Genomic DNA, 72,089 nt, shown 5'->3' on the forward strand with positions numbered 1-72,089 from the left:
TCTTGTAGCCAGACTGGATTGCCACGGTTTGGGTGAAAGTTGCTCTGTCCTCTTGAATTGATCGCTTTATATTCCCACTACTAAAAATTCTTCAACAGAAACTACAGATGACAAATTTGGGTAACTGTGTTCGTGAAGCATTTCAGGACTTCCTCAAATTAGTTTATATCTCTCATTCATTTGAACTCTTTTTTTTCACGTTTCTATTAAGATAAAACAAGCATCTACATGCTTATGGGCATAAAAAACAAACTTGCGTATTTTGTGGGTGAGGAATTATGACAAGTCACAGTGAATATGGCTTATCTCTGTTTCTCAGTGTCTGGGGCTTCAGGATGGAGACCTGAATGACTAAAAATGATTCAAAAGGTGGGGCTAAAATCATTTGGACATGATTTTATTCACTCGTCTACAGCCTGAGCTTAGAAAGCTCAAAGATCGGGCTCAATTGAGAGTGTTGACCTAAGCATCTACATGAGAGCACTTCATGTGCCGCCGTCTTCCTCAAAGATGCTATCCTCAGGATAATCAGATGTTACCTTGCAACTCAGGGCTCCAAGAGTGATTGTGGTATCAAAGTGAAAGGTGAATAGTGTGTTTTGTCTTGTTTCAGAAGTTATGCATTATAGCTTTGCTGATAGTGTTATCTAAGGCCAGTTGAGATTCAAGGCGCAGACAATAACATCCTACTTCTAGATCAAAAGAGGGTCAGAGAACTTTAGGCCATTTAAAAAAAAATTATAGACCTCTCTATACCATTCTTAGAAACATAATTATAGTTTCCGAGATTTTCGTTTTACTTCTTTTTGTTGTTTACCCTGATCTCTTTGCCTGGAGTAAAACACTTTGAAATCCTAGCTATCTTACAGGCTCCCAAATCTTTGAGTGGCCATCACAGTAGTATGCAATGGAGGTAGTCAATTAATTTCTTGAGTAAAATTGCATTAAATTTCATCTTTGGGAATGGCCATTATTCTGTATTTGAAAAGACAGCGAATAAGTTTAGCTGATCATACTTATTTACACAGGAGTCTGAATACACTCCCACATACATACACACACACAAATGTACTTTATACTGTACAATGCATTTTTAACATAGTTTTTTGTATTCACTTACTTAACCAGTGATTGTCGAGCACCTATTATGAGGCAGGCATGGGACATGGCACCAAGTGTAATCACTTGGCAGGTGGCAATCAAGTGTAACTGATTTTCTGGCTCATGAACTCTGTAGTGTGGTGGTGGGGACCAATGTTCATGCAAGTCAAGCATGTTTATTGAATTATAGAATAGTTAAGGACCACAAAGAATACAGAGAGGGCCTCATAACAATTTGGTTAGAACTATTCGTATTAATTTATTTTTAATAAATAAAAACATTTTATTTCATATAATCATATACATGAATATTTATTGTACAGCATAACTAAAGGTATTACAATTTTATATACATATATAGACATTTATTACAAGAAAGAGAGCCCAAATGATTTGAAATTCTGAAATTATTTTGTTTAACTAATTACATTAATTTAGGTCTTACAAAATTGTTTCCATAAGCTCTTTTCTACTTAGAATAAAAGAAAAATTTAATAACTCTATCAATGTTAAAATTATGTTTTAAAACTTAGTACGGATCCTGAAATCACCGTTAGTTTTTCCTGAGAAAATGAAATCATGTATAAACTCAGCACATCTAGTTATTTATTTTTGCCTTAAAATCATGGCATTTTTAATTGCTATTGTTATCTTCTACTATATAGTATAGTAGAAATTCTATATTTAACTATATACTGCTATAGTTAAATAGGGTATCATCCTAATGTCCTAATCATATGCATTAAATAAATAATTCAATAATACACTAGGAACTTCTTTTTTTGGCTAGCACATTCTTGAATTTTTGGCAGACAGCGTTTTTGTGTGTCATCCTATTTAAGGTACATCTCAGACAACATTACTGACACAAATGGGGGACAATTTTGTCATATACATTACATACACACAATCTCTCAATTATTTAAAGTAGTCTATGTCATTTTCATCAGTAGAGAAATAAGCCTTAGTACTAATATTTTTTGTCTAAACATAATTGAAAATTCACTTTTAATACCGTACTAGCCAGCCCATGTTAAAATACAAAAATGTCTGAAACCTATATAAACTGGTATATAATATCCATCAGAATATATTTTTACTAGATAGATCAAAGTCATTTTATGACTAAAAATAAATCACAAATCAAAATTCTGATTATATATTAAATAAATTGAACCTAGACCTTGTAATTTTTTTTTCTAATAATTGCTAAAGTGATTCAGTGAATTTGGGTTTTGATTTAATGTTACAGCACAGGAAGCAAGAGAGTGATGATAAATAGAATTGATAAAGAGAATAGCAGATGCCTCATTGTTTATCTGTACTGCTTTACTAAAGAGTACAGTTGCAAACATTCTTTGACAGTGCATTTGAAATGATATGGATGGAAATCCTATTTATGGATTCAACTGGCTGATCTTTGTTAACCTGAGAAAAAGATAATAAAGCCTGTGAGTATAAGACAGTCCACATCTGAAGCTGAGATTCATGGAACAATTCTATTGTTCTTGAAACTGACCCAGTGATCTTTTATCTTTAGTTTACTTCAAAGAAAAGGTCTTATTTTATTTTTTTAAAGACAATTCGTGTGTGTCCAACGTGTAAGTTCACATTAAGAAAAACTATGGAACTTCATAAACTAAATGAAAAAAAAACAAGTGTTCTGAATTCAGGCAATTGTACTTTGTACTTCATATAAATGGAAAAGAAAACTGGTATGGAAAAGTTTTCTCACTTTAAGCCTAAAAAATTCCATAATATCTATTGCATTTGGAATATAAAATAATGTATCCTTTACCCATAATAAGCATAGGACACTTTTGAAGGCTTGAGTCTTTCAGAATTTTCAGTGGGAAAAGACTTAAAGAATGTCCTAATGACTGAGGACACCAGAAAGGTAAGTGTTAGACTTTCCTTGGGGAAGAGTCAGTGGCAAATTCTGCATGTGCAACACTTTCTCTATCATGGATGACTATAAACAATGAGTGCTTCCTGAAGAAGAATTAATAATTATACCTCACATTTGTCATACTGCATTATGTGACAAAGGAATACTTGTGAGTTTCTTGAATGGCAAGATCATGAATATAAAAGTGACTCCAATGTCACAGGGCAAGTCTGCAGAGCAGCCACAGGGCAAATTAGCTTCTCGAAGGCAGTGACCTTTAGCATAGGTTTGCTAAAAGTTGGGACACGGAGTTGAGAGCTACTTTCCATTTCTGGTGCCTAGAATTAACTCAAAATATTTCTAATGTGAAAGATGTTCAAATCTCTGAGACTGAGGTACAAAAATAAGCGAAAAAAAACCAAAATACCAAAAAAACAAAAAACAAAAAACCAAACACCTATACTGTTTACCCAAAAAGAATATATTGAACAAAAGAATAGCTTACCATATTGCAATATTAAGAATTGTAGCATAAATCAATGCAATTATTAAATTTTTAGCTGACATTAAAAGTATCTGGTTTCAGACGGAGCAATAAAGCAACAATATCAAATGCACCGAATTGTTATATTAAAGCTTTAGTGTATAGATAACTTGAAATGTAATAATAATAAATATAGTTTATTATATTACATTTATTGTTATATAAATAAATAATAAATTTACAGGATTTGAACTTTCATATAATTTACCTCTATCAATACTTCACTACTGTTATCCTAGAAAAGGATTGCTGCGGGGGGTTGTTTTGTCTTTCATGGTTTCAAAATATAGCATGTACAAATATTCCACTTTATGTCATCATAACTATTGGGACATTGAAGTCTTTTGGTAGCAATCAGGGATCGGATTCAGGTTGTAAGCTAAAGACATGGTCATCGTGAACAACAAAGGTTAAGTGAATTTGGGGAAAAGGTACAGAAGGAATAACTCAGAACATACATTAAAAGTCACCAACAATCAGAAATAGCCAAAGAAACAGGATCTATGAATCTTGGGAGACTTTGTTAAGGAAATTCAAATCTGTTTGTTTCTTGCTAACTGGTGCTAACGTTGAGACATTTGTTACCCAAATGCCAGATTATGAACCAAAACATCTGAAAGTGTCAACTAGCTTTTAAAGACCATTCTTTTTATGCAAATAATTTTATATATCTCTATCTCTATAATCTATCATCTATAATTTGTATCTATGTCATCTATATCTATATCATCTATAAGTTTAAAATGAGTTTAGATTGTCCCTTTTAAGCACTCTATTGTACTAAATGCCTTTTCCTGTTGATTTATAAGTTGTCTACTCAAGGAATCTTTCAGATTTGAAACATATATGAGATTGAAATTTGTACATTTCTTGGGTTAGTGAACATCTCAGAGATTCAGAAATAAACTTATTTTCAATCTTTTTAATATTACATACAGGCATTTATCAATTCATAGTATCTGTATCCTCAAACTTTTACCTCAACTCAGTTTTAATGATATATTGTATGACTAGTTCTTTGTAATATAAGTGAAATAAATTGAAATTAGAGTGAATTATATTCATAAAGATATTTTATATTTTTTGTGACTATAACACAGGACAGCTAAATCATACATACAAAAAGGGTCACTAGGTTGGCTCGAGCTAGAATACATAATCACCCATCTCATGTTGATTGTTATTTCCTCTTTGACTTTACCATATATATCTGTATCGATTGAAATGCATAATGGTTAAACAGCCTTCACATAAAATAATCAAAATCAGTCCCACAAGTGGTGTTCAGATACATAGAGGCATAGGTCATGGTGAGTGAAGTGTTGAAGGGTGAGATAATAGGGTAAAATTATGAAGATGGACTGAAAACCCTTGAATTATATTTTCTCAAAAGAACAAAGTTCTTCTCAATAGCCTCAAAAGTGAGATCTGGGAGGCAACAAATAGGAAAACTCATAGAAGAACTTAATTTTAGCAAACAGCAGGGCAAAGCATGTGGTTGAAAGTTGAAACAAAAGGATAATGGTGGTTGCTGCAGTGGTAACTTGATCTGCCAGCGCTGAGCAATGGTAGCGGTTTCGAGGGAAAACTTAAACTAATTTAAGAATGCATGGAAGACTGTCCTTTAGACACAAATTAGTTGCATGAAAAGGCCTAACTTCTTTCATTTGTACAAGGAAGCAAACTAGGCAAACACATCTTGGAACTAATAGGAGTGTTTTGCTATCTGCAATTTTGCTGATGCTTGGGGTATTTGGAACAATTATGTCTCAGGAGTTTGTGTGTGTTACTTGATTAGAAGAAAATGATAGTATTTATAAAATCTCGATTGTTCTCAGAAAACCTGGCATCTTTCATGATCTTATTCTAGATAGTTATTTCACTGAAACAGTGAAATCCTTAACTTCTTATTTCTTCAGAATTAAAGATTTCTTTCCAGTCTTCCTACAGAGACTTATGATCAGAAAATTCGGAGTTAAGTAAGCCATTTTTAGCCATTATTATAACTACAATACATGTAGTGATGCCCAATAGTTCTGATTTAAACACAGACTGCCAACCATACCATTCCCAAGGTGCTCCTTTATCTTTGTTTTGAAAATGTGGTTTTACCTGTTTTTGCTGAAATTAAACAAGGCATAAATGTTCTTTCATCTTGATATCTCATTTGGTTAAGTTGCAAAAAAAAATACTATATGTGGTGAGTAGAAGTCTTACTTCAAAACTCATCTTCAATTCTCATCTCACTGCCACAGTGGAAATACATTTTTAATTTGAAATCAATTTTTTTTCTCTTACTGTTACTTCTGGATGCATAGACTGTGTCATGGGATCAGTAAGGAAGGTAGTAAATCTTGTTTTCTAAGTCAAATATCCACAATGTAATATTTCTACTAAGATATCCATAATGGTCTCTAGTCACTGGCCATTGATCCACCCAAAATGCTGTAAAGATGCTCTCTATTCATATTTTTTTCTAGCTCTTACAGGATTGTAGGTACCTTGATTGCTACCTTGCTCCAACTGGCTGTGTTTGAATCCTTTTGCCCCCTGAACAGTCTAACAAATAGGAAACACCATTTATAAGGATCAGCTTGCTTACACACATTATATAGACAATTCTTTATTAGAGTCTTGCCAGTTTTTATCTCCTGGTTCTATCCAGGCAGTCATGTAAACTGTGTTTTTCTCCAAAATTTTCCAATCCTATAAGAATGGGTTGCAGACACCCTTTCCTTGGAATCCCATTCATTCTTGCTTTTCCCACTAATTTCTTGGCCTTCTTAAGCCTAGAAGAGTCTTTTTGAGTCTTAGAAGGAAGCAAGGAAAAATGTATTGCTGTTACTAATTCTGTATCCTGATAAATATTTTTGTCTCTGCTATGGCTCTTTTATATTCCTTTAGGTGACTAGGGTTTAGGAAATTAAAATCCAGGAATGGGCTTCCATTTTTTATGTGCTCTGTTTTATGGCATATTTTCCTTGAGGCAAACTAGCATGGAATGGCTTGGATGATTTAACAGAAAAAAGACAGCGGAGGTAATAGGAAATCATATTTCAAAAACAATCTTGAGTTACATGTAGTATATATGAATATTAAGAATGGAGAGAAAAAGAAAAAAGGAAAGTGGTTAATAATTCTTGGAATAATTGTAAAAATTAATAGCAGAGAATCCCTAAATAAAACTCAGAACCCTTGAAAAACTGACATGAAACAAGGATAGAAAGAATGTGCTTTGATAAACACTGAGGAGAGCAGAATCACAAAGAGTTTTGTTAAATTAACAAAGAACACTTAGTGACCATTTTTGTTGTTGTTGGTTGCCTATTGTATGTGAGGCACTAGCATAGTGCCTGAGAATCAAAGCATCAGGAAGACCTATTTCTTTCCCCAAGGAGTTCAAAGACCAATGATAAAGACATTGAAAAACATATAAAATATATAAGTATAAAATACTTATATATGTGTGTATAAGTATCATAAGTATAAAATACAAACTTGAAGGGATTCTCAGAGTGTTGATATACTAGCAATGGGGATGGTATTGCCTGTGTGTGTTTGTGTGTGTGTGTGTGCACGCACGCTCATGTATTTGGTGGTTTCTGTGTGAAATGACACCTGGACCTGTGTTGAATTTTAGAAGGCACAAGAAGATAGGTAGATAGTAGGGAATGTGTAAATTTACAAGTCCATAGGCTATCTGTATATAAACAAAAATAAGACCATCTTAGAAAACAACTATGTTACTATGAAATTGTCTTTCTCCCATTCTCTCTCTCCCCCCCTTTCATATGTGTGTACACATAAACACATATATAATAATGTTAGCTGTAGAATGAAATTATTTTGTTTCTTTTTTAAAAAACTAACATAAGACATGAGTTGTCAGGGTTCTATGTTTGGATTTACTTTCTTATTGATACTTGGTGATTGCTGAAAATGTAAAAGAAGAGAAAAAACTAGAATGCTTAAGGAAGGAGAGAATTCAGTCCCCTTCCTCCATTTATTTATTACACTTAGTATGTATTATGAGCTAACATACTTGGAAAGGTAGACAATTTATAGTTCTTGCCCTCAGAGTACCCAGGCTCACAGTGTAATGGCAGAATAGAGAGAGCTAAATTGAAAATTATGTAATATGAATTTATAGACCCGTGAATAAAATACTGAGGAAATCTGAGGAGAAAATGGCTATCTCACTGGGACAGTTCTCAAAGTTTATACTTGAGTTTATACTTTGTATACAAAGACAACAAGTAATCATTCAAAGGAGATGAGAGTGAAGACAATCCTGGCAGAAGAAAAGCACAAGATGTGGAACTTCTGATTCTAGCTAGAATGAAGTAACTAGTACTAAACCAGCCCTACCACGGTGGACAACTATATAAATAAATGGATGAACTACGCGAATCAACATTAGTCGGTAGGCAGAACAAAATCGTTTTACAGGAGAGAAGGAATACTAGCAAGGTGAATCCCAATAAAAGTACTCTAACAGAGGAAACTGATTGTTGATATAGTAATTAAAACTTATTCCAAAACATCTTTAAATGAAAAGTAGTTTCAGTGTTTCCTTTTCTTTGTATTGTTACTGGGGAACCAAGAAGCTGAGTAGATGAATGTGTAACTATGTTTAATTTATTTCATGCTTACTACCTGATAAGAACAGTGCTCAATGTAGTATACACTCCTGGTCAAGGACTGAATTTAAGAGGGTGTAACAAAGTAGCTGGAGTTAAGACATTAACTTAATGGAGCTAAGATGATAGGACTAATCTTACAGAGGAGAGGCTCAGTTGGTTAAGGGTCTGACCCTTGATTTCGGCTCAGGTCATGATCTCAGGGTCTGTGAGTTTGAGACCTGGATCGGGATCTGTACTCTTACCAGCAGGTGCAGAGCTTGCATGGGATTTTCTGTCTCCCTCTCTCTACCCTTCCCCCTCTAAAAAATAAATAAATAAAAAGAAAAAAAAAAAGAAGAAGAGTTGGAGGAAGTGTGAAGGCTAACATAACCCCAGGGATATTGAAACTATTTTTCAAGATGGCAGGAATTCATGAAACGCCAAGATATTTTATAATGAAACTATACTTTTTAAGATATGGAAAGCTTAATTCATATGTTCTTTTACAATCTTTTTTTAAATATTTAGGATTATTATTCCTGGTAGATAAAGAAACTGCTAAAGACTTGCATGCATATTCAACAGAATACCTAAGTAACACTGCCTCTTAGAGGCAGAAAAGCCTGTGTTCACTGTGCTACGAGTAATATTTGTGATATAAACTACAGATAGGTTAGTTCATAAATTATGATTTTATATTGACCCTGCCCTCCTAGAGCATCTGTTCTTTTCAGACCAAAAAAGCAAGGAAGCATGTTTACAGCACAGCATGTGAGGAAAGATTTAGTATTTTAGCTTCATCTTGCCCATTGGTAGACTTGAGTAATTTTTATATTACAAGGAAAAATGGATCCAGAGAGTCTGATATTAAATCCCAAGCAGGGCTCCAAAATGTCAGTTGGATCTTAAGCTAAGCTGTGTTCCTGTGTAAGCTCCATAAAGGGATTGCTGTACCTGTGTATTGATTAGCCACCTGTGGGAGACTGCATTCTGCAGGAAAGATAAACACCTACTTGGGGTCCTATTCATTGAAAGAAAGCACTTATTTAAGTGAGGAAATCTAAAACTATTTTTCTTAATCTTGACATCGGCATTTTTTCCTAAATTATTTTTTTTATTCTGTATGATTAACCATAGGAAAATAGAATCTAGCTCACAGTTTTCCTCAATTTTATATCTCCTGCTCTCACTAAATGTGACTATAATGTCCACGAAGACATCTTAACTCCACAAATAATTGACCTCTTCCACTCTCATTACCTTCAACCCAGCTTTTGGTGAGCTGTAAGTCTCTGGGGCAATACTGCTGCGTGTGACAAATACACACAGAAATTCCAATCTGTGACCGTTACCTCACACTCTCTCAGCTTGCAATCTGATACTTTTAACTCTCACTAAATATTTCTCTGATTTTTTATTCCTTCATTTGTTGATTCAAGCTATGGAGATCATACCAGTACTATTTGATAGTAACTCCTTAAACACTCACAGTTGGATGCTGAAAAAATATATACAGTTGGCCAAACTATGTACCTTTAAGGAGCATTATGTAATGGATGCATTTCTCAATTAACCAGATTGTATGAATATTAAGAATGATAAAAAGGGGCTCCTGGGGGGCTCAATCGGTTGAGCGACCGACTCTTGGTTTCAGCTCAGGTCATGATCCCAGGGTCCTGGAATCCAGCCACACATTGAAATCTGTGCTGAGAATGGAGCCTGGTTAAGATTCTCTCTCTTTGGGGCACCTTAGTGGTTCAGTTCATTGAGCATCCAACTGGTGGTTTGAGCTCAGGTCATGAACTCCCAGTTGGTGGGTTCGAGCCCCACCATGTCTGCATCTGTGCTGGCAAGTACAGAGCCTACTTGGGATTCTCTCTCTCTCTCTCTCTCTCTCTCTCTCTTTCTCTCTCTCTCTCTTTCCCTCCCTGCACCCCTTTGTGTTTTCAGTGTCTCTCTCTCTCTCTCAAAATAAATAAAACTTATTTTTTTCCTTAAAAAAAAGTTTCTCTCTCTCTCTCTCCTCTCTCTCTGTCTGCCCCTCTCTTCCACTCAAGTATGCTCTCTCTCTAAAATAAAAAAAAAATCTATTAAAAATGATAAAAGACTTTATTTGCTGGGTCCTGTGGGAACAAAAAAAGGAAGGAATAGCAAAATCCGTCTAGAGGGTTAAGGATTATTTTAAGAGAACGTGGTCTCTGAACTGAGTCTGAGGTAGGTGGGAGGAGCCCAAGGACCCACGCTGTAAAGCGGCACAAAGGCCCCAGATGCCCTGTGGGTTCAGGGATTATGTTGCATCACGTCTGTAAGTATAAAAGATAAGGTTGGAAATATGCCCTGTGTTCAAATCATAAAGAACCCTGGGTCCCGCGCTAAAGATTAGGAACCGTGCCACTTTGCAAGGTTTAGAATTTGGCTTCGGTTACCATTAATCAGAACTGGAGTCAAATTCAAGAAGGAGATCTAAATCTTTTTTCTCACTGCCCTTCCTCTAATCTCTTCCGACCTTCAAGTCCTATTTCAGAAGTGTGAACCACAATACCTGGCTGAATGATGGAATAAAGTTTCAAGTTAGACAACATAATTATGGTGTTGTTAAAACCCATTAATCATAGTCAGTCTACCTCCACCCTCTTGATTATTAAACAATAGAAATATTGAAAGATTGACCTCCCATTCGAATGAAAAGAAAAATGACAGCTTCTCCCAGGAAATCATGTACTGGCATTTATTGTCAGTTAGGGCCATGCGGAAAATAGATATTCCAAGGAAATGTTAATGTCAAAATTTCTATTTAAAACTATGAGCACCATTTATCGGAAAGCATATATTGGTGTATAAACATACACCAATTTATCTTTTGATCCCTCTCTTTATCTCTTTCGCTCACTTTCGTTTCTTACTGTCTTGGCATCCACCTCTCTCACAGAAAGAAACCACCTCACCATTCCTGTGTGAATGGTTGTCCTTTATCAACTTAATTTTGGCTTCTGTCCACACAGATGGAGTTTCACGGATTTCATGAATTTGCAGAATGCGCTCCTGTGTCCCATTTGATATTTTTGTTTCATATTTTCCAATAAAAATTCCTCAGAGAGCCAACCTGATAGGCTCCTCAGTTAATGAACTCTAATGTTTGCTTCTCCAACTTCTTATCATGAAGTATCTGCTTTCTGTGTCTCACCATTATCGACAAATTTCATTTCAGTGTTCACACGTGTCGTGTTCTCTTGAGAATGTCCCCAACTCCATCCCTACTTTACCTCACCTACTCGGTTCACCTCAGCTCTTAGCTGAGATAAGGTGTTTCAGGAGTTCCCCTGAAACCAGTTTCAAGCTTTTTCAATAGAGAAAATATTTTTTTAATCACATGTTGAGAGCTCATTTCAATAACCCTATTTGCCTTACAGTATATCTTCTAAAGTGTAGTATTTGTGAAGTCGGGAGTGGGAATGTTAACTGAGGCACCCCAAGAAAGAACCTACTTTCTTTTGGCATCATATTCCATATTGCAGGATCTGCAATAGAAAATGTGTCTGACTTCATTCTCTTCTCAACAAGGGAGAATGATTTACCTGCCTGGCAAGATCAGAAGGAAGTGACCATGAGTGATTCTGATTGCAGAAACAATATGTTCTCTCCTGCTTGCAGTAAAAGGGACACGGCAGGTTCTGTGCCTACAGATGAAGGTCTGCAGTTGACCAATACTGCTCACGTCCAGGGAAATAACTATGTCTAACTTAGGCCCATTTGCCTATAGACCTAGCCATATTACCAAATCACTTTATCAGTTATGCAGGTGGTATTTCAATTTCCATTTTCCTGACTCTTTGTTTCTAATTTGATTCTAAGCTTTAGAGGAAGACATTAAAGTATTTTTTTAACGTTTTATTTATTTTTGAGACAGAGAGAGACAAAGCATGAACGGGGGAGGGGCAGAGAGAGAGGGAGACACAGAATCTGAAGCAGGCTCCAGGCTCTGAGCCATCAGCCCAGAGCCCGATGCGGGGCTTGAACTCACGGACCGTGAGATCGTGACCTGAGTTGAAGTCGGCCCTTAACCGACCTACCCACCCAGGTGCCCCTAAAGTATTTTTTATAAGACCTCTGAGTCTCAAGAGGTAACAGCTAAACAGAATGGTAGTTACTTATTCTCTTTTGATCATTTCAGAAGTATATACATTGTTAAAGTTTTTATTTAAATTCCAATTAGTTAAGATACAGTAGTTTCAGGTTACAATTTTGTGATTCATCACTTACATACCACACTCAGTGCTCATCACAAGTGCCCTCCTTAATCCCCGTCACCTATTTAATACATCTCCCTACCCACCTCACTTCTGGTAACTTATCAATTTATTCTCTATAGTTAAGAGTCTGCTTCTTGTAATTTCCTGTCTCTTTTTTCCTCTATGATTCTTTGTTTCTTAAATTTCATATAGCCTTTGTGTCTTTCTGACTGACTTATTTCACTTGGCATAATACTATCTAGCTCCACCCACATCATTGCAAATGGCAAGATTTAATACTTTTTTATGGCTGAGTAATTTATGTATATATATATGAATATAGATACACATAGGATAATAGGGTAGTTATATTTTGAACTTTCTGAAGAACTTCCATACTGTTTTCCAGAGTGGCTGCAACAATTACATTCCCACTAATAGTCTAAGAGGGTTTCCCTTTCTCTTTATCTTTTCCAACACCTGTTGTTTCTTGTGTTGTTGATTTAAGCCTTTCTGACTGGTGTGAGGTGATATCTCATTGTAGTTTTGATTTGTGTTTCCCTGATGATGAGTGATGTTGAGCATCTTTTCATATATCTGTTGGCTGTCTGTATGTCTTCTTTGGAAAAATGTCTATTCATGTCTTTTGCTCATTTTTTAACTGGATTTTGATGTTGTTGTTGTTGTTGTTGTTGTTGTTTGGGTGTTGAGTTTTATAAGTTCTTTGTACATTTTGGATAGTAAACTTTATTAGATATTTATTTGCAAATATCTTCTCCCAATCTGTAGGTTGTCCTTTAATTTTGTTGATTGTTTTCTTCACTGTGAAGAAGCTTTTTATTTTGGTGAAGTCCCAATAGTTTATTTTTGCTTTTGTTTCCCTTGCCTCAGGAAACATATCTAGTAAGAAGTTGCAATGGCTAATGTCAAAGAGGTTCCAGCCTATGTTCTAGGATTTTAAAGGTTTCTGGTCCATATTTATGTCTTTAATCCATTTTGAACTTATTTTTGTGTATGGTGTAAGAAAGTGGTCCAATTTCACTCTTTTGCATGTTTTTGTCCAGTTTTCCCAACACCATTTGTTGAAGAGACTGTATTTTTTTCCATTGGATATTTCCAAGCAGGAATATATTTTGAATATTTAATACATGTGTATTTGTGGGTAGGTATTCTTATATTTACAAAGATATTTTGTCTTTAAATTATATAGATAATTTAAACTTTTATACTATATAAACTGAATTTGTAACTGATTATATTACTGCCCAGACTCCTTTGGTGGTGCAGGGAAGGGAGTATATTATGAGAACAAGACAACTCAACAATGAAAATCTGTATATTTTGAAAAGGAAATAGTCACAGATAAACTGGTAAAATGAATGCTTCTATCTTCCCAATGATCCTTTTTACATGGCTTCACATAATAAAAATGTTTCCTTGTTTTATGAAAAATAAAATAGTTGTGAACTTTTTAAGCAAACTGAGAAGTGGTCTTCTTCTTGCTGGGTTAAAATGGACTTCTTTATTTGGAGGGAGAGTGGTGAACTACGTTCTTGTTCTTGTTGGGTCAGCCAGAGGAGTGACTGGCAGGCACAGCCAGTGCCTGAATGCAGGGATCTCCCTGAATGCAGGGATTGGTGCAGGAGTGAGTTTATGACCTACATAGAGTCAAGTTCCCTTTTCAGGTATTATAAGGCTGCTAGAGAAAATAAGAACCTATTACTGAGGTCACGGACCTTAAACATTATAAAAGCCTAGGGCTCTCTAGGTTCACTGCTAAGGAAGAATGCATATTTAGAAGAAATGGAAACAAGTAGGCAATTTACCCAAGGGATACAGGAGTGCTGATGCATAGGGGCACTTGTACTCCAATGTTTATAACAGTACTTTCAACAATAGCCAAATTATGGAAAGAGCCTAAATGTCCATCAACTGACAAATGGATAAAGAAGATGCGGTTTATATATACAATGGAATACTATGTGTCAATGAGAAAGAATGAAATCTGGCCATTTGTAGCAACATGGATGGAACTGGAGAGTGTTAGTTATGCTAAGTGAAATAAGTCAGGAAGAGAAAGACAGATACCATATGTTTTCACTGTTATGTGGATCCTGAGAAACTCAACTGAAGACCCGGAGGGAGGGGAAGGGGGAAAAATTACAGAGAGGGAAGGAGGCAAACCATAAGAGAATCTTAAATACTGAGAACAAACTGAGGGTTGATGTGGAGGGGGGGAGGGAAAGTGGGTGATGGGCATTGAGGAGGGCTTCTGTTGGGATGAGCATTGGGTGTTGTATGGAAATGAATTGACAATAAATTTCATATTAAAAAAAAAGCCAAGAGGAAAAAAAAAGAAACAGAAGCCTAAAGACATTGCTTCACATCCTAAAATCCGCATTGCATAAGGCCACCTCTACTCCATTTATTCTATATTATGAGCAAATGCATTTATTTTTTCCCCTTAAGCTGCTTAGAAAGGGCCTTCAGATTCCTCTACAAAGAGTCCTGCCTCACACATAATAATAAACACATAACACATGACAGTAAAGATTATTAAAGTGTAAAAATCATGAAATAAAAAAAATTGCGTAGAAGAGTAGAAAGTGATAGAGGGGTTAATGAAAGATTATATTTGCTTCAACATTTTTTCCACTAAAATGCTATATATTTTTAGGATGCAACAAGGAATAGTTGGTGAATATTGGCATGATATAATGCATATATTAATCTTATTTTTATTGACTTTTTTTTCCTGAGATAACCCTAATACACAGTTGCAGAAAAAGATTCTAGTATTTCATTGAAGTTTTCCAGAAAAGACAACTTTGACATGAGTATCGTGTCCCAAACTTGCAGTGAGGGAGTTGACAGACATATGACAAATGTGTGCCACACATGGTGTGAGGGAACAATTATGGATTTTGCAATCATATGAAGCCACTGCTACCTGTATAGATGAAATTGTATCTATGTAATTATTACAAAATGTTTTAGTTATCCCAACAACTTTACCTGGCAGTGATTTTTACCCCTTTTTCAAAGATGAGCAAACTGAGATTCATAACAATAAAATAGTTAACAAGTCAGAACTAGAAGACTTGAGAGTAAATACTCCAATTCAGATTTGTCAGGCATAGTGCTCAAACTGGTTTTCAAGTCTTTGCTTTTTTACGGTATACTTGTTTATTGACCAACACCCCAAGGGGAAAATGTGGCATTCGCTAAAGATATAGAAAAGGAAAATCAAATGGAATGTGCTACGAAGAAGTCTTGATTGAAACAATCAACACTGCAGTTGACCAAAGAGAGAGTCATTATTGTTTTTCAAATCTAAAACAGTAATAGTGAGAGCTCCCGAAGAAAACTTTGTCTACTTAACAGTTTTATGCAAGTTTTCTGTCTTGCTGTGAACTGGACAGCACCATAAATAAATATTATCAGGACAATTTCAGAATAAAAAAAACCCACATATTTCATTTTAAAAGAAACTGTTAAGGTTATTTCTTTGTTTTCATCACTTTTATTCAGTCTCAACATTTATTCTTTTCATAAAAATGCATAAAAATACAACAAAGATATTTTTGTAAATTAAAAGCATTTAATAGATTTTTCTTATTGTGTATTACACTAAATTTCCATAAAAAATATCAAAAACTTTTCTCCCTTAATCTGTAACACAATGCAGTATGACAGATCATATTTTACCATCATATACCTAAATTTCTTAGGAGGTTCATCATAACTTCTATACCATAGGAATCCATGCATAGATTTATGAGTTGTTCAAATTTTACATATCTTTAAGATGAAAATACTATGTTGCCTACATAACGCCAAAAAATATTTTAGTCCTCAAACCATTCTATAAAATACTGTCCTCCCAAGAAATCAAGGGCAAAGAAAGATGAAATAATATATGTCAAGATATTTTTATTTATAAGGATGAATAATAGTTTAAAACTTCAAATCAGGCATGATAATATTAATGTAGCACTAAAATCCATTAATCAAAATCAACATGTTTTGTGGGTAAACAAAGAAACCATGGCATTAGTTACTTCATTAGTTATCATGTAGAAATAAACATGCCTATAAGAATTAAGAATGAAAATTTGGAGCAGATTTCTGTGGTGCAACGTTTTACAGTGATGAATAGATAAATGCATTTAAAGGTTCTTCTATTTAAAACCCTTGTGTGGCTCTTATTGTTAATTGTATTAAGACATGGCTTTCTTGCTAACTTCTCATAACCATTTTATAGGCATATTTTCTGAAGAGCAGCAACATGTTGCGATACAAAAACTCTTGGTTGAGAATTTATGGCCTTTAGAAATTGGTCTCAGTTGAGCCATAAATAATTATCACATTAGGTATATCTTGCACAATAATTTTCCTCTGTTTTTGTTTCCTAGGTGGTAAAATAAGTTACAAGAACATGTAGAGCAATATATCTTTATGGAATTTTCTGACTCTGAGATATGTGATCACTTTCCTGGAATAATCAAGGATGAATTGTAGATCTTCATAATAGTGGGATAATCATTTTTATGCCTTTATTAAAAGAATGCCATTAATTTTCATGTTTTCTATCATAAAATCACCCATTTGAAAAGAGATCCCAAGTATCTGTATGGAGGACCACCAATGAAAGCTCTCTGCATGGTGATTATTGAAGAAGGTTGTACTTGGAGTGTGACTTCCCTGGGAACATCACCTTTCCTTCTTGTTTTTCACTCTAGCTTTTGTTGAAAACTTTACAACTGTTTCTTTTACATATGACTGAAGGATCCCATTAAAGTTAAAACAAAAGTATTTATCCCTATTGCACTCATTGGTTCAGGTCAGCACCAGCTGGAATTTTCATGGTCTGTGGTTCTACAAACCAACATATTGAGGTCACTTTTGTTTTTTTGTTTGTTTGTTTGTTTTCTGTCAGTGGCAAATGATGGAAAATGCCAGTTCATGATGAGCAACAACTCCAAAAAGTGTGATGGCCAACTAATTTAGAGAATTACCTTAAATAGTTTACTAACACAAAAGAGACATACCAGAACTTGATCATAATTGCCTTTCACCTCTTAATAATTGGTATTTAATTTGATGAAAGTCCAATTTCAAAGTAATGTTGATGATAATGACCGATTTTCATTATAGTAAAATAAATTATGTGATGGGCTGAAAGTAAAGTCTGTTTCAGTACGTATTTAATCATTCACTGATAATATTTTGCCTTTTCTAATTTTTGAAATGGAGTTTTCCTTCATTGAATTCTATGCGGGAGATATCAGTAAAAATTAATATATCACCTTAAGAAAAATGTAGAGAGATATCATGGGAGCAGAACAACAACAGCCACACATACATAAAGAAAACCCCTTGGGGCGCCTGGGTGGCTCAGTGGGTTGAGCAGCCGACTTCAGCTCAGGTCATGATCTCGCCGTCCGTGAGTTCGAGCCCCCCGTCGGGCTCTGTGCTGACTGCTCAGAGCCTGGAGCCTGTTTCAGATTCTGTGTCTCCCTCTCTCTGACCCTCCCCTGTTCATGCTCTGTTTCTCCCTGTCTCAAAAAGAAATAAAAAGGTTAAAATTAAAAAAAAATAAAAATAAATAAAAAAAAAAAGAAAAAAAAGAAAACCCGAAAATATAGACTACTCATCATACAACTGAGAATATAAGACAGTAGTATTTTCTTCTGCAAAATGGTATTGTTTATATGTGTATAGAGACATTTTTTCAGAAGTTTAAATTATAAATAATAATCAAACGAACAACAGAAATAAAAAGCATACTCTGCATAGTTTACCCAACTCTCACAGATTCAATGGACTATGATAAATGATGGTTGGGAGAAAAACCTGTTTTCCATGCCATGCTTATCCAAAACTTCAATAGCTCATTTAGCACTTTCATGGTGAAGGCAGTAAACCTTAAGTAGATGTAGAAAAATAAGGAGAGAGAGGAGATAAAGATAGAGAACAGAGAAATTTATATGGAGAAATGAGATTGACTAAGAGAGTAGGGTTCTATGCAAAATCTAATCCGTGTTTCCTGTTTTCATCAGTGTCCCTTGTTCCTTGCCTTTGTGTGTGTGTGTGTGTGTGTGTGTGTGTGTGTGTGTGTGTGTTTGTGTGTTTGTGTGTGTGTGTGTGTGTGTGTATGTTTCTAAGTACCACTATTTATATTTTCTTTCTGGGCCTATTTCAGCAGATTCTTTTGCAAAATTGAATCTGTGTTTCTTGTCTTAGTGTCCCTTGTTGCTTGTTTGTGCATGTGTGTGTGTGTGTGTGTGTTTCTAAATACCATCATTCCTATTTTCTTTCTAGGTCTATTTTCGCATACTCTTACTCCAGGTGTCCTCCATCAAAGACTGTCACATTTGAGCATGCTCTCAGTCAGGTTGTGTTTGGAAGCCAGATTTGAGGAGCTTCTCCTTGTGGCCTTATAATTGCCTACAGGAGAGCAATCAAACATATCAGCTAGAACAATCGCCTGTACCAGTTGGAAACCTTTCTTTAAATGAGTACGCCAGTCTATCACATTTATTTGGACAGTTATTTCTGTGGGAAAGAAATCATGTGTCCATCCCAAGGTTTCTTGAAGAGCAGGATGCATGGTTTTACAACTACAATATGTGAAGTACTCAGAAGGTGTGCCTTGTTCTTTTTATGCTGCTAAGTGAAATGATGTGAAAATCAATATTCGGGGACCCCTTTGAAGAAAATCTTCAAATCCCAGCCTGTCAAATATTGTTTAGCATTTTTGGAGCCTTTTTTCCTTCATAATAAACTGAGAAAGAGAACTACTTTGTGCTTACTAAATATATTTTCTTCTTTTCTTGAAAAAAATCGAAATGCACAGATGACCACAAGTAACTCCAGGCCACTATTTTGCTCAATTTCCCCTTTGTAAATTCAACAACAATAGCAATTATAGTCCGTGAAACAAAAAGCCTACTTAACACAAACAGACTACATGATTAGTGTGAAACGTGGCTTTTGATTTTGATAAAAATCAGGATTTTCATGAAAACAGAACTGGCAGGGTACCTGGGTGGCTCGGTGATTAAGCGCCCTACTCCTGATTTCAGCTCAGGTCATGATTTCATGGTTGGCGAGATGGAACCCCACCCCTGTCGGCCTCTGCACTGACAGCATGGAGCCTGCTTGAGATTCTCTCTCTCCCTGTCTTTTTGCCCTTCTCCTGCATTCTCTGTCTCTCTCTCTCTCTCTCTCAAAAATAAATAAATATTAAAAGAAAGAACTGGGAATTTAATACCAGTACTAAGAACTCTTTTGATATTTAAACACATACACATAATAGGACAATGAAGAAACCTTATCATTTCAACCTTCTCTGTGATTTTGATATACCCTAAAAATACGTGCAGAAAAGGAAGAGTTTAAAGGATGAAATTACAACACTATATCCTTTGACATGAAATGCGTCTCACTTAAGAAAGTATACTGCCTTCAAGTCATGAAACTACTAAGTAATATTCTTTGGACACTTGTCAAACTGTGTTTTGAACAATAAGCTGGGGGCACCTGGGTGGCTCTAAGTTAAATGTGTGACTCTTGGTTTCGGCTCAGGTCTTGATTTCAAGTTTCAAGAGTTCAAGCCCTGCATAAGGCTCTGTGCTAACAGCATAGAGCCTGCTTGGAATACTCTCTCTTCCTCTCTCTCTGCTCCTCCTTTGCTTGCTTTCTCTCTCCTTCGAAATAAATAAATAAACTTTAAAAAATAAAAACAAATAAATAATCAGCTGGGATTACCCTTATCAAACTAATCTCTTGGTTTCAAACACTTAGTTTTCCAAAATTGGCAGTCCATAAGAATAGTGCCACTGTCTTATTCATCTACAAATCTTTACATATTTCTGAAGATATAAAAGATATTCATCAGTGCTTCTTGAATGAATCAAATAAAACTATAATCACACATGAACACACACGATCTCATACAAGATATAATTAATCTTGGGTGCTTCCTTAGATGCATATGTATAGCAACTCACCAGGAGATACACTAGGGAACAGGAGAAATTTTATATGCACCGTTGATAAACATTTTTAAAGAGAACTTCTAATATCTCCTCTTTGACTGAATTTGCCATTTGGTGCTGAACCGAGTGTATGCCTATTTGATGAATAGATTAAACTAAGCAATCAGTAAGTTGTGAAGAGTATTGAGTATTCTTCCTGACTTTTTAAATATCAGTGAGGCCGAAGAGAGGAGTGGCTGGATACATGTTCAGTGTTCTAGCTAAAGCGAAATTAAGCATTTATGTTGCATGAGCATTGCATACTTCTTCCTATTCAAGTAAGATAACTGTATTATAAACTCTATTTATTTTGCTAATGCAATTTGGAGAAATAAAGAGAAAATAGGGTGGAGAAATTTTTTTATTCTCCCTTATTGCAAAAAATGTCTCATGTAAAATCATTTGCAAAAGAATGGTCATTTAGGGAGAACTGAACTAAGAGACTTATTTTAGCTATCTTTTTATGCACACAGAAATAAATATTTTCTAGCATATAGTGCATAGTAGATGTGAGATGAGTATTTATTAAATTGTGCTGAAATCACAATTTCTTCTCCTCATTTTGTCTTTATTTCCCTAAAGTTATAATAAGGTTCAGAAACATATGTAACTAGAATATCAATTTAATTTGGTTCAATGCTGCACACATTTAAAAAGAATTCCAACCCACGGTTCATTGGTTAGATAATTCCTATTCTTTTCTTGAAAATGTTAATATATAGCCTCGAAGGTGAAATGCTTGAAGATAAGAATAAGTATGTACCATGAGTCTGGACAATAGAATCTAAGTGGAACTCTACTGTGGGTATGCTAGGAAAGCTTTAGCCTCCCTAGTAAATTAAAGAGACAGATTCCTGCTTTCTTCATGCCTTGAACATACATTAATAGCAGGATGTGTGGCAAACATACGACTGATATGACCAAGAGAATGCAGGGACGTTGAACCAATATAAGGAACTGCCTACTTCCCACTTGTTAATTAAGTAGGCTGTATATACATTGCTGTGATATTCTCAAACATTAAGTCTACTTGTCATTATTTAGGTTATTGATCCATTTTCATATATGTTTAATAAGTTCAGATCTTAGTAAAAATGAGAAAATAAAGGGGTACCTGAGTGGCTCAGTCATTTGAGTGGCCAACTCTTGATTTTGGCCCAGGTCATGATCTTGTGGTTTGTGAGATCGAACCTTGTGTAGGGCTCTGTGCTGACAGTGTGGAGCCTGCTTGGGATTCTCTCTCTCCCTCTCTGCCCCTCTCCCTCTCACCCTCTCTCTGTCTCTCTCTCTCAAAATAAATAGGTAAATATTTTTTTTTAAATGGGGAAATGAAGAGTATGGTTAGGTTATTCATTTTTCCCCAGAAATATTATTTATTAAGTGCCTCTTTTCATTCCAAGCATATCCTTGGCCTGACATGGATGAGAAAAAAATGAGCACAATAAAACACTGTTATCCTCATAATGTACAAATATTTACAAATACAGGCATACATTACTTAGCAAGATAAAAACTTTAAATGCCAAAAAGTATAAAAATTATATATAATTTGCTCTAACAAAAGAACAATAAACCTAAAAATCAATCCAAATCAATGACTTTAAAAATATAATAATTTGAAAATATTTTAACAATCACCTAAACATTATTTAAGTTGTAAATTCTGGACATTAATGAAAATTAAAATATTAATATTAAAATCCATGTTACATTGGCCAAAGGTCTACTCAAATAAAACTTATAGCTTTAAATATATTATTATAAAGCCAAAATCAGTAGAATTAATGTTGGAAATAATTAAATTAAAAGATAGTAAACCTCAACTTATTAAGTAGGATACTGGGAAAAAAATGAACCTAAGTGCATAAAATATATAAATTAGGAAAAAATCTGAAAATAAAAACCGTTTTTATCAGCTCTAAAAGAAGCTCCCCAAATTCCTCTTTCTTAAAAAACATATAGATGTATACTTTCTTTTTAAGAAGAAAAGTATCCAATCATCATAAAACTATAAGAAAATAATAATGTTATAATCTATATGTATATATAAAACTTTGTATATATAAACTTTATATATATAAATATAACTATATATAACTATATGTTTATATAACTATAGTTATATTTATATCAATATAGCTATAGTTATATTTATATATTTTTATATAAATATAACTATAGCTATATTTATATAACTATAGTTATATTTATATAAATATAGCTATATTTATATATTATATATATTTATATAAATATAACTATAGCTATATTGATATAAATATAGTTATATTTATATAAATATAGTTATATATAGTTATATTTATATAAATATAGTTATATATAGTTATATTTATATAAATATAGTTATATATAGTTATATTTATATATATAAAGTTTATATATATATAAAGTTTTATATATATATAGGTTATGACATTTCACTATTTCACTATATTTATATGAATATAGTTATATATATATAAATTTAGTTATATTTATATAAATATAGTTATATTTATATATAAATAGTATATAATAGTAGTATATAATAGTATATAAAATACTATATATAAATAGTATATATATAGTATAGTGTATATATAGTATATGTATATAGTATAGTATAGTATATATATAACTATATTTATATAAATATAACTATATTTATATAAATATAAATATATATATATATATATATATAATTATATATATTTACATAACTTTTGTCCATGTGTTAGACTTTCCTGAGTGTGGCCTTCCAGAACTTCTTGGGTAATGAAGATAAGAAGAAAGGAAGGAAGGAAGGAAAGAAGAAGGAATGAAGGAAGGAAGGGTAGGAAGGAGTGAGGGAGGAAAGGAGGAGGGAAGGACGGGATGGAGGGAGGGAGAGAGGAAGAGAAGAAGAAAAGGAGGAAGTAAGGAAACAGAGAAGAGAGAAGGGAGGAGGAAAATGTATAAGCAAACAAAAACTTTTAGAAGCGGAAGGACTGATTTATTGGTTTCTTTGTTTTAATAATCATTTTTGACATGAAGTAACAGGACAGTTTCAGGTTTTATTTGTCTTCTGAAAAAAATAATTGGTTAGCTCATTGTTTATTTAAAAATAACCAAGATTAAGCTTAGGCCAGAGCATGGGGCCACTCCCGGTTCTGAATAGGTCTGAAACAGGAACTGTAGAACAATAAGTAAAAGCTGAGATATTTTGGTTTCATTTTGGTTGTAGAGCGTGTAAAATTTACAGTAAAACTGAACAGAAGAGATTTCTCAGGGCACCTGGCCAGCTCAGTCAGTAGAACATATGACTCGATCTCAGGGTTGTAAATTCAAGTCCCACACTGCATGTAGAGATTACTTTAAAAAAAGGAGAGAGAGAGAGATTTTTCATATGTCTCATATGTTCACACATGCATAGCCTCCCACATTATCAACATACCCCACCAGAGTGGGTATAACTGTAACAGTTGATGAACATACAATGGCACATTACAATCATCCAAAGTTCTTTGTTTATAATAAAGTTCACTCTTGGTCTTTTACATTCTGTAGGTTTGGATAAATGCATAATGAGGTGTTGGTGTCATTACAGTATCATAGAAAATATTTTCATTGTTCGAAAAATCCTCTATGCTCAATCTATTCATGTCCCCTCACCAAATAAAACCCGGGGCAACCGCTGATCGTTTACTTTTTACTGTCTCCATAATTTTGTCTTTTATAGAAAGTCATGTAGTTGGAAACTTACAGTGTGTAGACTTTTCAGATTGCCTTTTTTTTCTTACTAATATGCGTTTAAAGTTCATCCATGTTATTTCATGGCTTGAAAAGCTCATTTCCATTTATCTTTAAGTAATATCCATCTGAATATGAACAGTTTTTAAATATATTCACCTATTAAAGGCATCTTACTTACTTCCAAGTGATAGCAATTAGTCATAAAGCAACTATAAACATTCATGTGCAGGTTGTTGTGTGTACAGAAGTCTTCAATTTGGAGGCTGAACGCCAAGGAGCACAAGGGCTACATCTTATGGTAAGAGTATGTTTGGTTTTGTGAGAAACAGCCATTAAAAAAACAAATAAACAAAAACAAAAACAAAACAAACAAACAGAAACACTGTTTTCCAAAGTGGTTATAGCATTTTGCATTGCTACTAGCGATGCATGGGGATTCCTGTTCCACATTCTCACCAGCATTTGGTGTTGATGGTGTCTCAGATTTTGTCCATCCCACTAAGTGTATAGTGTATGAACAACATTGCCGTTTTTATTTTCATTTCCCCTTATGGCATGAGGTTTTGGACACCTTTTTAAAAGCTTACATGTCATCTAAATATCTTCTTTGGTGCAATATCTGTGGATAGCTTAGTCCCATTTTTTTTAATCCACGTTGCTAGTTTTCTAATGCTGAGTTTTAAAAGTTTCCTGTGCATTTCAAATTACAGTCCTTTAACAGAAGTGTCTTTTGAAAATATTTTCACCCAGTCTGTGGTTTGTCTTCTCATTCTCATTCTCTTGTTATTGCCTCTCACAGAGTAGAGGTTTTTAATTTTACTTAATTTTAGCTTTTCAATTGTTTCATATATTATTATGCCTTTGGTGCCATATCTAAAAAGTCTTATATACAAGATCATCACTTAGGTTTTCCTCTATCTCCTAGGCATTATATAGTTTTGTGTTTTACAAATAGGTCTGCAGTCAATTTTGAGTTCATTTGTGAAGGGCATACAACCTGGGTCTTTTTGCACACAGATATTCAGCTGCTCCAGCACCATTTGTTGGGAGACTGTCTTTGCTTCATTATATTACCTTTATTCTTCTGTCAAAGATTGCTTGGATATATTTATGTGGGCCTTTTTCTAGTCCCTCCATTCTGCTCCATTCATCAGTTTCCTGCTCTTTTACTGAAATCACACTGTCTTGATTAGCGTAGGTTCTAGTAAGTCTTGAAGTTGGGTTGCATCTGTGCCCCAAATGTGTTCTCCTTCAATATGGTGCTGGCTATTTATTCTGAGCCCTTTCAGTTTCAGCAAAACTTTTATTTATTTATTTATTTATTTATTTATTTATTTATTTATTTTTAAGTTTTTAAAATGTTTATTTATTTTTGAGAGAGATAGAGAGCAGGGTAGGAGCAGAGAGAGACACACACACAGACTCTGAAGCAGGCTCCAGGCTCTGAGCTGTCAGCACAGAGCCCGATGTGGGGCTGGAACTCGCGAGACGGGAGATCATGACCTGAGTCGAAGTCGGACACTTAACTGACTGAGCCACCCAGGCGCCCCTCAGCAAAAACTTTAGAATCAGTTTATCAATACCCACATAGCTTGCTGGGATTTTGATTGGGAGTACATTTAACCTATAGATCAAGTTGGAAAAAACTGACATCTTGACAATATTGAATCTTCCAATATATGAACAGGGACTCTCTATGTAATTAGTTCTTTTGTGGTTTTGTTTATCACAGTTTTACAGTTTTTCTCACATAGTTCCTGTACATATTTAATTAGATTTATTCCTTGCTATTTCATTTTAGGGATAACAAATGTAAATGGTATTATGTTTTTAATTTCAATTTTTACTTTGTTCATTGCTGGTATATAAAAAAGTAGTTGACTTCTATATATTAACCTGGTATCCCGACACTTTGCTATAGTCACTTATTAGTTACAGGATTTTTTCTGTTGATTCCTTTGGATTTTCTACATAGACAATAGTATCATATGTGGGCAAAACATTTTTTTATTCATTGTTCCAAATCTTATACCATAATATATTTCCTTTTTTATTGAAACACATTTGACATATAACATTGTGTAAATTCAAGGTGTAAAATATATCCATATCATATGTTTATATATTGTAATATGATTGCTACTGTAGCAACAGTAGCTCTACTGTGTCACATAATTACCAGGGGTTTTGTGTCCCTTTGTGTGTGTGTGTGTGTGTGTGTGTGTGTGTGTGTGCGCGTGCGCAGTGGGAAAAAATTAAAATCTGGTCTCTTAACAAGTTTGATTATCGTAATACAATACTGTGGTCTATATTCTATATTCTTTATTTATTAAATTAGCTAGAACTTCAAGTATGATGTTGAAAGGGAATAGTGAAAGGAAACATTTCTACCTTGTATCTGATCTTAATGGGAATGTTTCATGTAAACAGGAAGTATGACCTTAACTGTATGTTTTGTAGACATTCTTTATTGAGTTGAGGAAATATCCCTCTATTTTTATTTTACTGGGATTTTTTTAAAATCGTGAATGGATGTTGGATTTTGTATTCTCATTATGCATACGTTACATCTTTTATAATTGTCCCAAATTCTTAGAAATTTTGTTCCGTTTTCTTCAGTTTTTGCTTTCTACCTTTTTGTTTTTCAAATCTCTATTTATATACCCTCAAGCTCAGATATTTGTTGTTCATCTATATCCAGTCTACTAATAAGCCTATCAAAGACCTTCTTCATTTCTGTTCATTTGTTACAGTGTCGTTGATGTTGCTTTGTTTTGTCGCTACCATTTCTTTTCGTTCTTTCAGAGTATTTCCATCTCTCTGCTTACATTGCTCCTCTGCTTTTGCATGCAGTCTACTTTATATATTACAGCCATTACCACACTAATCATAGTTGTTTTATTTTCCCCATATGATAATTCCAACATCCCTGCCTTGTCTATTTCTGATGGTTTGTCTCTAAAAAATGTATGCTTTTGCCTTTTGTTATGCCTTGTAATTTTTTCTTAATAGTTGGACATGATGTACTGGGTAAAAGGAATTGCTATAAATAGGCCTTAGTAATGTGGTGATGAGGTGTGTGTAGTGGGGAGGAAATGTTCTATAGCCCTGTAATTAAGTCTCAACCTTTAGTGAGCTTATGCTTCAGAACTATGAAGTTGAAAAGTTTTTCTGTTTTTGTCTTTTCTCCTCTTGGAGACAGGATGACTAGAGTGGGCTGGAGTTGTTTTTTTTTTTTTTTCCTTTGCCAAAATAATTTAAGGTCTAAGAGTATTCCAGCAGGTTAGACCTTGGTTAACTATATTCTCCTGAGGGCAGACCTTGTTAAAGAAAACAGAGTGCTCTGGTATATTCTTAAATGTCCCTTTTTCTGTTCCCCTGCCAGAAAATAAAGGGATTTTTCTCCAATATATACTGTGGGAACCTGCACAAGTTCCTGAAGATAAATTTCACAATACTGTGGAGGCCTCCCCAGGAGTGGGTTCCCCTGGAGTTTTTAACTGTCAAACTCATCTGCACTGAGCTTCCAGTAACTTGTCAATTACAGCTCAGGTTTTCCCTCCCAGGAAGTGATTCCTGGGTTGGTTTTTGCTCTGCCCTGGTAAACTCTGACTCCCTATATTCACCTGGTTGTCTCTTTGATCTTGGGTTTGACAGTTTGCCTGGTGTCCTCCCTTCTCTTCAAGATCCAAGAAGAGTTGTTAATTTTCAGTCTGTTCATCTTTTTACTTGTTGTTCAGACAGAGTTGCAACTTCCCAACTTTAAAAATGCTGGCATTCAAATATACTCATGTTGATCAATAACTTATTACATTTAATGACAAAACTGTGTTTTTCAGGAAAGTTTTGTTATGATCTTATCAAAGAAATGGATTGTCATTTACAGAGTTTAATGATGCCCTTTCTTTTTTTTTCTATTTTTTTAAGATTCTTGAATAACAACCTCTACCCATTAGGCTGCCCATAAAATGTAATGGTTAACTATTCATTTGGGGCACATTTTCTGGAAGAATTGTATCAAAATGAATGAAAACTAGGCACTACAATATAACAACGTGGAAAATTTTTGTTCTTTCTGGTTCTCACTTTAGTAGGAAAGCTTTGCCAATTGATGGTTGTATACTACAAAAGACTAAAGCAATATGGGTATTTCCCATCAAAGAGTTAGATTAATTCAGAGAGTACTGTCCAGAGGAAATACAAACCTGAGCTCTAAACACTTTTCATTATTAAATACCCCCATGACATTATTGGTGCAAGTGGAGTTGTTAAACTATTGTCATACGTAATTTCTAGTTTATATAATGATGGAAATCCCACCCAGATTCTTCTTGTACTTTCAATTGATATTTTTAGACTTCCTGTTGTAAATTAGTATAAAGACCTTGTACTTTGTATTATGCTGTATACTGTTAACTTACAAAGTTTCCATTTCACAGTGAAGGATTTTGCTTTGCAACATTGTCCAATGTTATGCCTCCATGAAATTAAATTGATTAAGCTCTCAGAAATCTCTGGAATATTAGCATGAATTCATTTGTAACCAATAGATTATAAATACATGCAGTATTCCTTTAATTTTTTAAATGTTATTTTTAAAAGAAATTTCTATTAAAACATTGTTTCTGAAAGAAAGTCCCCATCACTTATTCTTATATTTTTTTGGTGTGGGGAGGAGCAGTATTTACCGTCTTTTTTGCTTACATTAGAGACCTTTGAGAAACCTGAGTATTTATACAATGCCTGTCATGGGAAATGCTGAACTTATTCATTATATCGATTACATCTCATTGTATATCCACTCACCCAAAATTTGTTGCCATGAAATGACAACGATGTTATAGTTTGCTATTCTGTGGCTTGGCAAATGGGTCCGGGCTCAGCATTTTGTTGAGCTGAGCTAAGTTTGATGATCTCTCCTGGGCTCATACACGGAGCTGCAATAAACTCTAGATCACCTACAAGTCGAGCCTATGACGGTGCAACAAGCTATCCTATTCTTCACATGATTCTCTCGGAATGCAAAGAGTTTGAACAGAGACATGCAAAGCTTTGCCACTTACCTTTAGAACTGATACAACAGAAATTCCACCACACAGCTATTGGCCAAAGCTGAATACAGGGTCTACTTAATTTCCAGGGGAGGATAAATAGACTCCAGGAGCAAACTACAAAGAATTGTAATCATGTTTGCAATTTACTACAATCACTTTCCTCTCTGGTTCAATGCACATGCTGGAGTCTTTGACCAGAGAAAAAGCTTATTTAAGAGAAGATATTTGAGAATTTCAATATTTTATGGTTTTTTGAAGAAGTTTATGAAAAACAGAAAAAGTTATGAAAAATTTCCTCGTGATTTATGAAAACCATGGTGTATTGATGAGATTTGTTTTTTATATGTTGTGAAAGGGGTTTTGATTTTTCTAGGAGAGTCAATCCTAGGCTTACAAGGACTTTCAGTTTCCAGAACAGAAGGAGCAGAATCATCATAGCCCAACATGTTGTGTCAGCAGATCCCAGCAGCTACACATAAGCTGAACAAAGACGTAAAGCAAACTCTGCTCTGAAGATGAATGGGGAATAGTGAGGAGCTTTCTGCGTGTGTGTGTGTGTGTGTGTGTGTGTGTGTGTGTGTTGGGGGAAAGGGTGGATTGGACTTCTGTTAACTGCAGGCCACACATGCTTATTACTCATGCAGCAAAGGTGTCCTGGCCCACACCCAGCAAATTTGCTGAGCCCTATTTCAGCAATTCTGGATATGAGGTCTACTTATAATGTCATAGGGCCATATGCCAGTCTTTGAGAAGGGTTCTAGTGTTGTAGATGAAATTCCACGCCCCTAAATTTGAGGGATGTTACATGGCAGTACAACATACCCATGTTACATGTTTATTTAACATTTCAAATGTATTTTATATTGTCTTATTTGTATTGTAAACTTAATCCTGTGGTTTCTTTATTTCCTTCTCAATGATTAACAGAGTCACTTGTTAAATGTGGCAATTTCTTTTTTTTTTAATTTTTTTTAACGTTTTATTTATTTTTGAGACAGAGAGAGACAGAGTATGAACGGGGGAGGGGCAGAGAGAGAGGGAGACACAGAATCGGAAGCAGGCTCCAGGCTCCGAGCCATCAGCCCAGAGCCTGACGCGGGGCTCGAACTCACGGACTGCGAGATCGCGACCTGGCTGAAGTCAGACGCTTAACCGACTGCGCCACCCAGGCGCCCCTAAATGTGGCAATTTCAATAAACATACAGAATTGAAGAAAGGTGAATCAAGATAGGACCAAGCACAGATAGCTAACCAGAATGTACCTGATGCTGGTGGTTACTCTGGGGTCATCAGTGACAAAGGAAAGAAGGTATACAGAAGGGAATGGAAGGACCCTGGGTTTTTGCCTTTTGGAGAATATTTTATTAGGTTGTGTAATGCAATCAAACATAACGCAATTCTTTTTTCTTTTTCTTTTCTTTTCTTTTCTTTTCTTTTCTTTTACTTTTACTTTTACTTTTTCAAGGACTTCAACAGATCCTTCAAGCTAACAATATTACATTTTGGCAAACTATAGAAGGAGCTCCATTATAAACTCTATTTTAGACCTGATTTGTGATAAAATCTATCAGGAAAGAAATATAAAGAGTAGAATTAACAAAGTAATGAAATACAGCAATCCAATTAAAATTAACATCACTTTCCCTCATCAACTGGGAAAATGAAACAGTCTAACAGTTAGCTTAACAGCATGAGACACCAAAGAAGCTGTAACATTGCTTTCTCTATCCATGAGCTAGGGTACTGGCACAGTGATAATAACAGTATTTTGCATTTAAATGTTGTCTTACTTTGCAAAAACTTTTTGTTAATGATAATCATTCTTAGAATGCTACTGAAATGAAGGTAGGTAAGGAGATTTTTATCCCTACTTAAAATGAAACTCAGAGTAGGTTAAGAGAGCTAATATGCTTATGAATTTTAATTCTTTGGGTCTAATAGTTCCTACAGTTGGTACCCATTACCTGTTAAATACTTTGGGAAACTGAAAAGTATCTGTAATTTAACTTACTTTGGAAATAGATGATTGCCTGACCTATAATGTAAACTTATAATATTTAAATTCTAAAGGCTTGTAAGGAATACTTAAACCATCTCATGTTGTGAAGTATTTCTCCCTTCCTTCCTTCCTTTTTTCCTTCCTTCCTTCCTTCCTTCCTTCCTTCCTTCCTTTTCATCTTTCTTTCTTTCTTTCTTTCTTTCTTTCTTTTTGCACAGGAGAGTATGCACAGGAGAGGGGCAGAGATAGAGGGAGAGAAAGAATCCCAAGCAGTCTCCAAGCTTAGCACAGAGTGTGAGCTCATGATCATGAGAGTATGACTTGAGCCAAAATCAAGAGTCAGATGCTTCAGACTGAGCCACCCAGGCATCTCATGGAATTGTTTCTGAATTAATAATGGAAAATATTATTTGGTGACTTAAGAAAAAACAAAATAAAACCCCTGTAGTCTGCTGAGATTTCTAGGAAATACAATACAATTTTAACACTAAAGAATTCTTATTCCTTCATTAATGATTATGAATTGAAACTGGATCTGCCAATCTGTGACGTATGTCAGTTTGCATGGCTTACACTTAGAGTGAGGAATCCATGTTTTGGTTTTGCTTCATAAGTTGCTTAACTTTTCCCTCAATTTTCTGCTCTGAAAAGTTATGATCTGTTCTACCTTGTCTCACAGTTTTAAGACTAAAATATCTGAAAATATTTTTTTATTATTTATTTTTTAAAGTTTATTTATTTTGAGTGAGAGAGACTGAGCATGAGTGGGGGAGGGTCAGAGAGAGAGGGAGAGAGAGAGAATCCCAAGTAGGCTCCATGCTGTCACCACAGAGCTTGACTTGAGGCTTGAACTCATGAACTGTGAGATCATGATCTGAGCCCAAATCAAGAGTCAAACGCTTACCTGAGCCACCCAGGTGCCTGTGAACATATTTTTAAACATTTTAATAGTCCACAAATGTAAACAAACTTCAGTAACTTTAAATACCATACCTTTAACTATGAGATTGCTGTAAGACTTCCTCCAAACTCTTTTCGTTCATTGACTTCTCAAGAAACTTATTCTGGAGGCACCCAACCAAGAAATTCTTCAGCTGTATAGAGTTTCATCCCCAAAGTCACTTTCACAATCTTCCCATAAAAGTAATGTAATAAAAATTATTTTATATGTACTTTTTATTGATAAAATTTAAATGTTTAATTATTATTATTTAAATGTTGCCATTGATAACGTGAAAAACTTGAAGGCAAGGCTCTCTTGATATAGTGACAATATAAGTAAAAAGCAGGTCAAAATTAATAAGCAGTGAGATGAAAACAAATCACTGTACTAAGAGTTAGGGCACTTATAGTTTCCACTTCATGTAATGACCTTCAGCAACACACTTCACTTCCCTGGGGCTGGCTCCCTCTTCTCTATTATGAAAAGGTTACCCTAGATAATTTTAAGGTCTCCTCTAACTCTAAGTTCTATGAAGCTTTACATGGTTTTCTCACAATGCTTCATATTTTGTTGACATATCAGCAGGGAACTTCACACTTCATTGGAAATCCATTAAAACAATTACCATGTCATTAGTGAAGACTTTTAATTATGAGCTTAGTAACCTAAAGAATTCACTGTGATAGGCAAGATTAGCTCTGCGAGCATGAGCTACATTGAGATGCATTGAGTGGAGAGATGTCTTTCCTTTGGAGAATTTGAAGCTGTCATTCACAAAGCAGTCACTATTGTTGATTAAGCCTGTCAGCTGAAAAGTCAGGGAGTGGGGGAAAGATTGATAACCTTTCAGATAGTTTCATGACCAGAAATTCCCCCCAAATGAATGAAACTTTGCTTCATTTGACCTGATACAATGAGCATTGGGAGTGATAACACTATGAAGAGACATCGCAAAACTGACAAGGAGGAGGAAGAGTGTAGGTGTGAATTCATAGTTAAAATAAGGAGATCAGAGTTCTGACTATAACTGCCAAACTAGAACTTATGGCACAAGCCCTGATGAAAACTCCCTCCATGTCTATCCTGTTTTCACATATTATGTGCTTCCATTATAATAACGATGTCCCTGGAGTGCTTGGGTAGCTCAGTTGGTTAAGGATCTGACTTCGGCTCAGGTCATGATCTCAGGGTTCATGAGGTCTGTAGCCAGGTGTCAGCTCAGAGCCTGGAACCTGCTTCAGATTCTCTGTCTCCATCTCTCTTTACTTGCCCCTCCCCCGCTTGTGTGTGCTCCCTCTCTCTTTCTTAAAAATAAACAAACATTAAAAAAAAAAAAACTGGGACGCCTGGGTGGCTCAGTAGGTTGAGCCTCTGACTTCAACTCCGACTTCTCCCTGTCCATGAGTTCGGCCGCACGTCGGGCTCTGTTCTGACAGCTCAGAGCCTGAAACATGTTTCGTATTCTGTGTCTCCCTCTCTCTCTGCCCCTCCTCTGCTCACACTCTGTCTGTCTCTGAAAAATGAATAAACCTTAATAAATAAATAAATAAATAAATAAATAATAGAGATGGCCCTCCACATGGCCCAAGCTATTGATCATGTAAGGAGTCTTTTGTCTTCTTTCTATACTGAAGTGGAATATCCTATAATGTTCCAACTCAAACCAAACATATAGGCTGGGAAAATGTTTGCATATGCTACCTCGCTGATTCAGGGCAGTACTGAATGTGACTGTGTTTTCTTTATACTCTCCTTGCCTTATATATTCAGATATCTTTTAACTTTCTCCTTTTCTGAAAATCCCTCTGGTATTCACAACTAGAAAATTAAGATTATCTAAGGTTGCATTCTTACTTCTTTTCTCATTCTTCTCGCAAATTTTGTTTTATTCAAAAATATATGATTTCAAGGCAATATAAAATATTAATAGGAAAGAAACATTGATTTTGTGAGATGTAAAGGACGCATAGGCCAACAATTTTTAGTATGGGTGCAAGAGCTCAATTTTCTGAATTTTGGTTCCTATTTATTTGTTCTGGAAAATTTGTCACGCTGTCTACACTTTCATAGCTTTGGTTTCCCCCTGTGTGAAATCAGAACTTCCTGTACAATTGGTTTAAAAAAATACCTTGCTTATAATTGTTGCTCAATAAATGTTAGCAAGACAATATTATAGTACAGAATCTAAATATATTATGGACTCTGAGAACTAGGAGCTAAGGACTGAGAAGATATCCAGATCTAAAGTCACTCCACTTCTTCATCTCTTTCTATCTCCTCTTAGTCTGTGTGATATAACCTTTTTTTTTTTCAGTATCGTTCTTCATTTACCTCTCCCAGGAATACAAACTAGGATATAACCTATAATTGAAGAATGTAACCTAGCTTCACTAGAATAAATATTCCCTAAAATCTAGTCCTATGTGTCAGGGGACCCAAAGGCCACAAATAAGTTCCACTAGTTCTTCCCTAGAACTTCAAAGAATACTATGGTTAGGAGGACCTTCTACAGAAGGAGTGTGTAGAAGTATAATCTTTTATAATTACACTGAGGAATGTTGGCTAGCTGTATATCTTATCTCAACTTCTCCTATCTGCCTCCACCTGTCACTGATGTCCTTCAACTAACAGCAGAGTAATGTTTGTAAATGTATCTTACAACGCTAAGGAAGTAGAATTCATGTAACCTGTTGTTCTAAGCGGGATAAGTTCTCTTTTTTCCTCACATGTGGTCTAATCATGTCCATTTATTGTTGTTTTGATTTTTCAATCTTCATATATCCCCAATGCTTCCATCAGAAGGTATTCTATGGTTCTGGGACTCTGATACATATATGAAAATTCTGCAAATGTCAGGTTCATGTCAAAATGATGTGCAGGTAGAATGTCATTTTTGCTCCAACCTCTGGGCTTCTGGCTAACACATGCTTATAACTTATAAATTAGTTTTTGTTTTTAATTTTTTTAATGTTTATTTATTTTTGAAATAGAGAGAGACCACAAGTGAGTAGGAGAGGTAGAGAGAAAGAGAAACAGAAGATCCAAAGCAGGCTCTGCACTGACAGAGAGCCCAATATGAGGCTCAAACCCACAAAATGGGAGATCATGATCTGAGCCAGTTGGACACTTAACTGACTGAGTCATTTAGACGCCCCTCTAAAGTAGTTTTTAAAAGCACAGAAATACTGGGGCACCAGGGTGGCTCAGTTGGTTGAGCATCCGACTTTGGCTCAGCTCATGATCTCACGGGTTGTGAGTTCAAGCCCTGCATCGGGCTCTGTGCTGATGGCTCAGAACCTGGAGCCTGTTTCATATTCTGTGTCTCCCCCTCTCTCTGCCCCTCTGCTGCTCACTCTCTGACCCTCTCTCTCTCTCTCTCAAAAATAAATAAATATTAAAATAAATAAATAAATAAAGCACAGAAATACATAGATTAAATAACACTATTAAGAACATAAGAAGGAATAAATACATGATTTATTGTGCATTATTTATTGTGCATTATTCTTTCCAGCATGATTTATTGTGCATCATTCTTTCCAGCATTCATGTTTCAATGATCTGAGTTACACTGAAGAAATCACTATGATTATATCTATGTCATTACTGTAGCATTTGTCACTTTGACCTTATAAAATTGTTTTTGTGTATATATGTTTAATCTGTCTCTTCTACTAGGTTCTTTACAACAATGCTTTTGTATTTAGGGAATCGTGACTTCATATGTGTGTTTTGTGGCATGATCTTTGGTGTCAAGATCGCTTGAACTGAAAATTCAAATATAGATAATTTGAATTTCACCACTGAGTGATAATGACAGTAGAAAAAGTGTTTGGATTTACATAGGCATTGGCAAAATTACACAATGTTTTGCTTACCAGAAATTCAATTTCATTTTAAGTTACTGAATTTTCCTGGGTCTCAGATCCCTTACCTTATAATTGGGTTAATTTTACTTACAGAGCATAGATTGATGAAAATAAAATTAAAAAAAAGTAATTTAACTGGAACATTTCCTGGTACACAGTAGGCACTTAAAGTCTTTTTGCTAACTCTATTAATTTTGAATCCCATCAAGCTTCTTGTTTGTTTTTTTTTTTAATATATTGTTTCAGAACCTGACACAGGAAATAGGAAAATGTAAGTAAATACAGTGGTTTAAAAAAAAAGTCTTCAGAATAATTTCTTTTTTCCTGAGTACCTATGGCGACAAATAAGGTGCTGCTCATTATAGCACACCACATGAATGACGACATCACTTTAGTGCTACAATTATTCTAATGAATGTTTTGACAAAATAAACATCTAAATGGACTGTGTTCTCTTTTACAACCCTGGCAGGCCACATAATGAATGAGAGATAGTATTGTTGCAAGGTAAAATGAGTGGGATGTTGAGTTAGAGATACATGAGTTCAAATCCCAGTTCCACCAATACTTACTAGCATGACCTGAGATGAGTCACTTAGCTCCTGGTGACATAGTTGAGTAATTTGTAAGTTGCATTAATAATAATGCTATCATAGGATAGTTGAATATAGGAAAGAGATATTGGAGACAAAAGTCTTAGTAAAGTATTTGACATAGAGTAGAAAAAACTATAAATATTAGCTTATGTATTCATCATCACCAATATTGTTAACCCTTGACATAACATCTCAGTATGTCTCAAACTCCTTTTTGTTTATTCCTTATTCTAACATTTCATAGACTCTTCAATAAGACCTTCAAAGAGTGTTTGTAACTATATATGAGAAGACTATAAATGATACTTATCTCTTCTCTTCAGGGAGTTTGTGGAGAAAAGAAATTAGCATATAATAATGCCCCCCTAATAATATAGATGTGAAAGATGTCCTTTCCATTAGCAATTTCAAGTCCATAAAAATTTCTCATTGTTTTTCAGTCAAAAACAATGAGCCCAAGCCTAGTAAACTGCCAAAATATTACATTATTGGAAAAATCCAAGTTAAATTAACATGTTTTTGTCCTAAAATATTTTTATATTTGAGACTTATAATATAATTCAGCAGAATTTCTAACACTATGCTCCGTGATTTAAAGTTGGTTTAAAAATAGTAATGCATATAGAAAGCAATTGAGGCCTACACTTCATGACTCTTGAATTTATATCTCTGTTCTGCCAGAACAGCTATAACCTATGGTGTTCTCATCTATGTAAAAGCTATTAAATACATACATTGTACTAGACAAAGGAAAAGACAAAAAAAGGAATAACTTTTTTTTTGTTCAGTGTCCTCAAGTTTTTTTTTATTTTATTTTTAATTTTTTTTTAATTTACATACAAATTAGCGTATAGTGAAACAATGATTTCAGGAATAGATTCCTTAGTGCCCCTTACCCATTTAGCCCATCCCCCCCCCAACAACCCCTCCAACAACCCTCAGTTTGTTCTCCATATTTATAAGCCTCTTCTGTTTTGTCCCCTTCCCTGTTTTTATATTATTTTTGTTTCTCTTCCCTTATGTTCAGATGTTTTATCTCTTAAAGTCCTCATATGAGTGAAGTCATATGATTTTTGCCTTTCTCTGACTGACTAATTTCACCTAGCATAACACCCTCCAGTTCCATCCATGTAGTTGCGAATGGCAAGATTTCATTCTTTTTGATTGCCAGGTAATACTCTATTGTGTGTGTGTGTGTGTGTGTGTGTGTGTGTGTATACATATATATATATATATATATATATATATATATACAAATCTTCTTTATCCATTCATCTATCGGTGGATATTTGGGCTCTTTCCATACTTTGGTTATTGTTGATAGTGCTGCTATAAACATGGGGATGCATGTGTCCCTTCAAAACAGCACACTTAGATCCCGTGGATAAATGCGTAGTATTGCAATTGCTGGGTCGTAGGGTAGTTCTATTTTCAGTTTTTTGAGGAACCTCCATACTGTTTTCCAGAGTGGCTGCACCAGCTTGCATAGCCACCAACAATGCAAAAGAGATCTTCTTTCTCTGCAACCTCACCATCTGTTGTTGTCTAAGTTGTTAATGTTAGCCATTCTGACAGGTGTAAGGTGGTATCTCATTGTGGTTTTGATTTGTATTTCCCTAATGATGAGTGATGTTGAGCATTTCTTCATGTGTCAGTTGGCCATCTGGAGTCTTCTTTGGAGAAGTGTCTATTCATGTCTTTTGCCCATTTCTTCACTGGATTATTTGTTTTTTGGGTGTTGAGTTTGATAAGTTCTTTCTAGATTTTGGATACTAACCTTTATGTGATATGTCATTTGCAAATATCTTCTCCCATTCTGTCAGTTGCCTTGTAGTTTTGCTGATTGTTTCCTTCACTGTGCAGAAGATTTTTATTTTGATGAGGTCCCAGCAGTTCATTTTTGCTTTTGTTTCCCTTGCCTCCAGAGACATGTTGAGTAAGAAGTTGATGCGGGCAAGGTCAAAGAGGTTTTTGCCTGCTTTCTCCTCAAGGATTTTGATGGCTTCCTGTCTTACATTGAGGTCTTTCATCCATTTTGAGTTTACTTTTGTGTATGTTGTAAAAAAATGGTCCAAGTTCATTCTTCTGCATGTCGCTGTCCAGTATTCCCAGCACCACTTGCTGAAGAGACTGTCTTTATTCCATTGGATATTCTTTCCTGCTTTGTCAAAGATTAGTTGGCCAAACGTTTTTGGGTCCATTTCTGGGTTCTCTATTATGTTCCATTGATCTGAGTGTCTGTTCTTGTGCCATTACCATACTGTCTTGATGATTACAGCTTTGAAGTATAGCTTGAAGTCTGGGATTGTGATGCCTCCTGATTTGGTTTTCTTTTTCAAGATTGCTTTGGCTATTCGGGGTCTTTTCTGGTTCCATACAAATTTTAGTATTATTTGTTCTAGCTCTGTGAAGAATGCTGGTGTTACTTTGATAAGGATTGCATTGAATGTGTAGATTGCTTTGGGTAGTATCGACAGTTTAACAAATTTGTTCTTCCTATCCAGGAGCATGGAATCTTTTTCCATTTCTTTGTGTCTTCTTCAATTTATTTCATCAGCTTTCTATAGTTTTCAGTGTATAGATTTTACACCTCTTTGGTCAGATTTATTCCTAGGTATTTTATGGTTTTTTGTACAACTGTAAATGGGATCGATTTCTTGATTTCTGTCACTACATTGTTGTTGTATAGGAATGCAACTGATTTCTGTGCGTTCATTTTATATCCTGCAACTTTGCTGAATTCATGAATTAGTTCTAGCAGTTTTTTGGTGGAATCATTTGGGTTTTCCATATAGAGTATCATGTCATCTGTGAAGAGTGAAAGTTTGACCTCCTCCTGGCCTATTTGGATGCCTTTTATTTCTTTGTGTTGTCTGATTTCAGAGGATAAGACTTCCAATACTATGTTGAATAACAGTGGCAAGAGTGGATATCCCTGTCTTGTTCCTGACCTTAGGGGGGAGGCTCTCAGTTTTTCCCCATTGAGGATGATATTAGCGTTGGGTCATTCATATATGGCTTTTATAATCTCGAGGTATGATCCTTCTGTCCCTAATTTCTCAAGGGTTTTTTTTCAAAAAAGGATGATGTATTTTGTCAAATGCTTTCCCTACATCTATTGAGAGGATCATATGGTTCTTGTCTTTCCTTTTATTGATGTGATGAATCACATTGATTATTTTGTGGATATTGAACCAGCCCTTCATCCCAGGTATAAATCCCACTTGGTCGTGGCGAATAATTTAATGTATTGTGGGATCCGGTTGGCTAATATCTTGTTGAGGATTTTTGCATCCATGTTAACCAGGGAAATTGTCTATAGTTCTCCTTTTTAGTGGGGTCCAAGTTTGTTTTTGGAATCAAGGTAATGCCTGCTTCATAGAAAGAGTTTGGAAGTTTTCCTTCCATTTTGATTTTTTGGATCAGTTTCAAGAGAATAGGTGTCAACTCTTCCTTAAATGTTTGCTAGAATTCCCCCGGAAAGCCATCTGGCCCTGGACTCTTGCTTTTTGGCAGATTTTTGATTACTAATTTGATTTCCTTACTGGTTATGGGTCTGTTCAAATTTTCTATATCTTCCTGTTTCAGGTTTGGTAGTGTATATGTTTCTAGGAATTTGTCCATTTCTTCCAGATTGCCCATTTTATTGTCATATGATTGCTCATAATATTCTTTTATTATTGTTTTTATTTCTGTTATGTTGGTTGTGATCTCTCCTCTTTCATTCTTGATTTTATTTATTTGGGTCCTTTTCTTTTTCTTCTTGGTCAAACTGGCTAGTGGTTTACAATTTTGTTAATTCTTTCAAAGAACCAGCTTCTGGTTTCATTGATCTGTTCTACTGTTTTTTGTTTTTTGTTTTTTGGTTTTTGGTTTTGATAGCATTAATTTCTGCTCTAATCTTTATTATTTCTTGTCTTCTGCTGGTTTTGGGTTTTATTTGCTGTTATTTTTCCAGTTCCTTAAGGTGTAAGGTTAGGTTGTGTATCTGAGATCTTTCTTCCTTCTTTAGGAAAGCCTGGATTGCTATACACTTTCCTCTTATGACCGCCTTTGCTGCCTCCCAGAAGTTTTGGGTTGTGGTGTTATCATTTTCATTGACTTCCATATACTTTTTAATTTTCTCTTTAACTGCTTGGTTAGCCCATTAATGCTTTAGTAGGATGTACTTCAGTCTCCAAGTATTTGTTACCTTCCCCAATTTTTTCTTGTGGTTGATTTCAAGTTTCACAGCGTTGTGCACTGGAGAATAATGTATATTCTGCTGCTTTAGGGTGAAATGTTCTGAATATATCTGTTTAGCCCATCTGGTCCAGCGTGTTATCCAAAACCATTGTTTCCCTGTTGATTTTTTTATTATATGAACCGTCCATTGCTGTGAGTGGAGTGTTGAAGTCTCCTACTCTTAAGGTATCACTATCGATGAGTTTCTTTATGTTTGTGATTAATTGATTTATATTTTTGGGTGCTATCACATTTGGCACATAAATGTTTACAATTTTTAGGTCTTCTTGTTCTATAGACCCCTTGATTATGACATAAAACCCTTCTGCATCCTTTGGTACAGTCTTTTTTTTTTAATTTTTTTTTTCTCAACGTTTTTATTTATTTTTGGGACAGAGAGAGACAGAGCATGAACGGGGGAGGGGCAGAGAGAGAGGGAGACACAGAATCGGAAGCAGGCTCCAGGCTCTGAGCCATCAGCCCAGAGCCTGACGCGGGGCTCGAACTCACAGACCGCGAGATCGTGACCTGGCTGAAGTCGGACGCTTAACCGACTGCGCCACCCAGGCGCCCCTACAGTCTTTAATTAAAGTTTAGATTGTCTGATATAAGTATGGCTACTCCAGCTTTCTTTTGTTGACCATTAGCATGATAGATGGTTCTCCATCCCCTTATTTTCAATCTGAAGGTGTCTTTAGGTCTAAAGTGGGTCTCTTATAAACAGCATACAGATGGGTCTTGTTTTCTTATCCATTCTGTTACCCTATGTCTTTTGGTTACAGTACTGAGATCATTGACATTTAGAGTACTGAAAGATATGAATTTATTGCAATTATGATGCTTCTAGAGTTGGAGTTTCTGGTGGTGTTCTCTGGTCCTTTCTAATCTTTTGTTGCTTTTGGTATATATATATTCATCTTTTCTCCCCTCAGAAAGTCCCCCTTAAAATTTCTTGCAGGGCCGGTTTAGTGGTCACAAACTCCTTTAATTTTTGTTTGTCTGGGAAACTTTTAATCTCTCCTTCTATTTTGAATGACAGCCTCGCTGGATAAAGAATTCTTGGCTGCATATTTTTCTGATTCAGCACACTGAATATATCCCGCCACTCCCTTCTGGCCTGCCAAGTTTCTGTGGATAGGTCTGCTGCAAACCTGATCTGTCTTCCCTTGTATGTTAGGGACTTTTCTTCCCTTGCTGCTTACATGATTCTCTCCTTGCCTGAATATTTTGTGAATTTGACTATGATATGCCTTGTTGATGGTCGGTTTTTGTTGAATCTAAAGGGGGTCCTCTGTGCTTCCTGGATTTTGATGTTTGTGTCTTTCCCCAGGTTAGGAAAGTTTTCCACTATGATTTGCTCACATAACCCTTTTACCCTTATTTCTCTCTTCCTCTTCTGGAACCCCTATGATTCTGATGTTGTTCCTTTTTAATGAGTCACTGATATCTCTAATTCTTAAATTGTTCTCTTTGCCTTAATCTCCCTCTTTTTTGCTGCTTCATTATTCTCTATAAGTTTGTCCTCTATATCGCTGATTCTCTGTTCTGCCTCATCCATCCTTGTCGCCGCTGCATCCATCCGTGATTGCAGCCCAGTTATAGCATTTTTAATTTCATTCTGGCTATTTTTTACTTCTTTTATTTCTGCAGAAAAGGATTCTAATCTATTTTCAACTCCAGCTAGTGTTCTTATTATCGTGATTCTAAATCCTGGTTCATACATCTTGCTTGTATCTGTGTTGGTTAAATTCTTGGCTGTCGTTTCTTTGTGGTCTTTTTTTTATGGTGAATTCCTTTATTTTGTCATTTTGAATGTAGAAAAGGAATTAATGTGGTATAAAAATTGAAATTAAAAAATTAAAATTAAAAAATATTGAAATTAAAAATTAAACACATACACACACACACACAAATCAAATAGATGATGCTGGATCCTAGGTGTATTTTGGTCTGGGTGTTGAAAGTGGTTTGACAGGTTAGAGAAAAAATAAAAGGGGGAGAGAAGGAAGTCATTTGAGAATTTGAAAAAAATGAATACACTGAAGTAGACTAAAATGAGATGATGGGGGTAAAATAGAATTTGAAAAAATATACACAAAAGTAAAGAATGCAGTAGAAAAAATTAAAGAAAACATTTTTAATAAAAATTAAAAATAAACATTAATTTTTTCATTTTCTGTATTTAAGAAAAAAGAAGTGAAATGAAAAAGAAAAAAAAGATAAAAAAATAAAAGAAAAAAAATCGTTTGAAAATTTGAAAAAGTGAATACACTGTAACAGACTAAAATAAAATGATGGAAGTAAAACAGAATTTGAAAATATTTACAAAACAGTAAAAAATATAGTAATAAAAATTTAAAAAAATATTTTAGTAGAAATTGAAGGTAAAAATGAAGTTTTTCTCTTTCTGCATTCAAGAAAAAGAAAAGAAACGGAAAAAGGAAACAAAGAAAAAGAAAAAAAGGTAAATTGTTTGAGAATTTTAAAAGGTGAGTACACTGAGGTAGACTAAAATAAAATGATGGAAGTAAAGTAGAATTTGAAAAAATTTACACAAAAGTAAAAAGTATAGTAATAAAAAATAAATATATTTTTAATAAAAATTGAAAATAAAAATGAAATTTTTCTCTTTCTGTATTCAAGCAAAAGAATTGTAGAAGAGAAAAAAGAAGAAGAAAAAAAAAGAAAGAAAATTGAATAGGTGAACCTGCTAACAGATTGAAGTAGGACTGAAATTGGTTTGTTTCACCCTAGATGTTAGTCTATGTATCGCTTTATAGTCCATAAACTAAGCCGGTGGTGAGACTTGTATTCTTGGTGAGGTTGGCCCAGTTGGGCGGGGCTCAGTGTAACCTACACCAGATGGCGCTACTAGCCTACTTGGTGGATTGTTGTGGGGCTTGTAGGTGCATATGTGCATGCGCTTGAGCAGTGAAAATGGCGCCACCCAGCTACCCAGTCTGTTCTCCTGGATCAGCAATCCCGCACCCATCCTCCATCCTCAGCTCTTGTCCACTCCCTGCTTCTTCAATCTCCATGACCAGGCCCCAGGCAGCACCTCTCTCCCAAGCCTTGTCTCAGATGCGGCCATTTTCCCTGGCTCTTTACTTCTGAGGGACTGCGGCTTTGACCCATTCTGCCCCTCTGCAGGAGGGTCTCACTGAGCAATGGCCAAATATCTGCTGCACTGAAGTACACCCTCTGGAACCTGTTGTTGTCAGCGCCCTGAGAGTACGGCCAGATTCCAGCCTGTCCCTAAAAATGTTTGTGAGACAGTGTAGCAGCAGCATCTCAGGGATTATGGAAAATCACAACACGCATCTGGCACCAGGCTTCACCCTTAATGACCTTGCCCCAGCATCAGCAAATGTGGCCGCCTGCTGGGGTCTACTGGGACCAGGTGCCTTCAACAGTCTCTACCAAATGTTCTTCCAGGAGTGGAACCGCTTTTCCCTCTGTGGCCCGAGAACTTCCTGGACCCCACTCTGTTCCTGGGGATTCGCCCTTCCCACCAGAGCACCTCCAGGTATCAAGCTGTGGAGTTGCAGCCTTTGTGTTCCCCTTGTTTACTGTCTTAATGGAATTTAAACCCTCTCCTTTCTCCTTTCTTCCTTTTTAGTTTAGTCCCTGCGGCTGTTTCCAATTTTCACTTTCTCTCCAGCTGCTTTAGGGGAGGGGTGATTTTCCCATATTCTCCCCTCCTCCCCAGTTTCCATCCTCTCTCTGCCCAGAAAAGCAGTTCCCTACCTTTTGGGGCTTCTTGCTCCCCAAGTTCAGCTCTCCCCCTGCATACCTGCTGAATTCTGTGGTTCAGGTTGTGCAGATTGTTGTGTTAATCCTCCAATTAGTTTTCTTGGTGTGTAGGATGGTTCAGTGTTGGTCTGGCTGGATTTCATGGACGCGAGACACACAAAAAACTTCCATGCTGTTCCACCATCTCGGCTCTTCCCCTCCAGTGTCCTCAAGTTTATGTTGAATATGGTAATTTATAAAATACACATAAATAATAACATAGAAATCTAATAAAGGGAAAACTAAATAAAGCATAGTACTGGGGCGCCTGGGTGGCTCAGTTGGTTAAGCGTCTGACTTTGGCTCAGGTCATGATCTCATGGTTTGTGGGTTCGAGCCCTACATTGGGCTCTGTGCTGACAGCCTCGAGCCTGCTTCGGATTCTGTGTCTCCCTCTCTCTCTTCCCCACATCTACTCTTTGTCTTACTCTGTCTCTCAAAAATAAATAAATGTAAAAAAAAATTAAAACGAAAGAAGGCATAAAGTACATAAAGTATCATCAAATATAAATTTTATCATTAATTTTTATCTTTTACTTTTATATGAGATTACATGGTAAACGTTATTATTTTATTTCAGGCATTGACTATGCAATTTCTCCTTTGACCTCTAAACGTATTTTTCATCTATAGAATTTAACATGTTTATGTGAATTACATGAGGTCTCCACGAGGCAAATATTGAGTTATCAGCTGGAGTAGTATAGGTGTTGAGTGTCTTGATTGCATGTAAGCATTTTTAAATGTTTGGCTTTAGCTTTTACCCTAAATTCCAAATTTACTGTTATTCTACCTTATTGTCAACACTGTCAGATGTACTGTGAGAGAAAGTATATCCTACCTCTTAAACATGACTAATCTGTCAACAATCATGAATCATATCTTGATATACTATTATAGTTTATTGTAATTTAAATTATTACTTAAAATTCCAGAAAAATGTTATAAGTTAATCTCTAGGTAAAAAAATAATTTCCAAACTTATATATATATATATATATATAGAGAGAGAGAGAGAGAGAGAGAGAGCTGTAATATACTGAGAGCCAAAAAAAAGTGAGTAACTAGGGGAAATAAAATGCCTCAAGAAGTTTAATCATAAGATTTTCCTTTGAAAACTGCGAACAGCAAAGATTTTTGTAATTGCACACACAACACTTTTTTCTGTTTATATCATTTGAAAATTCACTGCTTTTTTCTCTCTAAAATTATAAGCTGATATGACCAAAACATAATCCATTTTTATGACACATTGACTTACTAAATAAAATGAACTAAATGTAAGAAAGTTGCTGCCTGAACAAACATTTCTAAAATCCCATAGATGAATTAAACGTATTCTGTGACTTTTAGGCTATTTAATAACACTCATTACTTAGAACACATTAATTTAGCTGATCTCCATATGTAAACTGTTAGTATAAATCTGTGGATGTATAAATGCTAAGCATTATTATTTTTTCACACATTGAGAAACTAAAGCAAAAAATGTTATTACATATACTTTAAGATGGCATTAATTTCACTGTGAAGTAATCACTTCTATGTTTTTTATTACCAATGCTGCTTATTTTTTTTTATTTTTCCACTGCTATGTTCCTATCACACACACACACACACACACACACACACACACACAACACACACACTTGTGTATTTAGGTTCTCTTTTTATTTGCCTCTCAATCTCTTACCTTTGTTTTTTCCCACATCTAGTCTATTTGTTGATGTCTACAGAAGCAGAAAGTTATTAGGAGCTTCATAATTTGAAAATCCATTCTTATTCTTTCAAATACATTAAGAACTATTCTATCTTGATTTGTGAATTACAGTTCTTTCTACCACTTTATGGTTATACAAAAGCCTACCATGCTTTTTTTTTTTGACCTTTAAGGACATTTTAATCACTCATGACCTTTCAAGGGTATGTGGATTTTTTTATTGAAGTCTAATTAACATACAGTTTTATGTTAGTTTCAGGTGTACAATATAAGTCAAGAATTCTATGCATTACTCAGGGTCCACCATGATAAATGTAGTCACCAACTATCACCAAACAATGCTATTACATTCTTATTGACTATATTCCCCATACTGTATTTTTCATCTCCATGTTTTATTTATTTTATAAATGGAAGTTTATACTTTTTAATCCCCTTTATCTATTTCACCCATTTTCCTACCCACCACCCTTCTGGCAACTATAATTTTTTTCTCTGTATGCAAGAGTCTGTTTTATGGCTAAGTAATATTCCATTGTGTGTGTGTGTGTGTGTGTGTGTGTGTGTGTATACCATTTATTCTTTATCCATTCACCTATGGATGGACACTTGGATTACTTCCATATCTTGACTATTGTAAATAGTGCTACAATAAACATAAGGGTGGATGTATTTTTTCAAATTAATGTTTTGTTTTTCTTTTTTGTTTCTGTTTTTTTTTTTTTTAGTAAATACCCAGTAGTGGGATTACCAGATCATGTGGTATTTTTATTTTTAATTTTTTCAGGAAGGTCTATACTGTTTTGTACAGTGGCTGCACCAGTTTGCATCCCCACTAAAAGTGCACAAGTATTCCTTTGTCTCCAAATTCTCACCAACACTTGTTATTTCTTGTATATTTGATTTCAGCCATTTTGACAAGGCAGAGAGACTTTAGACTAAGATAATGTAATATGCATGTAAAGTACTATTCAACTTAAACCTCTGGTCCACTCCACTATTCATTACATAGTAGAACTCAATTATTGACAGTAGAGTTACTGTCGCAGACTTTAAGTCTGGAGTTCTCTCTTGTCCAGCAAGAGGATAAGGGCCCTGGCTCCGTGTTTATTAGGATCAGAAGGCTTATAAATGTGACGGATGTGCAGAAAGAGACAATGAAACAGTGAACATTAATTCATGTGTGTGATAGAAAGGGGATTTCAAAGATATGCAGTGTTAGGGGTTTGTGTCAATACAAAACAAAAACACAGGGGCCCAGCAGATGGCTGTTTATGGCAGGCACCATGTCTGTTCATCTTAACTTGCCTAAGGGATAAGACAGAGCATGCTACCTCAGGGTCAACAAGGCACCTTTCTAATTAGCTCTGCTCTGGGCAAATTCACACTGATGCAGAGGTCTATTGACCTGTTTACCTCTTTACCTATTCTGGATGCTTCCTTCCTATAAAAGCAGCTTTCTGCTTTTGTCCTATGCTGGGGGCACTTTCACCCCGTTTACCTGTCCTGGATGTTTTCATCCTAAGCCTTGTTGACTCATTGGTGCGAGCTCAGGGAATTCCTAAAGTAATTCCCCACAAGTTATCATTCATAATACTGGGCATGTTATATTGTATCTACCATGATTAGTTCCTGTTCCGTACCGTATTGGGGTACTGGGAGTCATAATGAAAAATCTCAACTGCCTACTACTCTCAAGAACTCACTATTCATTAGGGAGTCACCCTACATTAATGTGAACCTTCATAGCAAGGTGAGATGCGTGGGAAGTGTGAGAAGAATACAGCGGATTGAGAAATTTACTCTTCCTGAAACATTATGAGATTTTCAGCTCTAAGAAGAAGGATTTGAGTTGGAATTTAAAGGATGACAGCATTCCTCCCAACAGAAGTAAGCATGAGTAAAATGAACAGTTTGAGCAAAGCAATAGAAGTTAAATACAGGGCATCTAACATAATAGCCAAAATAAAACATAGATTTCTTAAAGGAAAGCAACAAGTGATAAATCCAGAAGAGATTATAAAAGGAGTTTGCTAAATTTCAGTGATTTCAGGTTTCCTATGGATGGCATCCTTTATATTGCAGAGGTTCAATATGTATTGTTTATTTCGGTTGTTTGAAGTAATTTCATCCAGCTTGAACATTGTACCTCATAGTTTCATACTTCTCAAGAGTTTATTATGCAAAGAAGTTGGCTATATATTTTGAACTTTATTCCCTACGTTCTTAGAATTTTTTCTATACCCAAACTTTGTGAAGCTCACTGCTTAAGAAGAGGCCTTACCTAGGTCACTGCCACATCTCCAGAGCTCATCGGTGCATCTTTTATGGCTTGCACACAACTTTCAACTGCATTTTGGAACTGCTCTCTTGCAGGCCACAATCGTTGGGTATTACATATGTTGCTCTGCTCTGTGTTGCTTTGTAGTTCATTGTTCGCAGTACTTAATTTCTCTCCTTAGTTACCAGCTGAAATACTCTGAAAAATAATACCTATTGATGATTTACTATGGCTTAGGTATTATGCTGTATGTTTTATATTTGTCATCTCATTTAATTATAACAAATATTTCAGTTTTAAAAACAAATGATGAGAGAAGTAAGCACTTTACAGCAAATCACACAGCAATGATTGATTATGTTAGGACATGAACAAATTCTATCAGAATCATGGTATTTTCTCCTATACTTTAAAAATTTTTCACTAAGAAATCTAAGGTAAAAATTCAAAATACACAGGGAGTGTCAAGATAATGAGTGCAAAAGTTTCTCTCCACTAAATATACCAGGATAGTTCATTATAGGAGAAGAGCTTAATTGGACTAATCACCAAGATCTAGTAATAATTCAAGGACAAACTAGAACAAATGAAAAAAAAATCAGTGACTGGACAATAAAAATGAAGCTACTTAGGAATCCAATGATTCTTAAATGCATTTGAGCTGGCAAGATAATTTCTGTATCATGGAAGTTGTGTCACTAGGGTTAAACAGGAGTTAGTATGGGAAAAAGAAGAGGGCGGATGAATTTGATATACTGGTATAACAGCTTTCATTAAAAAATCATCTTGTGATACCTTAAACATACATTTGATTCAGTAACAAAGACATGGTTAAAAGTTACATAAAAGAAAGTGGTTTAGTAGTTCAAAAGAGGAAAAAACGTGGACATGTAATAACGACTTAGCAAATAGATATTCAAAAGTAATAGACAGGTGCACAAAGAAAATATAAGTTACATATGGTGCTACTCTGCATAAAATAATGGCAAGTAATCTTTTGTAATTGTTTTTTTTGGTAATGATATTTCTATCTATATATAATTAACTTTATAATAAAAATATTTGTATGCCATTTATTATCAAATGCTATGATATTGTTTTATAAATAAAAATAAATTATAATTACCATTTTGCTTTCAGTTTTTTATTTTAATTCCCAACTTGATGAGAATTAAGGAAACATTTATTATTTTGAAACACTCATTGGGGGGCACATGGGTGGCTCATTTGGTTAAGTGTTCGGCTTTGACTCAGGTCATGATCTCTCAGTTCGTGAGTTCAAGCCCCGTGTCAGGCTCTGTGCTGACAGCTTGGAGCCTGGAGTCTGCTTTGCATTCTGTGTCTCTGTCTCTCTCTTCCCCTCCCACACTCTCACTCTGTCTCTTTCTCTCTCTCTCAAAAAATAAACATTAACTAATTAAAAAAAAAGAAAACTCAATGGAAGAATATTTATGTGTGTGTGTTTGAAAAAGAGAATGAATATACAGTTATTAACTTTAAAATCAGAAAACATATTTTAATAAAATTACATTTATTCTAATTCTGAGAAATATAATAATACTGAACTTTGACTTTTATTTGAAACATTCTTTGCCTCAGAAATCATATTTTGCTTAGTTCTTTTTTTTTTCAACGTTTATTTATTTTTGGGACAGAGAGAGACAGAGCCTGAACGGGGGAGGGGCAGAGAGAGAGGGAGACAGAATCGGAAACAGGCTCCAGGCTCTGAGCTGTCAGCACAGAGCCCGACGCGGGGCTCGAACTCACGGACCGCGAGATCGTGACCTGGCTGAAGTCGGACGCTTAACCGACTGCGCCACCCAGGCGCCCCTATTTTGCTTAGTTCTAACTATTCACTCCCCCTTTTCAGATTCTCTCGAAAAGTTAATTCCAATGATATGCCTATGACCTCGACAAACAGATTTCCTGAACCAGATTTGAAGAAACCATACTTTATTTAAGCTGGGACGACTCCGTATTGCTATAGTGAGATTTCAGATCATCACTTACTGTACTTAGAGTCAACTCAAATTTGGAATACAAAGCTTGTCATTTACTAATGGATTTATTTTTACCATCTTTAAAAGTAACAATTTAAAAGGGCATTTATAAAGTTCTACTTTTTCCCCAGAGGATTTTTATTTTGACTAACAGCATTGCTTCATTTCTTAGGGTAACTTTCTGGTCAAGAAAATAAAATTCAAATCTCATGAAGTATACAATTAAGTTCCCTATGAATAATAACCGGAAAAAAAGATTAATGTCAAAATCAAGGAAATAAATAGGGTCCACAGAGGAATATCCTCTTACTCCTTCAGCCATGCACAACCTTGTCCCATTGTCTTTGTTAAAGGATTTGCACCAGCCAGGAAACCAGAAGCCTCTCCTTGTTAGTTTTTTATTCACCACACAGCACTGATATGTTTTTCTTCAGCTATTGCAGTTCCAGTTGGAAGGGTGAGTTTCATATCTGAACCAGAAGAAATGAATCTGGATATCCATGTAATGTACTCAGGACCCTGGATTCAAAAATTTCCCCAAGTGATTCTCATATACAGCACCATTTGGGCACCTTTGGTATACATTTATTTCTTCTATGCCTCCACACCTAACCAGAACCCCTCTGTCTTTGTTGTCTCTGAAAATATGGCTTGGGTTTTACAATGGAGACAGCATAAAGTGTGCAGAAGATGGGTAGGGTCTGCTTTAAGGTGGACATAATGGGAATAGTCTTTTATGTTGCATCTTGCCCCATTCCCACTGTAAAAGTGAGATGAGAGAGAACAATGGGGCAAGAAAGGAGAGTTTCTTAAGTCCTGACTTTTGAAAAAGATCATCTCATATCAGATCCAATAAGACATAAATTCTCAATGAGCAGAGGCCACCTAACCCAGCGATGACAGTTTACATCACAGGTGTCACATTGAGAACACCTTGACATGAGGCACTGAGGAGAATGCAATATAATTTCTATGGTATTTATGCCAAAAAAGAAATAACTTCATCCATTTCAGGTGAAAGTATAAGACAAACACAAATTCAGGGACATTTAACGAAATATCTGACTACTGCTATCCACAGGTATCAGGATCATTAAAGACAAGCCAAGACTGATGAACTGTGACCAATAGAAGGAAACTAAGGAAGAGAAAACAACTTAATACGATGTGGGACCCTATGTAAGATTATGGAACGAGAAAAGAATCATTAGTGGAAACACTGTTGACATCTCAAAAAGATCTGTAGTTTAGTTAATTGTATGGAATCAATGTTAATTTCTTGATCTTGATCACTTTACTAAGGTTTTGTAAGGTGCTATTTTTGGGTGAACTTACAGAAAGGTGGTATACAAGAACTTTCTATATTGCTTTTGCAGCTTTCCTGTATCTAAAATAAATTCAGAATAGCCAGTTTAAACAATAAATAAATAAATAAATAAATAAATTCTCTATGTTTAATGAATGAATCAATCGGCAAAGGGAAAAGAAAGTCTAAATCACACAAACTTCAACAGGTAAGCAGTCTACTCATTATCTTCTGGCAATGAAATCTACATAGTAGCTTATTTTATCAAAAGGAAAATGGACATTGAAAGGGAACAAGAACAGTACATGTTCCTGGCATCCTGATGAGTTCAAGGTTTTCATCTACTATTTCTTGCTAGGTGATGAACTAGATTAATAGAAACAAAACATTTAGAATATCACCTGGCATGTGATAAGCATTATTTAGGTGGTAGGATTTTTTTCAATCGTTAAAGAAAGAACAAATGTAGAAATGGGCCACTTTTTAAAAATACTATTTCATTACTGAAAACTATTTTCTTAGACATTTTAAATGAAAAAGAAAATATTGGTAATTATTTTATACAATAAGAAGAAGAAATTTTCATTTGTTGTTTTGTAATCAATTCCAAATATATTTATGGAATGATTAAAATGTGTCACGCAATGCTCTGGGCACTAAAGATATTAAGATGAACCAAAACAAACACAGTCAGTCCCTACTTTCATTGGGATTGAGCTCTAATAAACGGACTTGAGAATATATCTGGTCTATTTTCTGGGAGAGAAACCATAGCTTTTATCGAATTGGAACACGTGATCTTGTTTCATAAAGTGATAAAATACAGGAGCACAATTAAAACTCATGGAATCAGACAAACTTGGGCTGAGATTCCAGGTTTTCTTTACTTAATAGTTCTGAAAACTAAACAAGTTTTTAAAATTAGATAAAGCAGTATTTTCTTATGTATAAAGTTGAAATAACATCTAAGTTATAAGAATACAGTCAGATTTAATTTAAGTAATATATGTAAAACAATCTATTATATTACCTGCCCTGCGTTAACTTCTCACTAAACAGTATCCCATCAGAGAAATACAAATCAAAACCACAATGAGATACAACCTCACACCTTCAGAATGGCTAAAATTAACAACTCAGGAAACAACAGATGTTGACGAGGATGTGGAGAAAGGGGAACCCTATTGGACTGTTGGTGGGAAGGCAAACTAGAGCAGCCACTCTGGAAACAGTGTGGAGGCTCCTCAAAAAATTAAAAATGGAACTATCCTATGACCCAACAATTTCAATACTACAAATTAATCCAAAGAATACAAAAATGTTGATTCGAAGGGGCACATATACCCCAATGTTTATAGCAGTGCTATCAACAATAGACAAATTATGGAAAGAGCTCAAATGTCCATCAACTGATAATGGATTAAGAAGATGTGGGATATAAATACAATGGAATATCATTAACCTATCAAAAGGAATGAAATCTTGTTATTTGCACCAACATGGGTGGAACTAGAGGGTATTATGCTAAACGAAATAAGTCAGAGAAAGACAGATATCACATGATTTCACTCATATGTGGAATTTGAGAAACTTAACAGATGATCATACGGAAAGGGAAGGAAAAATAAGATAAAAATATAGAGGGAGGAAAACTATAAGAGACTCTTAAATACAGAGAACACCTGAGGGTTGATGGAGGAGGAAAGATGGGGGGTGGGAAAGTGGGTGATGGGCATTAAGGAGGACACATGTTGGGATGAGCTCTGGGTGTTATACATAAGTGACGAATCACTGGGTTCTACTCCTAAAGCCAAGACTACACTGTATGTTAACTAACCTGAGAATAGAAAAGAAAAGAAAAGAAAAGAAAAGAAAAGAAAAGGTAGTTAAAAACAACAAAATACATATGTCAAAGGAAACTATGAGAAATTATTATCATAAAAATATAAAATATAATAATACTAGAAATATTAACCAGGAAATGTATATAAAATACTCAGCACATCAAGCTCAATGCCTAAAAACCAAATTATTCAGTTAAAAAGTGGGCAGAAGACATGTATAGACATTTTTATATAGAAAGTATACAGATGGGTAACAGGCACCTGAAAAGATGTTCAACATCAATCATCCTCAGGGAAATACAAATCAAAACTGCAATGAGATCTCACCACACACCAGTCAGAATAGCTAAAATTAACAACACAGGAAGCAAGAGATATTGGTGAGGGTGCAGAGAAAGGGGAGACCTCTTACACTGTTGGTGGGAAGGCAAACTAGAGCAACAGTTTGCACTGGAAAACAGTATAGAGGTTCCTCAAAAATATGAAAATAGAACCATCCTATGACCCAGCAATTACACTACTAGGAATTTACCCAAAGGATACAAAGATGTTAATCCAAATGGTACATGCATCCCGATATTTATAGTAGCATTATTAATAATAACAGAACCCAAATAATCAACTGATAAATGGATAAAGAAGATGTGGTAAATATATACAATCGAATATCACTCACCTATCAAAAGGAATGAAATCTTGCCATTTGCAACAATATGGAGGGAGCTAGAATATATTACGCTAAGTGAAATGAGCCAGTCAGAGAAAGACAAATATCATATGATTTCACGCATATGCGCAATTTAGGAAATAAAACAGATGAACATAGGGAAAGGAAAAAAAAGAGAAAAAAAGAAAGAGAGAGAGAAGCAAACCATGAGAGACTCTTATCTATAGAAAACAAATTGAGGGTTGATGGAGGGGAGGTGGGTGGGGAGTGGTCTATATGGTTGATGTGTATTAAGGAGATATTAATGACCTGTTGTGTTGAGCACTGGGTATTATATATAAGTGATGAATCACTAAATTCTACTCCTGGAACCAATATTACACTATATGTTAACTAGCCAGAATTTAAAATAAAAAATTTAAAAATAAAGAAAAAATGGAATCGATTAGGTGATTTCCTTATTGTGGTACAATGTATAAATGTGAAGAATTCTCAAAATTATAAAATGAAAAATGGATTCAGACACTGAAATTATTTTCTTTAATTTATTTTTTATTTTTTTAATCTTTATTTATTTTTGAGAGAGAGAGAGAGACAGAGTGTGAGCAGGGGAGGAGCAGAACGGGAGACACAGAATCCGAAGCAGGCCCCAGGCCCGCTGTCAGCACAGAGCCTGACACGGGGCTTGAACTCACCAACCATGAGATCATGACCTGAGCTGAAGTCGGAAGCTCAACTGACTGAGCCACCCAGGCGCCCCTCAGACACTAAAATTATAAGAGTGGATGCCAACCCAATGTTTATAGCAGTATTATCAAAGAAAGCCAAATTCTTGAAAGAGCCCAAAAATCCACTGACTGATGAATGGAAAGAGAGGATGTGATATATGTATATACAATGGAATATTACCCATTACTCAAAATATATGATAAATACCATATAATTTCACTCGTGTGTGGAATTTAAGAAACAAAACTAATGAACATCAAGGGGGGAAAAAGAGAAGCAAATCTAGAAACAGACTCTTAACCATAGAGCACTGGAGGGAAGGTGGGTGGGAGATGAGTGAAATAGGTGGTGAGGATTAAGGGGGGCACTTGTGATGAGTGCTGGGAGTTATATTTAACTGACGAATCACTCATTTCTACACCTGAAATTAATATTACACTATATGTTAATGAACTAGAATTTAAATAAAACTTGGAAACAACAAAAATAAAAGTGGGTGACAGATATTCAAGCGAGAGGCTTTAAATTCAGCCTGTGAAGAATTTTATGGGAAGCATCTGTATCAAAGAAAATAGACGCAATCATGATGTTTATAATAAAAAAAATTATCTTTACCTAAAAATAATATTCTTCAATATGTAATGTAAAGATATTCAGTACAGAACTTATAGACAAGCCATACCTAAATGGCTTCATGGAGGTGAAAGAAAGAAAGAAAGAAAGAACAAAAGAAAGAAAGAAAGAGAAAAAGAAAAAGAAAAAAAAAAGAATAGATTCTATGTATCCTTGTATCTATGTACACATATATAAATATTTCCATTAGAATTTTTAATATATGAATTTAAGGGGAATAAAGAAATAAACCTACCAATAGGAATATGGTAAATAAAATATGACATATTCATATGATGGGCTGCTCTGTAGCTATTTAAAATTGTTTTTAAGAATACTTTTGTGACATGAGGAACACATATGATGCAATATTAAATGAAAAAGAAGTTAAAGATGCAGTTTGAAATACAGAGATTTTCTCAGGATGGTGATGTTAAGAGTTTATTCTTTTCCTCTCTCTGTATCTTTTTAAATATCCCCCAGGATTTCAAAAATGACTAAATATTGCTTTTGTAATCAGAAAATAATGAATATTTTAATACTATAAGCTTTTCAATAGTTTGTCTAGAAGAAACATATAAAAATGCATATTAGAAATCTACTTTATTCTCTTTGAGACCCCAGTTCCTTAGAGGTATTAAAACATTTAGACTATTTTACAGCTTTCATACTTGTCCACAATTCTATTCTAATGAATAAATAAATAAAAGCTTTCCTCTGGAAAATCATACATTCCTTAGTTCAAGCATATTTCTCCAAGTATTATAGTTGGTATGACACAAGGTTCAGGGGATAATAAAATATTGCTAAAGTATGTCAGCAATGGGGAAAAATAAATAAAGGACAGTGTTGAGAATGAAATCCCAACAGCTGATGTAGACTAAAATCAGTGAGCTGCTTCTTCTGTGAAGATATTTATTTGTGAGGAAAATAATAGATTTTGTCCACTGAGTAGGAAAAACAAAACAAAAAAAAGTAAAAACATCTTTGAAAAATTCAGGGAAATGAACTGAATGATATTATTTTCATGAATTAATCTAACTTAGACTTTTGGTTTTGGTTTTTTCAGTATTATAACTATTCTTTTCTCGAACTTTTTATTATGATAATTAAAAAACATATAGAAAAGATTGAAACACATTACAGGAAGCATCTTTTTACAAACCATGTAGATTATACCATTAATATTGTATTACACTTGATTTATTAACATCTACCTCACTGCTCCATTCTCCTATCCATCTACTAAACCGTTTATATATATATATATATATATGTAGTATATATGTATATATATATATATATATATATATATATATAGTAAAATAGTAAGTCACAGATCACTACAATATCGTTATATAGTTTAGCATGCAAATTGTTAACTAGAGTTCAATATTTGTATACATTTTTTAAGTTTGTATTTTTAAATTTTATTTTAGTTTATCTTATTTTATTTGGATTTTAAATTTACATAAAATACAATGTTTCACTTATGGTTTTAATTTTCTTCTTTATTTCATTCTTGATTTTGAAATCATTTTATGCTTACATAAAATTACAAAACAATATAGTATAAAATTAATGTAACCTTTTTCCCAGGTCTCCCAATGATTAACATCTTACTTAACCATAGAACAATTATCAATACCAGCATAATAGCCTTGATTAAATAGCATAAATATTATATACACTTTATCAAATTGCACCAATTTCCACTTAATGTCTCTTTTTAATCTAGACTGCAATTCAGGATTGCACATTGCATTGAGTAATGTCTCCTTACTCTTCTTTAATTCTTATTTTCTTACATGACCTTAATAATCCTTGTGCATACCGGTCAGTTATTTTTCAGAATGTTCCTCAATTTGTTTTTGCCTGATGTTTCCTCATGTTAAATACACACTTTTTTTTTCCTGTAAGAACAGCACAAACTTGCCTTTGTCAGTGAAATGTATCAGCTGCCACAAGGTTTCCATGGAAAACCTTAACACATGTTATCTTTACCAGGTGTGTTATTTTTTAAAGGAGAATTAGAAGAGAACAATATACTAATATATATTTAATTTTTTTTATGTTTAGTTTTGAAAGGCAGAGAGAGATAGAGCACGAGAGGGGTGGGGGAGAGAGTGAAGGAGACACAGAATCTGAAGCAGGCTCCAGGCTCTGAGCTGTCAGCACAGAGTCTGACATGGGGCTCAAACTCATGAATGTGAGATCATGACCTGAGCTGAAGTCAGATGCTTAACCGACTGAGCCACCCAGGTGCCCCATTATACTAATATATTTTTTTATTCTTTGTTAAAGTTTATTTATTTTTGAAAGAAAGAAAGAGCACGAGCAGGGGAGGGTAGAGAGGGAGAGAGACACAGAATCTGAAGTAGGTTCCAGGCTCTGAGTTGTCCACAGAGCCTGACACAAGGCTCAAACCCATGAACTATGAAATCATGATCTGAGCCGAAGTTGGATGGTCAACTGACTCAGCCACCCAGGCATCCCAAGTGGTAGTAATATCTTAACTATACTCTGTGAAGTCATAATTGCCTATCTCCAAGCTTACATTTGACTTTTATTTACATATGATTCACAGTTTAATTTGCCATCATGTATACTCAGCATGAGCTTAGCTTTGTAGTTCTGACCCTAGAGTCTTATTTCAGGAATCATAGTAACCACATTTTGTACTTGATGACTCTTAACTTTCCAGTATACTTACATTTTGTAAGCTTCTAAAGACAGTATATATTTTATACCTGTCTGAGACTTGAAAATGATTTGTATACAGTGAGTGCTAATTAAATGGTCTGACTGCTGAATGGCTACCTAACAAGTTAAAGGTGGAAATAGCAGCTGTAGAATCCAGTGAAAATATTTTACGTTTCCAAAGAGCTCACAAAAACGTCTCTCTAGGCTTCCAAGGCAAGGAGCAAAGACTGTATGAGCCAGCGATTTAGAATTTTTTTTTCTTACATCATTTAGAAAACAAATAAACTTCTGTTCCAATTGTACTTTTATACTGCCTCTTACACTTTTTATACCACCGTTATTTCCTAAAGTGCATTATGAAAGAAGTTCTTAAACAGCTTTCATGGAAATAGGGAATAGAAATAAAATGAACCCAGTCAAATCAGCAAGATACAGTATTTTTGTTTCTTTATATCATCACACGTAACTTTAGTTCAACATCTGTTCAATGACATCTCAGGCTATATTTCGGGGATGTGTGACAATTTTTTTTTTACAAATTCTTTACTCACAACTCGGGATGTTCCCATTAATTGTGATTTGTAAAGGAAGCATTTAATTCAGGGCAGATGCTGAGCAGCATGAGTATGGAGCTATGGCAAGGTGCAAAATGACACATGAAATTCGCAAGTGGGCATGGATGGCCAGATGGTATTGGCATCTGAGAGATTTGTTACACCAACTTGGCAATAAAACATGTGTGATCCCTAATTTAACATACAAAACTGGCCCAGAAAAATGTTTATGTTAAACAAATTCCCTCTCTAAATATCAGGTGCAACACATTTTATTACAGAGTTTCATTTCTCAGTTGAGAAAACCAAATGTAGAAAATTGCATCCTTCCTTTCCATCCAAAGTCCTGTTCATGTAGGGCAAGTCATAACTACATAAGCAAATTGAAGTTAAATAGAAGTGTAATTCTCAAGATCTTGCAGGCCAGTGAAACCAGAGAGTAGACAAACATGGGTGTGAGTTTCCTTGATTTGTCTAAATCATTACCACGATCCTACACTAGACATTATTTAGACATCTTTGTTTTTTACATATTATACTAGCTAAAAGGTTTAAAATTCCATATCAAGAAATGTCAGTTTGGTTTTAGATCAACAGAAGATTCCTTATGTTGTTCACTAAATCATTTCTTAGGAAAGCAAAGTATGTAACAATTCTCCAAATTGAATTAATATGCAAGAATCTCCTTTTCTTCTTTTTGCTTCCTAATTAGCTACAGCTCTTTTATTAAGTAGCACTTAAAATGCTATTGCATACATGAATACTTCTCAATTTCCCCCACTATAGTTGGGTGTTCCCTTCCCATGGTTCCCTGGCAACAAAATAATACCTCTGTTATAGGGGGGCTTCCTCTCAATCTACCAAAAGGGCCCAGTAGAGGTAACTTGACACAGTCTTGACACAGTCACATGTAGCTGTTTTCTAAGTTGTACAACTATGGACAAGTTATTTTGTTATTTTTTTAATTTGGTAAAATAAGGATAATAATACCAACTCCACTAGAATTTTAATTTTAGATGTTATGCTAGATAATATATATGTAATAATGATCTAGCAAAGTTAATGGAACATAATCCACAGCATTTATTATTATCGTTATGGATATACATTAACACCTCACTGTATTTTAAGCATTTTTTTAGAGATTTGACTTAAAAAATGTTTGTTGGTTTGATTAGAGAGCATGGGGGGAAAGGCAGGCAGAGAGAAGAGAGAGAATCCCAAGCAGGCTCCTCACTCCCAGCACAAAGCCCAATGCAGGGCTTGATTGCACGAATCATGAGATCGTGACCTGAGTCAAAATCAAAAGTCAGATGCTTAAATGCCTGAGTCACCTAGGCTCCCCTAAACATTTTTGATGGGATTATAAATACATCTTTATATCACTGAACACGATACACCCTACTTAGAGCACATAATATGCACATACACATATTTGTGTGTATGTCTGTGTGTGAGAGAGAGTGTGTGTGTGTTTAGATTGAAAAAAAAACAGTAAAAAAATTAAAAAAAACAGAAAACAAATAATATGAGGCAACATTTGAAAGATACTCTTATAGTCCATGTGTGCTGAAGTTTCTTTTCAAACTAACATTTATCAAATTATAGAACTTAAGGGAAGGATCATGGCCACAAAATACATCACCAAATATCATGTATCTTACATTGATCTGGGGAGTTAGATGCAGAGACTAGAGGTAGGTTTATCTTTATACTTTTCTAGGGCAAACATATTAAGATGTAGATTAAGAATAAGATAGCCATTGAAAAGACAATAAGTATGTGTAATTATCTGTATGGACTATACCTTGATCATTTTTTAAAGTAGATTTTTTTCTTTCAATGACTTTTTGTAACGTCAAACAAGATTGTAGGGAATTACATTATACAACTGTTATCCAACCATAAAACGTTGAAAGGATGATTTTTGTAGTCCAGAAAGACTTTCATAGCCCACAACACCTCAGTTTTCTCTAATATGGAACACTATGGTGATTTTGCAGTGGTGGACAGGTTGACAAATCATCCACTATGACTGATTCTAGTTAGTACACACTGTAGATTTTTGTCAAACATCTCACTGAAAATGCAAATTTTTACTCTACGGCGAAGGTGTTTTGTCTCTACAATATCTGGATGTCCTGAAGTACTGGCTTGTTTTCAGTTTTTATCCCAAGGAAGCTCAACATTCAAAAACAGATTGCATGTGGCTTTATTCAGGCAAAATAGTTTGTGTGTAAAACTCAAATGTTAATGGCTGTATATGGAGAATATTTCAGGAAGAAGAGGTGTTTTATTTTATTTTATTTTTGATGACACATATATCACAAAATGCTGGAATGTGCTCACGGCCCGTGAAAAAGCGTAGGCTACCGTGTGAAATGAGTGAATCACAGCATAAAATAACGAGTGCAGGCTATCACCATGAAATTTTAAAATTATGCAAAAGCTGGGGCACCTGGGTGGCTCAGCTGGTTGCTCATCCAACTTCTGCCCAGATCATGATCTCAGGATTCATGAGTCTGAGCCCCACATCGGGCTCTCTGCTTGTCGGGGCAGAGCTCCCTTCAGATCCTCTGTCTCCCCACTCTCTGCACCTTCCCAACTCGTGCTGTCTCTCTCTCAAAAATAAATAAACAGTTTAAATACGTGTGTAAAAGCTGCCAGATTTATTGATTGTTTCCACGGTTCTAGGCTGTGTCCTGAACACTTTACATGTATGTATAATTTCGTTTGATCTTCAAAATAAACCTATGATGTAAGTATCATTATTGTCACCATCTTACAGATGAGAAACCCAAGTCACAGAGTGGCTAAGTAACTCACCAAATGCCATGCAGCTGGATCCAAGATTGAAACTCACTTTTGACTGCAAAGCCCACTTGTTTTGCCACTGCAATACAGGTTCTTAAAACTAAAATTAGGAAAGCATACCAAAATATTCACAGTTACCTTTCAGGTGATCTTCTCGGTTAAAATCTTTTAGCAAAATTTCTACATTTGGCATGAATTACCATCATCATAAAAATAAGCATTATTGTAATCACACCATTCATTCAATTTAAAAACTAGGTAGGCTGTCAAAATGGCCAATAAAATCTATCTTTATAAATTGCTTCTAACAAAGGAGATGGGAAAATATTGAGATTTAGAGACACATTAAAATAAAGTAGAATGCCTTAGTCTCATAACAATACTGATTTGTGTTGTGATTCTAAATGATTAATGGTAACTCATGACTTTGCAAAAGTTATCCTGTTCTTTTGATTCTATATCTAAAACAAGGCTGATAATATCTGATCAAATAAATGAATCAAACAGAGATTGAGCAATATCCAGTGAATTCTTTCATGCTCCTAAGAACGTGCATCACACTGTCAATGCATATTACAATTTTATGTGTGTTCTCTGCCAGCTTAAATCTATTGCACATCTCCAGAAGACACTGGTCAGTTCACTCTAGACAGTAACTACTATTGTTATAACTGCTTTAAACACTGATAAGCTGCTTAAAACAACTTGACTTCTAGTGATAAATTCAGGGCAAGTTAAAAACTAACATTTAATGTATTTATTTATTAATGAATTGCTTTGGATTACCACTTGTGCAGGACATAATAGGTCTGGAACTACAGGAAGAAGGAGAGACTTGCTTTTTTTACATAAAGTTGTTCTCAGCTGCAGAAATGGATATGTAGAATAAATATCATAATTTGATAATGTATTTGCTGGAATCATGGGAATACAGGCAAGGAAAGTATAAGAGAATGGTGTCTGAACTAAGTAGTGCTAAAATGCACCTATGGAAGCCAAGACAGGTTTCTCAGAGGAGATGGCACCTGACTTTAAATTTGAGGAAGAACTTTACTAGATAAAAGCTCAGAGAAAGAACTTCAAGGTAGAAATGGCTTACAAAAATAAATGCTTGAGACATGAGAAAACACAGTTTGTTCAAAGAAACACAATTATTGCTCAAGTGTAAAGAGTGATGGAGCAGATGAAGGTGAGTTGGGATTAGTATTCACAAAGCAGATGAAGAATCATGTCAAATGCTCTGAATAGACATTTACAATGTATTTAATTTTCTAAAACTTTGTGAGGCAAATGAAAAATATTGATGGTGGCAGTGAAAAATAAGTTATATATGGCAGAAAGATCATTCTTGTGGTAAACTAGGGATAGAGGAGCAGGTGGGTCCAGAGAAAAGGAAATTATTACTGTTGTCCAAAGAATATAGAGAATTAATTGGACTTAGCCAATGTCAATGGAGATGGGAAAGAGGGAGCAGGTGTATATGTGTGTGTGTGTATAATATTCTAATGCTAAAATTACATGATTTAGAGATTAATGCAAAGTGAATGGAGTGTGAGTTGGGAAAATCTGGTAATTCCCCAATGTTTAATAAGTTTGATGAATAAAAATAACAAAATGATGATGAGTCCAAAGACTTTGAGTAAATAAGAAGGATGTTTATGTAAATAATAAATGAATAAAAGTGAGTAAATGTTGGAATAAAATAACAAAGTCAATGTTGGATCTATTAAACTTGAGCGGCTCTTAGTATATTCAAGTAGAGACTGTTGGTGGATATTTGGAGGTCCAGATCAAAAGATGAAAGTATCTTTATTAATTGAGAATTATTGGGATTCATTGGAATTATTGGACTTTATGCTTGCTTTGTCCCTGGAACACAGCTAGATAATCATCAAATGATTCTGAACACTCAGGAAATCGATCTGAAGACTGAGGGAACAAACTGCACAACTAGAGGGAGAAAAGAGGCCACACCATGGAATGTAGGAGGTGTAGAGATGTAGTATGAAGGAAAAAAAGAATCAATCCTTGGTGCAGTGGAGGGAAGGGAGACCTGATCACAGAGAAAGGCAGAAGAGAAAGTGAGAGAGGGATAAAGCAGCACACAGAGCACATTAAAAGAATTATTCACCATGATCAAGTGGGATTTATTTCTGGGCCACAAGGATGGTTCAATATTTGTAAATTAATATTTGTAAATTAATCAACATGATACACCACATTAATGAAAGAATCATATGATCCTCTATCATAAGAACCATATGATCCTCTCAATAGATGCAGAAAAACCATTTGACAAAATATAGGATCTATTCTTGATAAAAACCCTTAACAAAGTAGGGTTCGAGGGAACGTGTCTCAACATCATAAAGGCCATATACAAAAAACACCTAACTAATATTCTCAATAGGGAAAAACTGAGAGCTTTTCCTCTTTGGTCAGGAACAAGACAAGGATGTCCACTCTCATTACTGTTATTTAATATAGTACTGGAAGTTCTGACCCCAGCAATTAGATGACAAAAAGAAATAAAAGGCGCCCAAATCAGCAAGGAAAAGGTCAATTTTTCACTATTCACAGATGATGTGATACTCCATGTAAACAACCCAAAAGACTCCACCAAAAAATTGCTAGAAGTGGTACATAAATTCAGTTAAGTGGCAGGATACAAAATCAACATACAGTATTGTGTTGCATTTCTATACACCAATAATGAAGCTGCAGAAAAAGAAATCAAGGAATCTATTCCACTTACAGTTTCACCAAAAACCATAAGATACCTAGGAAAAAACCTAATCAAAGAGGTAAAAGATCTGTACTCTGAAAACTATAAAACACTTATGAAACAAATTGAAGAAGACACAAAGAAATGGAAAAATATTCCCTGCTCATGGACTGGAAGAACAAATACGGTTAAAATGTCTACACTAGGCAAAGCAATCTACATATTTAATGCAATCCTTATCAAAATACCACCAACATTTTTCACAGAGATACAAAAAAAAAATCCTAAAGTTTGTGTGGAACCACAGAAGATCTTGAATAGCCTAAGCAATCTTGAAAAAAAAAAAAAAAAAGCAAAGCTGGAGGCATCACAATTCCAGGCTTCAAACTAAATCACAAAGCTGTAATGATCAAGACAGTATGGTACTGGCACAAAAAAAGACACAGAGTTCAATGGAACAGAATAGAAATCCCAGAAATATGGATGAACTCTGTGGTCAAGTAATCAACAAAGTAGGAAAGACTATCCAATGGCAAAAAGACAGTCTGTTCAACAAATGATGTTGACAGCAACATGCAAAAGAATGAAACTGGGCCATTTTCTTATTGTATACACAAAAATAATTTGAAAATTGGCAAAAGACCTAAATGTAGAACAGAAACCATCAAAACCCTAGAAGAGAACACAGGCCATAGCAACTTCTTGCTAGATATGAATCCTGAGGCAAGGGAAACAAAAGCAAAAATGAACTACTGGGAATTCATCAAGATAAAAAGCTTTTCTGCACAGTGAGGGAAACAATCAACAAAATTAAAAGGCAACCTCCAGAATGAGAGAAGATATTTGCAAACAGCCTATATGATAAAGGCTTAGTATCCAAAATGTATAAAGGACTTCTCAAACTCAACCCTCCAAGCAGAAAAAAAAAATCCAGTTAAGAAATGGACAGAAGACATGAATAGACATTTTTCTAAAGAAGACATCCAGATGGCCAACAGACACATGAAAATATGCTCAACATCACTAATTATCAGGGAAATACAAATCAAAACTACAATGAGATACCACCTCACACCAGTCAGAGTGGCTAAAATGAACAAATCAGGAGACTATAGATGCTGTCGAGGATGTGGAGAAACGGGAACCCTCTTGCACTGCTGGTGGGAACGCAAACTGGTGCAGCCACTCTGGAAAACAGTGTGGAGGTTTCTCAAAAAAATTAAAATAGATCTACCCTGTGACCCAGCAATAACACTGCTAGGAATCTACCCAAATGATACAGGAGTGCTGATGCATACAGGCACATATACCCCAATGTTTATAGCAGCACTTTCAGTAATAGACAAATTATGGAAAGAGCCTAAATGTCCATCAACTGACGAATGGATAAAGAAGATGTGGTTTATATATACAATGGAATACTACTTGGCAATGAGAAAGAATGAAATCCGGCCATTTGCAGCAATGTGGATGGAACTGGAGGGTATTATGCTAAGTGAAATAAGCCAGGCAGAGAAAGACAGATACTGTCTGTTTTCACTTATAGGTGGATCTTGAGAAACTTAACAGAAGACCGTTGAAGAGGGGAAGGAAAAAAAAAAAGAGAGGGAGGAAGGCAAACCATAAAAGACCCTTAAGGACTGAGAACGATCTAAGGGTAGATGGGGTGTGGGGGATAGGGGAAAGTGGGTGATGGACAGGGAGGAAGGCACTTGTTGGGATGAGCACTAGGTGTTGTATAGAAACCAATTTGACAATAAATTATGTTAAAAAAATAAAGTTCACTGAACACCAGAAATGGGCTGAAGTAATATACATAGACATTTTCCCAAAGAATATATACACAGGGACATATGAAAAAATGCTCAACCTCATTCATCATTGGGGAAACACAAATCAAAACTACAAGGGGATATCACCTCACACCAGTAAGAATGGCTAACATCAACAGCACAAGAAACAAAAAGTGGTGGTGAGGTTGTGGGAAAGAGAAAACCCTCTTACATTGTTGATAGGAATGAAAACTGGTGCAACCACTCTGGGAAAAGAGTATGGAATTTCCTCAAAAAGTTAAAAATACAGCTACCCTATGACCCAGCAATTGCACTACTAGGTATTTACCCAAACAATACAAAAATACTCACTTAAAGGGTACATGCACCCCAATGTTTATAGTAGCATTATCAACAATAGCCAAATTATGGAAAGGGCCCAAATGTCCATTCCCTGAAGAATGGATGAAGAACATAATGGAATATTACTCAGCCATCAAAAAGAATGATCTCTTGCCATTTACAACAATGTGGATGGAGATATAGTATATTATGCTAAGTGAAATAAGCCAGTCAGAGAGAGACAAATATCATATGATTTAGCTAATAAGTGGAATCTAAGGAACATAACAGATGAACATACAGGAAGGGCATAAAAAAAGAGAGGTAGGTGAGCCATAAGAGACTCTTAACTCTAGAGAATAAACTGAGGGGAGGTTGATGGGGGTTGATGGGGTAGGTGGGTGATGGGTATTAAGGAGGGCACTTGTTATGATGAACACTGGGTATTATATGTAGTTTATGAATCACTAAATTCTACTCCTGAAACCAATATTACTCTATATATTTACTAAAATTTAAACAAAAGTTAAAAAAAAATAATTCTACAAAAGTGAGAGTATAAATGTTGGAGCCTAATCAAAATAATCCAGGAAGAATGTGTAAAATGAAAAGAACATGAGATGAAGATAAAAAGCTCAGAAATATCCACTTTTATGAATGAATGAAGGGAAACTAGCTAAAAACTGAGAGAGAGACTGAGACAGAGAGAGACATCTGAGAGGCAGAAAGAAGAGATATTAGCATCTCTGGAATCAAGAATAAAGGAAGTTTAGGGGCGCCTGGGTGGCGCAGTCGGTTAAGCGTCCGACTTCAGCCAGGTCACGATCTCGCGGTCCGTGAGTTCGAGCCCCGCGTCGGGCTCTGTGCTGACAGCTCAGAGCCTGGAGCCTGTTTCTGATTCTGTGTCTCCCTCTCTCTCTGCCCCTCCCCCGTTCATGCTCTGTCTCTCTCTGTCCCAAAAATAAATAAACGTTGAAAAAAAAAAAGAATAAAGGAAGTTTAAGAGAGGTGTTACATATGGAGGAGAGAAATGAGAGACATTGAAATAATTCCATTGGATTTATGATGCATGTCAGGAACATTGATGAGTTTGTAGCATTGGAAACTAAATTTCAGTGGTTTGTGAAGTAAAAGTATCAGGTATAATGCTCTACACCTCTTTGCAGAAATTTGGATGGTATAAGGCTGAGAAGTAAGTTTGTAACTAGAAATAAAGGCCAAGAGAAGGGGTCTCTTTATAAAGTCATATATTCCACACTCATTTCTGACCAGCGAGGCTGCGCTTAATGAAGTGAATATTGAAACAATGCAGTTATTTCATTTGGGGTCCATATCCTAAGTTTCCAATCATTTAAATAATGTCCTTTAAGCTTTTTCTTTTCTTTTTCCTAACCAGGACCAAATCAATGCCATCTCTCTTGAATCTTTTTATTTTTATTTTTTTGAATATAAAGGCTTTCACTATTTTTCATTATTTTTTTAAAATATAATTTATTGTCAAATCCGTTTCCATACAGCACCCAGTGCTCATCCCAACAGGTGCCATCCTCAATGTCCATCACTCACTCCCCGTCTGCCCCTCACCCTCCCCATCAATCCTCAGTTTGTTCTCAGTATTTAAGAGTCTCTTTTGAATCTATTTAAATCTAGAATCCTTTACCAGCTTACCTGCTGGCTTGATTTTATTTCTTTGAGACCAATGCTATATTTTTAAATTCCAGGTCATTTTTTTTTCCAAAATGTTCCTCAATTTGACTTCCTTGAGTGTTTCCTCATAATTAGTTTCAGTTTCTTCTTCTTTTTTTTTTTTTTACAGCTATATCTTATAGGGGATGTTGTGCTATTCTCAAGTTATCATATCTTGATCATGAGATGTCAATTTGTTTCATTATTGATGATGCTAAGTTTCATCACTTAATTAAAGTGGTATCTGTGTGATTGTTATATCATAAAGACAGACAATTTCCCTTTGTCATGAATTATTAATCTGTGAGGCAATAATTTGAAGCTATGCAAATAGCCCGTTTAACAATCTCTGGCCCAGTCATGTAGCATCGATTCATGACTCGTTACTGAATAAAATTTTTACAATGTTTTTTGAAAATTGGTGATTTTTCAAATTCTATTATTCCTCCTATAATTGTTAGTTGATATTTCATGTGAGAGTAATTTGAGCAGGATTTAAGCGGACAAACAAACTTAGTATTGCTATTATTGTAGGAAAATACATATCCATTAAAAAACTGCCATAACACCCAGTTGTAGTTCATAGATATTCCAAAATATATCCATCTTTATTTTACAAAAAGCGTTGTTTCTGGGTTTAAAGCTTGTTTAGGGCATGCATTTCCTTGTCTAGCATTGCTTTCGTCAACAGTAGATTAAACTATATAAAAATTTTTAAAAGCAAATATGATTTTTGAAACACAGGAAATACTTTCCAGGGATGGCATAAGAACTAATTTATTTACTTTAGGGAAGTGTTTAAAATGAGATATGACACAATTGCTAAGAATTATTTCGATCACTTTTTGGCTGAAGAACAAAATTGGAAAGAAACAATGTTCTCCTACATCTCTAACCAAGCAAAATATTTTTTACATCTCTATGGTAACAGTTATAAGGACCAAGTGGAATCAAATAATCAAAATGTGATAACATCACTGGCCTAACAACATGTTGAAAAACACTCCTGTCGCCTATAACAACAAATGATTTTGTTATCATTCATTAGCTACCAAAGACTGCATGAGACTGCCTGGAGAACTCCCAGAAAGAACTTTAAAGTAAATTCATGAAATTAGACTAAATTAAACAACTTGAAAATGTAATTGGAGTCCTATGAAGAAGAATTAAACATAGTAACAGCAGAAAGAGTCTTCTGTTGCTGCTGTGCAGAATGACATCTGGAGAACATTTTTTCTTTTCCTCCATATGTTGGGATACAACTCCTCTTGAACAAGTTGACCTAAGCAAATATTTTCAGGAATAATTATAGTTTGTAAAAGTATAAGTGGAAAGATGTTCTCAAAGTTAGCAATATCTCATTTGCAAAGCCATAGTGCTAATGCTGTCTCTTACTTTTTCTCACCTGATTCTATTAGAATCTTACTTCCAATTCCAACTTTTCTTTCTTTCTCTATTTATACCACTTGCAGATTAATATTTTTAGAATTGCATCTCTGCTATTTGCCCCTTAAAAATCTAATTCCTAAGTGTTCTATCATCTGACCATATTTTTACCTTTTGCTTCAACTAGTTTCAGTTAATTTCAGTACAATTCATTAAAACCATTATTGAACTATGTATTTTTGAGACAGTGTGTTAAATCTTGATGTCAGAGACCTCCTGTAAAAATTGTATATCTTTAAATGAGGACTACAATACATAATGAACTCATACATGTAATTAATTATATCATAAGCATTGCATGGGATGGAACACTTATTTCCTTTGTGGAGATAAGAGTCAAATAGGAGGCCATTTACGAGTTGTGTGGTAAAAGATTAAATGAGAAAGGAGGTAGGGACTAGGAATGCCCTTTCAGCTGATGATATGGGGGGGTGGCGCAAACTGTGGGAGAGGGCTTAATAAAAAATAATTGTGTTACAGATTCGGTTAACTATGTTTTAGTTCCAGCTGCTATAACAAAGTCTTATAGTCTGAATGGCTTATAAATAACAGAACTGGAGAGCCCAAATGTCCATCGACTGATGAATGAATAAAAAAGTTGTGGTATAGGGGCGCCTGGGTGGCGCAGTCGGTTAAGCGTCCGACTTCAGCCAGGTCAGGATCTCGCCGTCCGTGAGTTTGAGACCCGCGTCGGGCTCTGGGCTGATGGCTCAGAGCCTGGAGCCTGTTTCCAATTCTGTGTCTCCCTCTCACTCTGCCCCTCCCCTGTTCATGCTCTGTCTCTCTCTGTCCCAAAAATAAATAAACGTTGAAAAAAAAAAGTTGTGGTATATATATATATATATATATATATATATATATATATCACACACAATATGGAATGAAACTCAGACATAAAAATAATGAAATCATGCCACTTGAATGACATGAAGCTAGAGTATATTATGCTAAACAAAATAAGTCAGAGAAAGACGAATACCATATGATTTCACTCATATGTTGAATTTAAGGAATAAAATAAATGAGCAAAGGGGAAAATAAAAGAGAGAGAGGCAAACCATTAGAGCCTCGTAACTGTAGAGGTCAAATTGAGGGATACTGGAGGGGAGGTGGATTCGTGTATGGATTAAGTGGATGATGGGTTTTGAGAAAGGTACTTGTGATGAGTACTGGGTTGTTGTATGTAAGTGACAAATCATTAAATTCTACTACTGAAACTAATATTACACTATATGTTTACCCACTGGAATTTAAATAAAAACACAAAACTAAAATAAATACATACATGCACACATACATACATAACATACATAACAGAAACTTGATTCTCACAGTTCTAGAGGCTGGAAGTCCCAGATCAGAGGGCCAGCACGATCAAGTTCTGGTGTGGACCCTCTTTTGGATCACAGACTGGGGTCGCTTTTATAAGGGCACCAATCCCATTCCTGAGGAACTCACCCTCATGACCTAATTACTTTCCAAAGGCCCTACCTCCCAATATTATTATAGTGGGGATTAGAATTTCAACATATGAATTTTGGAGAATATAAACATTTATTCTATAAATGACTACAATAGGTAAATACCGTTGTAAGGGTTTTCAAAGTTAGAGAAGAAATCACATAAGATGTTAGAAAAGTAGGCAGCCTCCACAATTACGATAGGTTTTTCTAATAGGTCACACATTTCAATAATTCCCAGACCATGCCCAAGGCAGGCTGCTTATAACTATTCAAGTTTAGGAGTGTGTGTGTGTGTGTGTGTGTGTGTGTGTGTGTGCATGTTACTGCATAAGTGTTGTTTGTAAGGGGTCACTTGATGAGTTGTGTGAAGGACTTATTAAAGTTGAGAAATGTGAGTTTATCTAAAAGAAGTTGTGTTTGGTCTCTGGTTGTCTACCTAAATTATTTAAAACAAACTCCAATTTACTATTAGACAAAAATAATACATTTGAAAACTTGATTCTTGCCTTATTTTTCTGAATACAATAGTCTACAAGGCATTTAGAGGGTAGGGATGATGTCAGGTTCATCTGGGTCCTAGCATAACTTATACACAGTAGACTTAATTAGCCATTTCAAAAGAACCACTGGGGAAAAATAAAGCTCATATAAGTGGGATTTTTTTTGTAATGACATGTGTTGCTTGTGATTTCTGGCATCCCTTAACCACCTTCAGTTGTCAACAACCCGCATTTATTCTCACAGAGATCGCTTCCCCTTATTGGATAAAATCCATTTTCACTGTAAATCT

This window comes from Prionailurus viverrinus, chromosome B1 (assembly GCF_022837055.1).
Source record: "Prionailurus viverrinus isolate Anna chromosome B1, UM_Priviv_1.0, whole genome shotgun sequence".
Classification (NCBI taxonomy): Eukaryota; Metazoa; Chordata; class Mammalia; order Carnivora; family Felidae; genus Prionailurus; species Prionailurus viverrinus.